This window comes from Sus scrofa, unplaced genomic scaffold, assembly GCF_000003025.6.
Source record: "Sus scrofa isolate TJ Tabasco breed Duroc unplaced genomic scaffold, Sscrofa11.1 Contig47, whole genome shotgun sequence".
NCBI lineage: Eukaryota > Metazoa > Chordata > Mammalia > Artiodactyla > Suidae > Sus > Sus scrofa.
Window position 1 is genome coordinate 31,407 of NW_018085219.1, and position 71,415 is coordinate 102,821.

Consider the following 71,415-nt stretch of genomic DNA (forward strand, 5'->3'; position numbering starts at 1 on the left):
AAGGAGGAAAAGAAAGAAGGAAATTATCCTTCTACAAAGTATATGCCCAAATCATCATTACTGCTCACTTCACTCACATAGGTAAAGCATTAAGCTGGCATAGCTATTCGTTCATATTTCCATTTGCATTGCTGTCATTGTCAGAAAATGTGTGCGAAGGAGCAAGGAAATGGCTGGATTTTCCTTTATCGGTGAACTGCTCTGTTCTGTATGTTGATGATGGTAGATTCATAGTCATATGACTGATAGGATTAAAGGTTTCTAGATGCTAGGACCATATGAACCGAAAATAACTCCAGGGGCATCAGCCAGTGGCTTCTCTTCTTCATGGTAACTGGTTCAGAACCAGAAAATCTACTCTCTCTCTCTCTCTCTCTCTCTCTCTCTCTATATATATATATATATATATACACGTGCTTTTTGCCAACTGCGAACCTAGACAGATTCAGTCTTCTTAGCAAAATACACCTCGTCAATATCATTTCAAAGCAGCCTGTCCATTAAGTGAAATAACTACTGCATAGAATAAGTCAGATCTTTGCTAGACGGAATTTCCTGGATATCTCAATCAAAATAGCCTCTCATTTTCTCTTTCATGGCATAAGTGTTTACTGAGAGTTACATTGCCCCCAACCCACACGCAGTCGTAGACAAGGTGGATAAATCCCTGCACACACTTTGCCATTTTTTTCTTCTAGAATCTGGACAGAGACTGTGGGGTATCACCTGGTAGGGTTTGCAACTAAAGGTTTTACGGAGACTGTCTTTGACAAAATGCGTATTCTTAGATTAAGAAGGGTAATACACAAGATTTAAAACCTCTATAAATACGATGTTCTGTTAGTCTCATCTCACTTTTGCTGCAACACTGTTACCCTGTGGTACCCAAAGCATAGTTACCCAACCAGCAGCATCAGCATCACATTGGAACTAGGTAGAAATGCAAATTCTTAAGCCTCACCCCAATCCTCCTATGTTAGAAATTCTGACGTCAATGCAGGCTAACGTTTGAGGAAAAAATAATGCATATTCAAACCACCCGTAGGGCTTACTGAATGAGAGGCCACTGGAGCACATGTTAGAGTTTCTTTTTTTAAATATTTTTACTTTTTGTTTTCGATTATTTTTATTACTCAAATGAATTTATCACATCTGTAGTTATAGGATGATCATAACAATCCAATTTCACAGGATTTCCATCGCATGAAAATGTGCTTGGGTTATGGGAAGTGTGTCTCTTTATTGTGGTTTCTTTGTATAGCTATTCTCGAATGGGATATCTGTGTTATGCAGTAGTTCTGTATTTCATTTTTATTTAAAATTATTTCATTGAGATACAGTTGATTTTCCCTGTTGTGTGAACTTCTGCTGTACAGCAAAGTGATTCCGTCATACTTATATAAACATTCTTTTTAAACATATTTTATCCTATTATGGTTTATCATTAGACATGTTAAGCAATGTCTGATTTTCCCGTCACATTTGATTTCCTGTACTCTGTCAGTTTTTATTGAACCACAAGGTGACCCTGACATGCACATATATAACCCTGTGTCTCACATGATCCTCTATCTTTCTGTCTCAAGTGACTCGATACAGTTCCCCGAGCTGAACAGCCGGATCCCACTGCTTTCCCACTCCCAATGCTGGAGTGTGCATCGATTAACCACAAACTCCCAATCCATCCTGTCCCCTCCCCCCCCCCTCGGCAAACACACGTCTGCTCTTCAAATCTATGGATTTATGTTCTGTGGCAAGTTCTTACCAAGTCAATAATTGCATTAAGGAAGTCATTCGTAGGAAAAAATTGGGAAAAAACCTGCACACCTGGAGACTGAAAACCATGCTAGTGAAATCCGACGGGTCAGTGATGAAATCAAAAAGGAAATTATAGACATTTCCATCGTAGGCAGCAGAAATCAGTCCAACTCGTATCCATGAGTGTGCGTGCTCGAGACCACTTCTTGCCCATTGGGTTAAGGATCTGGCATTGCTGTGAGCTGTGGCGTAGGCTGCAGTCTTGGCTCCCATCCCAAGTGGCTGTGGCTGTGGCTGTGGCTGTGGCGGTGGCCAGCAACTGTAGCTCCTATTCGACCCCTAGCCTGGAAAATTCCATATGCCCCAAGTGCTGCCCTAAAAATGCAGTAAAAAATAAAAAGAATTAAAAACTACCTCGAGAAAGAAGACAATGCAAACACAACCATTCAAAATCTATGGGATGATGCCCAAGCAGGTCTCCGAGGGACGTTTATAGCAATGGAGGCCTCATAGCAGCAACATAACCTACCACCTAAATGAACTGGAACAAAGAAAAACCAAAAAACCTCTAACGTCAGCAGAAGGAAGGAAACCATAAGGATTAGAGAGGAAAAGAGTAAAACAGAGATTCGAAAGGCTATAGAGAAAAGCAAATACACACACAGACACACACACACACACACACACACACACACATGTATCCGTGTCACTTTGACATACAGCAGAAATTGTTTGAACATTGCAAATCAAATATATTTAAAATATATGTTAAACAATAAGAAAATATCAATCAAAACAAGAGCTGGAGTTCCCATCGTGGCGCAGTGGTTAACGAATCCGACTAGGAACCATGAGGTTGCGGGTTCGGTCCCTGCCCTTGCTCAGTGGGTTAACAATCCGGCGTTGCCGTGAGCTGTGGTGTAGGTTGCAGACGCGGCTCGGATCCCACGTTGCTGTGGTTCTGGCGTAGGCCGGTGGCTACAGCTCCGATTCGACCCCTAGCCTGGGAACCTCCATATGCCGCGGGAGCGGCCCAAAGAAATAGCAAAAAGACAAAAAAAAAAAAAAAAAAAAAAAAACAAGAGCTGGTTCTTTGAAAAGTAAAGACAATTGACAAGCCCAGGCCAGACTCACCAAGCAAATAAGAGAGAGAAAAACCAAATCAACAACATGAGAAATGAAAGGGAGAAATCTCAATGGATACTGCAGAAGTACAAAAAAATGTAAGAGAACCCCCATGACCCATTACGTCCCAACAAATTTGACATCCTAGATGAAATGGACACGTTTCTAGAGACATACGGCCCACCAAAGTGAATTAGGAAGAAATACATCATTTGACCAGGCCTATCACTAGAAATGAAGTTGCATATGTAATAGAAACACTCTCTACAAATATAGTCAACCAAATTTTCACCAAGAAATCCAAGAGCACAGAAAAAAAAAAAGCATATACCACGAGCAAGTGGGATGCATGCCAAGGTCACAAGGTGGTTCAACATAGGCAAGTGAATCTACGATATACACACACTAAGAAAAGTCAAAAACCACAGGCTTATCTCAGGAGATGCAGAACAAGCATTCGACAAAATCCAACATCCACCCATGATGAAAACTCACCAAAGTTTGTCTTGAGGGCATGAACATTAACCTAAAATTCATTTTTGAGAAGCCTTCAGCCAACGTGATGCTGTTGGGAGCAAAGCTGGAGACGTTCTCACCTAAGTCCGGAACAAGACAAGAATGCCCACTCTCATCGCTTTTATTCAACACAGGGTTGGACATCCTTGGAATGGTATGAGACCAACAAAAGAACTACAGTGTATCCACATTGGAAGAGAAGAGATAAAATTGTATCGTTATGAAGATGACATGATAGTATATATAACAATCAAAAATACTCTGCAGAAAACCTGCTCAAACTGACCAGCGAATTCAGCCAACTATCAGGATACAAGATTAACATTCAGGAACAGTTTGCATGTCTGTATAATAGCAATGATCTCTTAGAAAAGGAATATAAAGTAATACAACCTTTAAAAATTGCACCCCCCAAAACGGAATCCTTAGGAATAATGCTGCCCGGGGGTGAAACTTTCTTAGACTGGGAACTATAAAACTTTCATCAAGGAAATGAAAGAGGATTCAAAGAAATGGAAAGCTATCCCATGCTCCTGGCTTGGAAGAATCGATATCCGTAAAATGCCTATAATGCCCAAAGAAATCTACAAATGTAATTCAATCCCGTTTCAATTACCAGTGACTTTTTTTTTTAACAGAACTTTTACAACCGATGAAAAATTGCGCAGAACCGTAAAAGGACCAGAATTGTAAAAGAACAAAAAAAAAAAGGAAGAAAAACCCAAAGAAAGCAAGCAAGCAGGATCATACACCATGATAGAGTGCGGGGATCCGAGGAGATGCAGGGACTCAAAAAAAGGAGCTTGCCTGACGGCAGAAAAACCTGAAGGCAGGTTCCTAACCAAGGAAGGGAGCTCACCTGAATGGTACCAGCCGAAGGTGGGCTTCTGGACGGGATAAAAGCTCACCTGAACAGTGCAAGCCGAGGGCAGGCCTCACGTTACACAGCTCTCATGTTGATGTGGATGGGGAAGAATTGGGCTTTCCTGGGAAAACAATTTCCATGTTTGCACTGGAGAACATGGATTGATTGTTCCTCAGGTGACCTAGACGTTCCTGTTGTTTTATTTGTTATTTAGTTTTCCTCAGTCTTTCCTGAGTATTTGCTTATTATTCTTCTTTTCCATTCTTATTTTCCTGCGGTGATTTGTGATTTAACAAAGTTACAACAATAATATAATAAGAATTTCCTCTTGAGGGACTTTCCCCTATTTAAATGCAACTTAGTTAAAACAGTGTTTATCTACTAACTAGCTATACAGTAAACTTTAGAGTTAGGATTTTAATGAGGTTAATAGAAGTTAGACATAAATTATTCTTGATCGAAAGACACCTAGCAATGAGTTATAGAAGCTCTTAAGTGATAGCTAGTTAAGTTGGTTTATATTTTCTTACACTGCCTCCTTGTCGTAATGCTTTAAGAATAAGCAGCAGTCTAAAAACAAGATTTCTGAATGCCAAATGCTTGTGTCCGTGACCTCTTCGACTTGTGGAGACTGGCTGGCCGTGGGATGATTTGCACTGAGTCTCCTCCTTTCCACATGATGTATTGTACCTAAATGCCCTTAAATTCTACTCGCTAAATTTAGTTAAGACAAAGATGTTAGAACGTGATGTATAGCTGCTGGACCATGTAAAAGTTAACCGATGTACTTTCAACACCCTGATGTAATCTGTAGTTAGAAACTGTCTATATAATCAACCACTTATGCCAATAAAATTTGAGCAGTCTAGCGCCCCGAAAGAAGGGACAAAGAGGCTGTCTCCGTGTGCATTAGCCGACACGCATCCCTCTCCTTCGGGAAAAAGTGTACACTCCCTGGCCACCGGAGCTGGCCTCCGGAAATAAAGAAGGATTTATCCCAGGGATGCAAGGATTCCTCAATATCCACAAATCTATGGATGTGATACGCCATATCAACAAAATGAAAAATAAAAACCATGTGATCATCTCAAGAGCTGCAGAAAAAGCTTTCAAAAAACTCACACCCGTTCCGGATAATCACTCTCAAGAGAGTGGGCAAGATACTAAAGTAAACATAATAAAAGCCATATCTGACCAGCCCCCAGCCAATATCATTCCCAGTGGTGACAAACTGAAAGCACTTCCACTAAGATGAGGAACCGGACAAGGATGTCCTCCTTCACCAGTGCTATTCAACACACACTTGGAAGGCTGAGCCATGGCAATCAGAGGAGAAAGAGAAATAAGGGGACTCCAGACTGGAAAAGAAGAAGTCAAACTACCCCTGTATGCAGATGACATGCGTCTACACCTAGAAAATGCTCTAAAGACACTCCCAGAAGACTTTTAAAGCTCATCAGTGCATTTGATAAGTCTCAGGATACACACTTAATACAGATAAATCCACTGCATTTCCATATACCAGCAATGAAAGATCCGAAAGAGCCATTAGGGACACAATCTCGTTCACCCTTGCAGTAAACGGAATAAAGTACCTAGGAATATGCTTCCCAAAGGGCCAAAACGCTTGTGGTCTGAAACTACCAGACTCTGAGGAAAGACATCAAAGACACAAATTGATGGGCAAATATACCATGCTCTTGGGTTGGAAGACTCAAGATAGTCAAAATGACAAGCCTACCTAAGGCACTCTGCAGAGTCAGGGTAATCCCTCTCACCTCACCAAGGACATTCCTTATAGACCGAGAACACAGACGTTTGAAATGTGTATGGAAACACAAAAGACCTTGAAAAGCCAGAACTACATTGAAAAGAAAAAAGGGGCCCGGAGGAACCAGGCTCCCTGATCTCACGCACGACTACTACAAAGCTTCAGTCATTATGGCCCGGGCACGAAAGCAGTAACAGAGCTCAGTGGAACCCGATAGAAAGCCCAGAAATAACCCCATCGCCTATGGCCAATTCATCTATGACAAAGGAGGCAAGGTCATTCAGTGGAGCAACGATCGCACCTTCAACCAATGGTGCTGGGAAAACTGGACACCTGCATGCAAGGGAATGAAATTACAGGATTGTCTGACCCCACACAAAACTCAAACTCCAAAGGGAATGAAGACCTAAATGTGAATCCAGACTCTCTACAACTCCTGGAGGGAAACACAGGCAGAACCTCAGAGATGTTTCCATTTGGCTGAATTTTTTAGAGTCATTTAACTGCAACTCTATCTCTCATGAGGAGAGCATAAATATACACAAATGGATGTGTTGAAGGCAAAAATCAGCCTTACCATTTGTGATCTCATTTACTTGATATTCTGGCTAAAGGAATGCTACCGACGTATGAAGCAGATCATTATTCACCAAAAACTTAGAGAACACGCAAATAGCAGGTGAAGCAAAGGCAGCATTTAAGGATAATGAACTCCTTCGCTACAAATCAGCAGAGCTGGAACCATGGCACTCGGAACTCTCAAAACCCCACATTAATATCAGAAAGAGTGAACCTTATTCATACAAACACAGGTCTTTTGGGAGTTCCGAGGCTCAAGGAAGGAACAACGCAGGCTGTATAGTACTACCTAATGTGACTGTGAACCTGTGAATCCCCTTGACTGAAGAAGGTAGGAAAAAGCTTTCTGATCTAAGGACCTCTGGAATTGAGTGGAGTCTGGGGACTCCAGTCTGAAGACACTGTCCTTAAGCCCTGGACCTTGGTCGATGACGGTGTTTCCAGCAGGTTTGTGGTAACGGCACTCTGACTACTGTGCATGTGAAATTGAAATGCGAAGTTCTGGATTTCAGTGGTGGCAGCAGGGTTCTTCGTCTTTAGGGGAAGTAACAACAAGCAGTGGAGAATCAGTGGATTACACAGGTCATACTTCACTCAGATCAGAGATGTCATAACTTAGGGTCATTACACAGAAAACATAGGGATAGGCAGTAGGCACATGGAAAAATGCTCCACATCGCTAATTATTAGGGAAATGCAAGTCAACACCTGATGAGGTACCGCCTCACATGGATCAGAATGGCCATTATTTCTACGTCTACAAAGAGCAAATGCTGGAGAGGACATGGAGAAAAGGCAACCCTCCTGACTGTGGTGGGAATGTAACCTGGTACAACCGCTGTGGAACACAGGATGGAAGGTCTTCCAAAAACTCCACAGAGAACTGCCATGGGATCCAGCAATCACTCCTGCACAATAAGTCTACAAACTTTTCAAAAAAACCAAACAAACAAGCAAACGCATGCACAGTTATATGTTTTGCAGCCCTATTCACAATAACAGAGGCGTGGAAACAACCTAAATGTCCCTTGACAGAGGAAGAGACAGTTTAAGTCGATTGGGAACTTATGCACGATGGAATCCCACTGAGGGTGTAGAAGGAGGAAATGATGCCATTTGCTGCAACCTTGACGCAATGTTGGAGATTCTCCGCCTAAGCGACGTGAGTCACAAAGAGAAGGACAAATACCACACATCACTTATATGTGGAACCTGATACACACACAGATGAAACTGTCTAGAGAGGGACACCGAGTCACACGCACGGAGAGCAGACCTGGGGTTGCCAAGGTTCAGAGGGAGGGCGCGGGATGGCCTGGAAGTTTGGGTTAGTAGACGTCAAGGACCGCGTGAGAATGAATGAGCCGGGAGGTCCTGATGTCTTGCCCAGGGAAGAACATCCAGCCACTGTGTGAAAACACGATTGAAGAGCATATGAGAAACAGAGAATAGACAGTTTACAGCAGCATTGATAGAACATGGACAATCAATGATACTATACAACTAAAGGAAAGAAGACACGCATCCTTTGAGTGCCCAGTGAGGGAAGACCCTGAGCAGAGGGTGGGTGTGGGCAGTACGGCGGAAGGAATCGGTGTGGCTTATAGAGGCCCCTAGGCCCGAATTCCCGAATCTGCTGACCCTCCAGATGGAGCAGGTGCACCTTCCCAGGGGAGGCCTGATTCTTCCTTCAGGGACACAGAGGAGGTCAGATGGTTCCTCTCTGTGTTGGGTTTCTCTTATTCACTTTAACTCAGAGTAATCAACGTGCCATTGAGACACATATATGGGGGACTCATGTGTCATGTTTTTCTATCTGCACAGAAACATGTGGGGTAGGTCTAAATTTAGCTGCATTTGACAGATGTAGAGCTACGCTCTGAAGCCTGCACCTGGAATGCAAATGAGCTGTGGAGCCTACATCAGGGAACAGAGAAGTGTTGCTGTTTTCTTTGTTTTTCTTGTTTATTTTACTTTAAAGCATAGTTGATTTACAGTGTTGTGCCAACTTCTTTTCTGTAAAGCAATCCAGATATACTTATATTTACATTCTTTTCTCATATTCTCTTCTTCATATTTTATCCCAAGAGATTGGATGTAGTTCCCAGTTCTGTACAGTGGTAATTAAGGCCTGTGCTTCCAAAACTGGACCTGCTCCCCACCCCTCACAGGAATTCCTGGAGAGAGTTGGCAATGGCTAGTGAGGTTGCAGTGATTGCTTCCTGGAATGAGAGCAGGGGTGTATCTCTAGCTGCCTAGTGCTCACCTCGGACTGTGTGGTGAAGGCGGGATCCTGCCCATTGGTTTACAGCACTTGCAGAAAATCCACATGTTATCATCTGCCTGAGTGTAAACGTTCCCTACCAATTATCTACGTGTTGATTGAGATAATTTTCATGGTTCCTATTTGTCACCATGTCACCCACAGAGCAGAACAGGATGCAGGCAGCACCTACGTCGATGGAGGGTGTATTGGACCTGGAAGCAAGAGCCGAGAAAGGACACTCCACCCACGTCCTCTATACCTGGCATCATTCCTGGGGGCCCGGGAGGGTCTTGGTGTGATACCCTGCTTTTAGGCTCTGAATGCATCAGAATTACAGCAAAGGAAGGAACCACGACCCTGGCAGTGTCTGCCAACCTAACAGCAAGCAAGGACTGAGATTCCAAAGGAGGAAGCAAGTCTATGATTCCCTCTGCTTAAAGCCCGTGTGGTATGTCTGAACCTGCTCGATTTTTTTCAATATTTGGAAGAGAACAATCAGGAATTGAAATCGTAAATTACTCTCTGTCTACTGTGCATGACATGAAACTTTCTCTTCCTGTCTCAGAGGGCTTTTGTGTTGCAGAGCCTGTAGTGTAAGCACAGAATCATGTGTCCAAAGAGGATCCCCAGGGAGATGCTACATGGAGAGGCAGCCCCAGACCCTGAAAGGAAACCAGCCCTTCACCTCCCTCTGCACCTGCTCCTGGGCAGGAAACATACACATAGTGGTTGTGGGTCCTGAGTGCCCCCTGCAGCCCAGACCCTGTGTACTTGCAAGGAGGTTTTTGTCTGGGCTCAGACTGCTTTCCCCTCACTGTGCCTGTTGCACAGTAATAGCGGGCCGTGTCTTCGGTTCTCAGGCTGTTCATTTGCAGATAGGCCGTGTTCTGGGAGTTGTCTCTGGAGATGGTGAATCGGCCCTTCACAGAGTCTGCGTAGTAGGTGCTACTACCACTACTATAAATACATGCCAGCCACTCCAGCCCCTTCCCTGGAGCCTGGCGGACCCAGCTCATGCTATAACTACTGAAGGTGAATCCAGAGCCGACACAGGAGAGTCTCAGAGACCCCCCAGGCTGCACCAGGCCTCCTCCAGACTCCACCAGCTTCTCCTCACCCTGGACACCTGCAAACACAAAGACATCCTGGTCAGAAAACTGTCACACGCACACTGAGGTGCCCTCCAATCCTCTTTTTTCCTCCCCCAGGATTTACCTTGTAAGAGAGCAAACAAGACCACCCAGTTCAGCCGAAACTCCATGGCGGGTGGTCTGTGTTCTTTCCGGATCACAGAACGGGATCCTGGGGCTGGGCTCCTTGCCAGAGCTGCAGGGTCATGGCAGGGCTGGTTTTATCTGCTGAGGGAGGAACCTATTTGCATGGCCTCCTAGTATATAAGTGGTTATGGCATCGCATGGCCTTAAAGTGGCAGGTGCCCAAGGCAGGCATGAGGGTCCTGATGCTGGTCGGTTGGATGGCCTTTACGAAGATGTCTCTTCATTGCATCAGTTTCGTCACGGTAGACACCTGTCACTCGTGGGCCATTCTGATTTCTACCGTGGCACACAAACCGCTGACGGAGAAGTCATTGTTTTCCCCACATTCAGGAAAGAACCTCACCCAGGGGCGTAGCGTTCTGTGGCGTCTCCAAGGACACACACGTGCTGGGACTCCCTCCTTGTGTCTGCACTTGTGCTCCTCCTGCTGGACCCACCTGTCCCCTGAAGCAACTGCAGGACAGAGTGGACACACTTGCCGGGGTGCAGATCCCCTTCCATCTAAAGCACACGATGGTATTGTTCCCCCGTCGTATTTACCTTGGGATGTATCGTTAGGGTTCATGGGAGTTTCTCATATATCTCTAGTGTCTATTTTGGATTTATGGGTTTCCTTTATACAGATGCTCTGGCATGGGTCCTCTGGAGTATTCGGCAGTTGTGTGCTTCATTCTTAAGTAACCTCCCTACTGTTCTCCATAGTGGTTGCATGTTCCCAAATGCCTATACTGATGCAAAGAAATCATTCTTTGATAAAATGGGTAAAACCTGTGTGCCTGGAAAGTTAAATACATACTTCTAAAAATCCAGTGTTCAATCAGGATATCAAAAGGAAAATAAACTACCTCAAGGAAAATGGCAATGAAAACACAGCCTTTCCAAATCTATGGAATGCCTCCAAAGGAGTTATTACAGGGACGTTGATGGCTATGCAGCCTAAGCTATCACTTAAAGGAATTAGGGAAAAGGAAAAAAAAATCCCTGGAACGTTAGCAGAAGGATGGTCATCATATGGACCTGAGAAGAATTCTATGAAATAGACTTAAAAAAATAGACAAAAACGGATTCTCATATATATATATATATATATATATATATATATATATATATATAAATGGGTCACTTGCTGTACAACTGAAATTAACAGAATATTTTATAGCAACTATAATAAATTATGTTAAAAGAAGAAACAGAATCAGACCAGGACATGGTACTTTGAAAGGGTAAATCAAATTGCCAAGCATCAGGACAGAATTATCAACAAGATCTGAGAGAGAAACTATATACACAAAAGAAGAAATGAGAAAGGAAATGTCTTTTTTTTTTAATTTGAGCTTTTTTTTAATAATTTTTTTTAAATTTTCCCACTGTACAGCAAGGGGGTCAGGTGAGAAAGGAAAAATCTTAATGGATGCTGCAGAAACACCAAAAATCCCATGAGAACACCATGAACAATGACAGGCCCATAAATTCGACATCCGAGACGAAATGGACAAGTTTCTAGGAACTTACAGCCCAGCCAAACTGACTTAAGGAGAAATACATACTTTGACTAGAACTATCACCCGAAATGGAAGTGCATATGCAATGAAATCACTCCCGACAAATATTCTCAACAAAGTTTAGCCAAACAAACCCAACAATACATAAGACAAAAGCAGACTCCATGGCCAAATGGGCCTCATATCAAGTTTGCGAGGATCTTCAACATACGCAAATCAACCTATGTTCTACCCACATTAAGAGAAGTGCCAAACCACTTGATCACCTTAATAGATGCAGAAAGGGCATTAGACAAAGTCCAACATCCATTCATGATGAAAGCTCTCACCAAAGTGGGTATAGAGGGAATATTCCTTCGCATAATCGAAGCCCTTTATGACAACCCACAGCCAGTACAACCCTCAATGGAGCAAAGCTGAAAGCCTTCCTGCTAAAATCTGGAACAAGACAGGGATGTTCTTGTCACTCAACACAGCCCTGGCGGTCCTGCCACAGCAATCAGAGAAGCAAACGAAGTAAAAGGCGTCCACATAGGAGGAGGAGGAGAGATGAAACCGCCACTGCATGCAGATGGCATGCATATGTGTATATGGATGGAAAACACTAAGGCCTCAGCCAAAAAATTACTAGAACTGATCACCAAATTCAGCAAAGTAGCAGGATGCAAGATTCACATTCAGAAATCAGTCACATTTCTGTCTACGCACAATGAAACTTTAGAGAAGGAATGCAAAGGCACAATACCTTTTAAAATGGCACCCCCAAAATGCAAACACCTGGGAATACACCTGACCAAGGGGGCAGAGGACCTGTATGCCGAGAGCTATAAAACTTTCATCAAGAAAGGAAAGAAGACCTAAAAAAGGGGAAAGATAGTCCATGCTCCTGGGTTGGAAAAATTAATGCTGTGAACATGGCCATACCTCCCAAAGCGATCTGCAGGTTCAACACAATCCCTATCTAATTACCCATGACATTTTTCACAGAAGTGCAACAAACTATCCAAACATTTCTATGGAGCCAACAAAGACCCAGAATTGCCAACGCAATCCTGAGGAACACAAACCAAGCAGGAGGCATCACTCTCCCAGACCTCAGGCAATATCACAAAGCCTCAGTCCTCAGGACCGTGTGGTACTGGTACCAAAACTGACAGACAGACCACGGGATCAGAAGAGAGAACCCGGAAACAAGCCCCGACACCTATGGTCACTTAATCTTTGCCAAAGGAGGCAAGGACAGAAAAATGGGAAAAGACTGTCTTTTCAGCAAGAAGTGCTGGGAAACCTGGGCAGCTGCATGGAAAGCAGAACACCCCCGCACACCATGCACAGATATAAACTCAACGTGGCTGAGAGACTTCAGTGTGAGACAAGACACCATCAAGACCTGGAAGGGAACATAGGCAGAACATTCTCTGACATCAACCTTACCAATGTTTTCTCAGGTCAGTCTCCCAAAGCAACAGAAATAAGAGCAAAAATAAAGCGATGGGACCTCATCAAACTGACAAGCTTTTGCTCAGCAAAGAAAAGGAGAAAGAAAAACCAAGAGACAGCTTACAGAATGGGAGAAAGTAGTTTCAAATGATGCAACTGACAAGGGCTTAATCTCTAAAATATACACACAGCTTATGCCGCTCAACAGCCAAAAAGCCAGCAACCCAATGGAAAAATGGGCAAAAGACCTGAATAGACATTTCTCCAAGGAAGATACACAGATGGCCAACAAGCTCATGAAACAATGCTGACCATCCCTGATTATTAGCGAAATGCAAATCAGAATTACCCTGAGATACCACCTCGCCCAGTCAGAATGGCCATCGTTAGCACGTCCACACATAACAAGTGCTGGAGGGGGTGTGGAGAAAAGGGAACCCTCCTGCACTGTTGGTGGGAACGTAAGCTGGTACCACCACTATGGAGAACAGTGTGGAGATACCTTAGAAAACTATACATAGAACTTCCATATGACCCCGCAATCCCACTCTTGGGCATATATCCGGACAAAACTTTCCTTGAAAAAGACACACACACCCACATGTTCATTGCAGCACTATTCACAACGGCCAAGACGTGGAAGCAACCCAAATGTCCATCAACAGACAATTGGATCAGGAAGATGTGGTATATACCCACAATGGAATACGACTCAGCCATAAAAAAGAACAGAACCATGCCATTTGCAGCCGCATGGATGGAATTGGAGACCCTCATCCTGAGTGAAGTAAGTGAGACAGAGAAAGACCAGTACCATATGATGTCGCTTATATCTGGAATCTAGCAGACAGAATGAACGATCCGCTCCACAGAAAAGAAAATCATGGACTTGGAGAAGAGACTTGCGTTTGCCAAGAGGGAGTGGGAGGGTTTGAGAACTTGGGGTTAATAGATGCAGACTATTGCCTTTGGAATGGAGTAGCAATGAGATCCTGCTGTGTCACATTGGACACTGTGTCTAGTCACAAGATGGAGCAAGAGAATGTGAGAAAAAAAGAATGTATCCATGTATGCGTAGCTGGGTCACCATGCTGTATGACAGAGGAAAAAATAATGCATTGGGAAATAAAAACTAAATGGAACTAAACTAAAGTAATTATTTCTACTAAAAAAAGGAATTGGTTTGCTGACAGAGGCCTCTAGGCCGGAATTCCCGAATCTGTTGACCCTCCAGATGCAGCAGGTGCACCTGCCCAGGGGAGGTTTGATTCTTCCTTCAGGGACACAGAGGGGGTCAGAAGGAGACTCTGCGTTGGATGCTCTTTAAGTAACTTTAACTCAGAGGAATCAATGCGCCATGGAGACACATATATGGGAGGCTCACGTGTTATGTTGTTTTTCTCTCTGCACACAGACATGTGGCGTAGGTCTAGGTGTACCTGCCCTTGAATGAGGTAGAGCTAAGCCCTGCAGCCTGCACGTGGAATGCAGCAGAGCTGTGGAGCCTACATCAGGGAACAGAGATCTCTTGCTGTTTTGCTTGTCTTTATGGTTTGTTTTACATTAAAGCATAGTTGATTTACAGTGTTGTGCCAACTTCTTCTGTGTAGAGCAATCCAGATATACTTATATGTACATTCTTTTGCCATATTCTCTTCTTCATAATTTATCCCAAGAGATTGGATGTAGTTCCCAAGTCTATACTTTGCTAACAGGGCCTGTGGTTTCTTTCCCTTCCTTTTTTTCCCTTTTTTTGTCTCTTTGCCATTTCGTGGGCCATTCTTGTGGCATATGGGGGTTCCCAGGCTAGGGGTCTAATCAGAGCTGTAGCCGCCGGCCTCCACCAGAGCCAGAGCAACGCAGGATGGGAGCCACGTCTGTGACCTATACCACAGCGCACAGCAACTCCGGACCCTTAACACAATGAGGAAGGCCAGGGATCGAACCCGCAACCTCATGGTTGCTAGTCAGATTTGTTAATCACTGTGCCACGACGGGAACTCCCAGGCCTGAGCTTTCAAAACTGGACCTGCTCCCCACCCCTCACAGGAATTCCTGGAGAGAGTTGGCAATGGCTAGTGAGGTTGCAGTGATTGCTTCCTGGAATGAGAGAGCAGGGGTGTTTCTCTTGATGCCTAGTGCAACCTCGGACTGTGTGGTGAAGAAGGGACCGTGCACATTGGTTTACAGCACTTGCAGAAAATCCACATGTTATCATCTGCCTGAGTGTAAACGTTCCCGACCAATTATCTACCTGTTGATTGAGATAATTTTCATGGTTCCTATTTGTCACCGTGTCACCTACAGAGCAGAACAGGATGCAGGCTTCACCTCTGTCGAAGGAGAGTGTATTGGACCTGGAAGCAAGAGCCCAGAAAGGACACTCCACCCACGTTCCCTCTACCTGGCATCATTCCTGGGGGCCCGTGAGGGTCCTGGTGTGATACCCTGCTTTTAGGCTCTGCATGCATCAGAATTACAGGAAAGCAAGGAGCCACGACCCTGGCAGTGTCTGCCAACCTAACAGCAAGCAAGGACTGAGATTCCAAAGGAGGAAGCAAGTCTATGATTCCCTCTGCTTAAAGCCAGTGTGGTATGTCTGAACCTGCTCAATTTTTTCAATATTTGGACGAGAACAATCAGGAATTGAAATCGTAAATTACTCTCTGTCTAATGTGCTTGACACGATACTTTTTCTTCCAGTCTTAGAGGGCCTTTGTGTTGCAGAGCCTGTAGTGTAAGCACAGAATCATGTGTCCAAAGAGGATCCCCAGGGAGATGCTACATGAAGAGGCAGCCCCAGACCCTGGCAGGAAACCAGCCTTCCAACTCCCTCTGCACCTGCTCCTGGGCATGAAAAACACACATAGTGATTGTGGGTCCTGAGCGCCCCCTGCAGCCCAGACCCTGTGCCCCTGCAGGGAGGTTTGTGTCTGGGCTGACATGCTTTCCCCTCACTGTGTCTCTAGCACAGTAATAGCGGGCCGTGTCTTCGGTTTTCAGGCTGTTCATTTGCAGATAGGCCGTGTTCTGGGAATTGTCTCTGGAGATGGTGAATCGGCCCTTCACAGAGTCTGCGTAGTAGGTGCTACTACCACTACTATAAATACATGCCAGCCACTCCAGCCCCTTCCCTGGAGCCTGGCGGACCCAGCTCATGCCATAACTACTGAAGGTGTATCCAGAGCCGACACAGGAGAGTTTCAGAGACCCCCCAGGCTGCACCAGGCCTCCTCCAGACTCCACCAGCTTCACCTCACCCTGGACACCTGCAAACACAAAGACATCCTGGTCAGAAAACTGTCACACACCCACTTAGGTGCCCTCAAATCCTCTTTTTTTCTCCCCCCCAGGATTTACCTTGTAAGAGAGCAAACAAGACCACCCAGTTCAGCCGAAACTCCATGGCGGGTGGTCTGTGTTCTTTCCGGATCACAGAACGGGATCCTGGGGCTGGGCTCCTTGCCAGAGCTGCAGGGTCCTGGCAGGGCTGGTTTTATCTGCTGAGGGAGGAACCCACTTGCATGGCCTCCTAGTATATAAGCGGTTATGGCATCGCATGACCTCAAAGTGGCAGGTGCCCAAGGCAGGCATGAGGGTCCTGATGCTGGTCGGTTGGATGGCGTTGACGAAGATGTCTTTTCATTGCATCAGTTTTGTCACGGTAGACACCTGTCACTCGTGGGCCATTCTGATTCCTACCGTGGCACACAAAGCACTCACGGAGAAGTCATTGTTTTCCCCACATTCAGGAAAGAACCTCACCCAGGGGCGTAGCGTTCTGTGGCGTCTCAAGGACACACACGTGCTGGGACTCCCTCCATGTGTCTGCACTTGTGCTCCTCCTGCTGGACCCACCTGTCCCCTGAAGCAACTGTAGGACAGAGTGGACACACCTGCAGGGGGGCAGATCCCCTTCCATCTAAAGCACACGATGGTATTGTTCCCCCGTCCTATTTACCTTGGGATGTATCGTTAGGGTTCATGGGATTTTCTCATATATCTCTAGTGTCTATTTTGGATTTATGGGTTTCCTTTATACAGATGCTCTGGCATGGGTCCTCTGGAGTATTCGGCAGTTCTGTGCTTCATTTTTAAGTAACCTCCCTACTGTTCTCCATAGTGGTTTCATGTACCCAAATGCCTATACTGAAGCATAGAAATCATTGTTGAAACATGGGTAAAACTTGTGTGCATGGAACGATACATACATGCTAGTAAAAATCCAGTGTTCAATCACGAAATCAAAAGGAAAATCAAAGCACCTCAAGGAAAATGGAAGTGAAAACACAGCCTTTCCAAATCTATGGGATGCCCCCAAAGGTGTTATTACAGGGAAGTTGATGGCTATGCAACCTAAGCTATCACCTAAAGGAATTAGAGAAAAAGAAAAAAAAAATACTCGGGAACGTCAGCAGAAGGATGGTCATCATATGGAGCTGAGAAGAAATCAACAAAATAACACTTCAGAAAAAAAATAGAGAAAAAAGGATGCTCATATATATATAACTGGGTCACCTTGCTCTACAGCAGAAATTGACAAAATATTGTAAATCCACTATAATAAATTATTTTAAAAACAGAAAAAAACACAATCAGAGCAGGAGATGGTACTTTGAAAGGGTAAATCAATTTGCAAACATCTGGACAGACTCACCATGAAGACATGAGAGAGAAACCAAATAAACAAAACAAGAAATGAGAAAGGAAATATCTTAATGGATGCTGCAGAGGCACAAAAAATCCCAAGAGAACACCATGAGCAATGACAGGCCCATAAATTTGACATCCTAGACGAAATGGACAAGTTTCTCGAGATAGACTGCCTACCCGAACCGAATTAGGTAGAAATACGCCATTGGACCAGAACTGTCACTAGAAATTCAATTGCATATGTCATTAACACTCCCTAAAACCTAATGTACATTCTCAACCAAATGTAGCCAAAGGATTCCAACAAGTCATAAAACCAAAGCATTCACCATGGCCTCATGCGGTTCATATCACGTTCGCAAGGATGGTTCAACCTAACACAATGAAATCAGTTCAAAACCACGTTAAGAAAAGTCCAAAACCACATGCTATTCTCAATAGATGCAGAAAAAGCATTTCAGACAATCCCACATGTGCTCATGACAAAACCTCTTATCCAAGTTGGTATGAAGGGACCATATTTTACGATGACAAATGCCGTTGTTGACAAACCCGTATCCAATGAAATACTCAACAGACAAAAGCGGAAAGTCTTCACGTGAAAATCTGGAACCAGACAAGGGGTGCCCACTCTCACCCCTTTGCTTCAACAGAGTATTGGGAGTCCCAGCCACAGCCACCAGGCCAACAGGAGAAATCCGCTCTGTCCAACCGGGCGGGAAGAGGTAAAATGATCACTCTAAGCAGATGACGTGAGAGTCTGTAGAAAACTGGAAGGACTCCACACCGGAACGTCCCAACCTGATCAAGGAACTCAGCAGAGTAGCAGGATACAAAATTCACCTTTCGGAGAGAGGTTGCCTTTCTGTATGCTAACAACGGTGTATTAGAAAACGAGCATGTTTCTTTTGTTTGTCTGATGGCTGTGGCCAGGACTTCCAACCCTCTGTTGAATAGCGGTGGTGAGAGTGGGCATCCCTGCCTTGTTCCAGATTTTAGTGGGAAGGCTTTCGGTTTGTCTCCATTGAGTATTGTATTTGCTGTGGGTTTGTCATAAAAGGCTTTGCTTCTGTGAAGGAGTATTCCCTCTATACCCACTGTGGTGAGAGTTGTTATCATAAGTGATGGCTGGACTGTGTCAGATGCTTTTGTCTGCGTCTGTTGAGATGATCATATGGCTTTTGACTCTTCTTTCCATAGTGTGGTGTATGGCGTTGACTGAGTGGCATATGTTGAACCATCCTTGTGACCCTGGGATGAATCCCACCTGGGCATGATGTACGATCCTGCTGATATGTTGTTGGATTTGGTTGGCTAAAATTTCCTTGCGAACTTTTGCGTCTATATCCGTCAAAGATATTGGCAAACAAAACAAATAAAAGGTATCCAAATAGGAAGTTACAAGATATATCTGTCACTGCAGGCAGACGAGAAGACACTAAATTCAGAAAACCCTAAGGACTCAATGCAGCAAGCATTGAACTGATCACCAAATTCAGCAAAGTAGCAGGATGCAAGATTCACATTCAGAAATCAGTCACATTTCTGTCTACGCACAATGAAACTTTAGAAAAGGAACGCGAAGGCACAATACCTTTTAAAATGGCACCCCCAAAATGCAAACACCTGGGAATACACCTGACCAAGGAGGCAGAGGACCTATATGCCGAGAGCTATAAAACATTCATCAAGAAAGGAAAGAAGATGTAATGAAAGGGAAAGATAGTCCATGCTCCTGGGTTGGAAAAATTAATGCTGTGAAAATGGCCATACCTCCCAAAGCGATCTGCAGGTTCAACACAATCCCTATCTAATTACCCATGACATTTTTCACAGAAGTGCAACAAACTATCCAAACATTTCTATGGAGCCACCAAAGACCCAGAATTGCCAAGGCAATCCTGAGGAACACAAACCAAGCAGGAGGCATCACTCTCCCAGACCTCAGGCAATATCACAAAGCCTCAGTCATCAGGACTGTGTGGTACTAGTACCAAAACCGACAGACAGACCACGGGATCAGAAGAGAGAACCTGGAAACAAGCCCCGACACCTATGGTCACTTAATCTTTGCCAAAGGAGGCAAGGACAGAAAAATGGGAACAAGACTGTATTTCAGCAAGAAGTGCTGGGAAACCTGGGTAGCTGCATGGAAAGCAGAACACCCCCGCACACCATGCACAGATATAAACTCAACGTGGCTGAGAGTCTTCGGTGTGAGACAAGACACCATCAAAGTCCTGGAAGGGAACACAGGCAGAACATTCTCTGACATCAACCTTACCAAGGTTTTCTCAGGTCAGTCTCCCAATGCAACAGAAATAAGAGCAAAAATAAAGCGATGGGACCTCATCAAACTGACAAGCTTTTGCTCAGCAAAGAAAAGGAGAAAGAAAAACCAAGAGACAGCTTACAGAATGGGAGAAAGTAGTTTCAAATATTGCAACTGACAAGTGTTTAATCTCTAAAATATACAAACAACTTACATGCTTCAACAGCCAAAAAGCCAGCAACCCAATGGAAAAATGGGCAAAAGATCTGAATAGACATTTCTCCTAGGAGGATATACTGATGGCCAACAAGCACATGAAGACATGCTCACCGTCCCTGAGTATTAGGGGAAAACAAATCCAAATTACCCTGAGATACTCCCTCGCCCAGTCAGAATGGCCGTCATTAACGCGTCCACACATAACAAGTGCTGGAGGGGGTGTGGAGAAAAGGGAACCCTCCTGCACTGGTGGTGGGAACTCTTCATAGACGCATAAAAGAACCAGCATTGCCTAAGCCAGCCTGAGGGGAGTGGGCGGGCGTGGCAAGCAGGAGGTGTCACTCCGCCAGAGGTACGACAATATTACAGAGCGACTGTGAACCAGACAGTGTGGTACTGGCACAGAGACAGACCCACAGAACAATGGAACACAATCAAGAGCCCAGAAACACACCCAGACATCTACGGCTAACTAATCTTTGACAACGCGGGCAAGAAAATAAAATGGGAAAAGACAGTCTCTTCAGCACGTGGTGCTGGAAACCTGAACAGCTGCATGTAAATCAAGGAAACTAGAACAAGCCTGAGACCACATCACAACTAAATGCAAAATGGCTTAAAGGCTTCAGCATAAGCCATGACACCACAAACCTCCTACATGGGAACATAGGCGAAATCTTCTCTGACATCAACCAGACAAACGTTTTCTTGTGTCAGGCTCCCAAGGCAGTGGTTTTAGAAACAAAACTCAGCCAATGGGGCAGACTCAGACTTAGAGGATATTGCACGGCAAAGGGAGTCACCAGAGACGTGAAAAGACAACCTAAGGAATTGGAGAAGGCTAGAGACGACTGTTCTGCTTCTCCCAACACGCCTTGTGGAAGGTTGTTGGCCATGAGGTGGGAGCTGGAAGGGCCAGGCCTTTAGAGACAAGTCCCTGTGGCACTCCCCCCTGCCCTGTTGCATTCAGACACACAAAAGGACGGAGGGCTTCACGAATGACACCCACGCCTGGTACCAACAGGCAAAGCCTACCTGCCCACCATGTCTCTTTCACCACTTCTTCTGATATTCGGCTGACAATTCCTTTGGAAGAAGCTCAGGGAATAACTGGCCTTGACCCTCCATGAAGCTCTACATCTTCACTTTGCCCAGGAAACCAAGCAGTGACCCTCAGAGATTCGCTGCCTGTCCTGTGTCCCCATGGTCCACGTGGCTGCAGGAAGCAGGTACCCTGGACAGGCTGGGCTAATAACCACAGACCTGTGATCTCACATCGCTGGACTCTGAGAGTCCAACATCAAGATTCTGGGAGGTGTGGTTCCTGGAGCAGAACAGCTTCCTGATGGACAGTTTTCCCCTGTAACCTCCTCTGCTTGGGGGGAGGGGCAGGGGGCTTTGACAAGAGCTGAGTTCCCACTAAGGGGGCCCCACCCCAACAGCCTAAGCCCTCCCCAAAGCCCCACCTTTGAAGTTCAGCATGTTGGGCACTGGGTTTCGACGTGTGTATTTTGGGAACACAACCCTTAAACTGATCACAGGAACCTAGGAGTCACGTCATAATTCTACACAGTTGGAGGCTCCCCCTGGGGCGTCCCCTAAACTGAGGATACTTGTGGATACCCCAGAAGCTCTGATCCTTGAAAGCAAAGTGCTGATGTAAGACCTTCAGAACCAGCCAATGACACTGGAGTGTGGCCCCTGATCAGTCAAACTCTTTGACGTGGAATCTACATCCTGTAATTTTTATGTTACTGTCAGAGTTATTATCATATACATTAAAGAACTGATAAATATTCCTAAGGCCACAGGTGTCTTTCAGTCCATAATGGCCACTCACCCCTCTTTGAATTCATTGTGTGCAGGTCCTTATGCAGAACAAATGGTCACCTTCTTTCACATTTGGCACCTAATGGATTCTGGCTTGTTCCTTCCTCGCCCCGTGCTCTTCACTGCAGGCAAATCGGAGAAGAACGCCCGAGGTCCTCACCCATTGTGCGGCTGGGAGACGGATCCACATGAGCTGTTCCGGGAGCAGGACCCTCGCCCTCCTCCACCCTGAAGCACAGTGAGCACCCTGATCCAGGGTCCATTCCTGTGCCTGTCCAGCCTCACAGTGTGCTGGATGGGCCTTCCCCGTTCCAAACAGCCCCTGAGAACCTTTGGCTACACCCCGTGGCTCTTGAATTTCTCCACCACGCTGCGTGGGGAGTCCCTGTGCCCTTGCACAGAGGAAACTAGCATGGAGGCTGTGAGAGAGGGTCCGGTGAATCAGGGCCACCAAGGGGATTTGAGTTCCTTGCTTTGGGATCAAGTGCCCGCTGATGTTGGATGTCCAGCAAGTACTGTCTGCTGCTCCTGCCGAGCAGCATGGCTGAGTCCAACCGAGCCTCTTCTGTAGCTTCATCTGACTGATAGGAGCGATTGTCACTACGACGAAGAGGAGGGGGAAAGAAACACGTCACGCCCCCTACCTTTCAAGCGTGGGAGCATATTCCCCCCCTTCCAACAGTCCTTTCTCCGTCAGAGCCTGGAGTCCACAGGGTTCCCTTGGGGAGATGCCGCATGGAGAGGAAGCCCCAGACCCTGGCGGGAATCCCGCCCTTCACCTGCCTCTGCACCTGCTCCTGGGCTGAAACACACATTGTGGGTCCTGAGCGCCCCCTGCAGCCCAGACCCTGTGTCCCTGCAGGGAGGTTTTTGCCTGGGCTCATACTCCCTGCCCCTCAGTGTCACTGGAAAAGCCACACGAGGCTGAGTCCTTGACTCCCAGAAGTTCAGTTGCAGGTCCAGCATGTTCTTGGAGTCGTCTCTGCAGAAGGTGAACCGGCCCTTCACAGAGTCTGCATCGTGTGTGTGATCATGATTACAGGTCCGTGAGACCTACTGCAGTCCCTTCCCTGGAGCCTGGAGGACCCCGCTCAGGTAGGAGCTACCCAAGCTGCATCCACAAGCTGCACAGGAGAGTCCCAGAGGCCCCCCAGGCCTCCCCCAGACTCCACCAGCTGCACCTCACGCTGGGTCCCTGTAAACACAAAGGCAGCCTGGTCAGGAACCTCTCTCACACCCACCGATGGCCGCTCACATTTCAGCATCTCCTGATCTCCAGAAATTTCCGTGTGGTCCATCCGCCAAACCGCCCAGCTGAGCCCAGACTCCATGGTGGGGGGTCTGTGTTCAGGCCTGATCACACAGTGGCAGCAGCTGGGCCTGCTGGGGCAGGGGCTCCTCTGCCAGGGCTGTGGGATCAGGGCAGGCTTGTTTTCCTCAGCAGAGGTGTGCCCCCTTTCTGTTGACCTCTTAGTATGTAAGATCTACTAAGAACGAAAGTATGTATGATGTACTCCGGGTTCAGAAAGACCAATGAATGCCATTTGCTGCAGCACTGATGCACCTGGAGGGTCTCCTGCTAAGTGACGTGAGTCACAGAGAGAACGACACACACCATATACTTCTCATTTGTGGAGTCTGATACATTCACAGATGAGACCATGTAGGGAGGAGAAACAGGCTCACGCACGCGGAGAGCAGCCCTGTGGTTGGCAAGGCGGGAGGGAGGGCGTGGGACGGACTGGAAGTTTGGGGTTAGTGGGTGTAAACAGTTACCTTGAGATGAATGAGCCGTGAGGTCCTGATGTGCTGCACAGGGAAGCACATGCAGCCAGTGTGTGAAAACACGATTGAAGAACATATGAGAATCCGAAAAAGGTATGTATACATGTAATGCCAGTTTGGTGCAGAGCAGCATTGAGAGAACATGGACAATCAATGATATCATAAAACTAAAGAAAGGAAGACATGCATCCTTTGAGTGCCCAGTGAGGGAAGACCCTGAGCAGAGCGTGGGTGGGGGCAGTTCGGCGGAAGGAATCGGTGTTGCTTACAGAAGCCTCTAGGCCCGAATTCCCGAATCTGCTGACCCTTCAGATGGAGCAGGTGCACCTTCCCAGGGGAGGTCTGATTCTTCCTTCAGGGACACAGAGGAGGTCAGATGGTTCCTCTCTGTGTTGGGATTCTCTCATTCGCTTTAACTCAGAATAATCAACCTGCAATGGAACACATATATGGTTGGCTCACGTGTTATGTTGTTTTTCTATCTGCACACACACATGTGGGGTAGGTCTAGGTGTACCTGCCTTTGAAGGAGGTAGAGCTAAGCCCTGCAGCCTGCACATGGAATGCAGCAGAGCTGTGGAGCCTACATCAGGGAACAGAGAACTCTTGCTGTTAGGCTTGTCTTTTTAGTTATATTACTCTAAAGCAGAGTTGATTTACAGTGTTGTGCCTTTTTTGCGGTAAAGTGATCCTTGTACTTTTATGTACATTCTTTTTTCTCATATTATCTTCCTCATATTTTTTCCCAAGAGATTAGATGTAGTTCCCAAGCCTATACTTTGTAACAGGGCCTGTGCTTCCAAAACTGGACCTGCTCCCCACCCCTCACAGGAATTCCTGGAGAGAGTTGGCAATGGCTAGTGAGGTTGCAGTGACTGCTCCCTGGAATGAGAGCAGGGGTGTTTCTCTAGCTGCATAGTGCTCACCTCGGACTGTGTGGTGAAGGCGGGATCCTGCCCATTGGTTTATAGCACTTGCAGAAAATCCACATGTTATCATCTGCCTGAGTGTAAACGTTCCCGACCAATTATCTACGTGTTGATTGAGATAATTTTCATGGTTCCTATTTGTCACCATGTCACCCACAGAGCAGAACAGGATGCAGGCTTCACCTCCGTCGATGGAGAGTGTATTGGACCTGGACGCAAGAGCCCAGAAAGGACAGTCCACCCACGTCCTCTCTACCTGGCATCATTCCTGGGGGCCCGGGAGGGTCCTGGTGTGATACCCTGCTTTTAGGCTCTGCATGCATCAGAACTATAGGAAAGCAGGGAGCCACGACCTTGGCAGTGTCTGCCAACCTAACAGCAAGCAAGGACTGAGATTCCAAAGGAGGAAGCAGGTCTATGATTCCCTCTGCTTAAAGCCCGTGTGGTATGTCTGAACCTGCTCCATTTTTTCAATATTTGGACGAGAACAATCAGGAATTGAAATTATAACTTACTCCATGTCTATTGTGCATGACACGATAGTGTTTCTTCCTGTCTCAGAGGGCCTTTGTGTTGCAGAGCCTGTAGTGTAAGCACAGAATCATGTGTCCAAAGAGGATCCCCAGGGAGATGCTACATGAAGAGGCAGCCCCAGACCCTGGCAGGAAACCAGCCTTCCAACTCCCTCTGCACCTGCTCCTGGGCAGGAAACACACACATAGTGATTATGGGTCCTGAGCGCCCCCCGCAGCCCAGACCCTGTGTCCCTGCAGGGAGGTTTGTGTCTGGGCTCAGACTGCTTTCCCTTCACTGTGCCTCTTGCACAGTAATAGCGGGCCGTGTCTTCGGTTCTCAGGCTGTTCATTTGCAGATAGGCCGTGTTCTGGGAGTTGTCTCTGGAGATGGTGAATCGGCCCTTCACAGAGTCTGCGTAGTAGGTGCTACCACCACTAGTACTAATAGCTGCCAGCCACTCCAGCCCCTTCCCTGGAGCCTGGCGGACCCAGTTAATGTAGGTACTACTGAAGGTGAATCCAGAGCCGACACAGGAGAGTCTCAGAGACCCCCCAGGCTGCACCAGGCCTCCTCCAGACTCCACCAGCTTCTCCTCACCCTGGACACCTGCAAACACAAAGACATCCTGGTCAGAAAACTGTCACACGCACACTGAGGTGCCCTCCAATCCTCTTTTTTCTTCCCCCCAGGATTTACCTTGTAAGAGAGCAAACAAGACCACCCAGTTCAGCCGAAACTCCATGGCGGGTGGTCTGTGTTCTTTCCGGATCACAGAACGGGATCCTGGGGCTGGGCTCCTTGCCAGAGCTGCAGGGTCCTGGCAGGGCTGGTTTTATCTGCTGAGGGAGGAACCTATTTGCATGGCCTCCTAGTATATAAGCGGTTATGGCATCGCATGGCCTCAAAGTGGCAGGTGCCCAAGGCAGGCATGAGGGTCCTGATGCTGGTCGGTTGGATGGCCTCTACGAGGATGTCTCTTCATTGCATCAGTTTCGTCACGGTAGACACCTGTCACTCGTGGGCCATTCTGATTTCTACCGTGGCACACAAAGCGCTGACAGAGAAGTCATTGTTTTCCCCACATTCAGGAAAGAAACTCACCCAGGGGCATAGGGTACTGTGGCGTCTCAAGGACACACACGTGCTGGGAGTCCCTCCTTGTGTCTGCACTTGTGCTCCTCCTGCTGGACCCACCTGTTCCCTGAAGCAACTGCAGGACAGAGTGGACACACCTGCAGGGGGGCAGATCCCCTTCCATCTAAAGCACACGATGGTATTGTTCCCCCGTCATATTTACCTTGGGATGTATCGTTAGGGTTCATGGGAGTTTCTCATATATCTCTAGTGTCTATTTTGGATTTATGGGTTTCCTTTATACACATGCTCTGGCATGGGTCCTCTGGAGTATTCGGCAGTTCTGTGCTTCATTCTTAAGTAACCTCCCTACTGTTCTCCATAGTGGTTGCATGTACCCAAATGCCTATACTGAAGCAAAGAAATCATTCCTGGAGAAATGGATAAAATCTGTGTGCCTGGAAAGTTAAATACATGCTTCTAATAATCCAGTGTTCAGTCAGGAAATGAAAAGGAAATCAAAGCACATCAAGGAAAATGACAGTGAAAACACAGCCATTCCAAATCTATGGGATGCCCCCAAAGGTGTCATTACACGATGTTGATGGCTATGCAGCCTAAGCTATCACCTAAGGGAATTAGGGAAAAGGAAAAAAAAAAATCCCTGGAACGTTAGCAGAAGGATGGTCATCATATGGAGCTGAGAAGAAATCTATGAAATAGACTTAAAAAAATAGACGAAAACGGATTCTCATATATATATATATATATAACCTGGTCACGTGCTGTACAACTGAAATTAATAGAATATTTTATAGCAACTATAATAAATTATGTTAAAAGAAGAAACAGAATCAGACCAGGAGATGGTACTTTGAAAGGGCAAATCAAATTGCCAAGCATCAGGACAGAATTCTCAACAAGATCTGAGAGAGAAACCATATACACAAAACAAGAAATGAGAAAGGAAATATCTCTTTTTTTTTTTAATTTGCTCTTTTTTTTTTTTTGTCTTTTTGGTATTTCTTGGGCCGCTCCGGCAGCATATGGAGGTTCCCAGGCTAGGGGTCTAATCAGAGCTGTAGTCACTAGGCTACGCAAGAGCCACAGCAACGCAGGATCCCAGCCGAGTCTGCCACCTACACCAGAACACATGGCAACGCCGGATCATTAACGCACTGAGCAAGGGCAGAGACCGAACCCACAAACTCAGAGTTCCTAGTCAGATTTGTTAACCACTGCACCATGATGGGAACTCCTGCTCTTTTTTTTCTTTTTAATAATTTTTTTTTTAAATTTTCCCACTGTACAGCAAAGAGGTCAGGTGAGAAAGGAAAAATCTTAATGGATGCTGCAGAAACACCAAAAATCCCACGAGAACACCATGAACAATGACAGGCCCATAAATTTGACATCCGAGACGAAATGGACAAGTTTCTAGGAACTTAAGCCCAGCCAAACTGACTTAAGGAGAAATACATACTTTGACCAGAACTATCACCCGAAATGGAAGTGCATATGTAATGAAATCACTCCCGACAAATATTCTCAACAAAGTTTAGCCAAACAAACCCAACAATACATAAGACAAAAGCAGACTCCATGGCCAAATGGGCCTCATATCAAGTTTGCGAGGATCTTCAACATACGCAAATCAACCTATGTTCTACCCACATTAAGAGAAGTGCCAAACCACATGATCACCTCAATAGACGCAGAAAGAGCATTAGACAAAGTCCAACATCCATTCATGATGAAAGCTCTCACCAAAGTGGGTATAGAGGGAATATTCCTTCGCATAATCGAAACCCTTTATGACAACCCACAGCCAGTACAACCCTCAATGGAGCAAAGCTGAAAGCCTTCCTGCTAAAATCTGGAACAAGACAGGGATGTTCTTGTCATTCAACACAGCCCTGGCGGTCCTGCCACAGCAATCAGACAAGCAAACGAAATAAAAGGCGTCCGCATAGGAGGAGGAGGAGAGATGAAACCGCCACTGCATGCAGATGGCATGCATATGTGTATATGGATGGAAAACACTGAGGCCTCAGCCAAAAAATTACTAGAACTGATCACCAAATTCAGCAAAGTAGCAGGATGCAAGATTCACATTCAGAAATCAGTCACATTTCTGTCTACGCACAATGAACCTTTAGAGAAGGAATGCAAAGGCACAATACCTTTTACAATTGCACCCCCAAAATGCAAACACCTGGGAATACACCTGACCAAGGGGGCAGAGGACCTGTATGCCGAGAGCTATAAAACTTTCATCAAGAAAGGAAAGAAGACGGAAAGAAAGGGAAAGATAGTCCATGCTCCTGGGTTGGAAAAATTAATGCTGTGAAAATGGCCATACCTCCCAAAGCGATCTGCAGGTTCAACACAATCCCTATCTAATTACCCATGACATTTTTCACAGAAGTGCAACAAACTATCCAAACATTTCTATGGAGCCACCAAAGACCCAGAATTGCCAAGGCAATCCTGAGGAACACAAACCAAGCAGGAGGCATCACTCTCCCAGACCTCAGGCAATATCACAAAGCCTCAGTCCTCAGGACCGTGTGGTACTGGTACTAAAACCGACAGACAGACCACGGATCAGAAGAGAGAACCCGGAAACAAGCCCCGACACCTATGGTCACTTAATCTTTGCCAAAGGAGGCAAGGACAGAAAAATGGGAAAAGACTGTCTTTTCAGCAAGAAGTGCTGGGAAACCTGGGTAGCTGCATGGAAAGCAGAACACCCCCGCACACCATGCACAGATGGTGGCTGAGAGACTTCAGTGTGAGACAAGACACCATCAAGACCTGGAAGGGAACATAGGCAGAACATTCTCTGACATCAACCTTACCAATGTTTTCTCAGGTCAGTCTCCCAAAGCAACAGAAATAAGAGCAAAAATAAAGCAATGGGACCTCATCAAACTGACAAGCTGTTGCTCAGCAAAGAAAAGGAGAAAGAAAAACCAAGAGACAGCTTACAGAATGGGAGAAAGTAGTTTCAAATGATGCAACTGACAAGGGCTTAGTCTCTAAAATATACACACAGCTTATGCAGCTCAACAGCCAAAAAGCCAGCAACCCAATGGAAAAATGGGCAAAAGACCTGAATAGACATTTCTCCAAGGAAGATACACAGATGGCCAACAAGCTCATGAAACAATGCTGACCATCCCTGATTATTAGCGAAATGCAAATCAGAATTACCCTGAGATACCACCTCACACCAGCCAGAAAGGCCATCGTTAACACGTCCACACATAACAAGTGCTGGAGGGGGTGTGGAGAAAAGGGAACCCTCCTGCACTGTTGGTGGGAACGTAAGCTGGTACAACCACTCTGGAGAACAGTGTGGCGATACCTTAGAAAACTATACATAGAACTTCCATATGACCCCGCAATCCCACTCTTGGGCATATATCCGGACAAAACTTTCCTTGAAAAAGACACACACACCCACATGTTCATTGCAGCACTATTCACAACGGCCAAGACGTGGAAGCAACCCAAATGTCCATCAACAGACAATTGGATCAGGAAGATGTGGTATATACCCACAATGGAATACGACTCAGCCATAAAAAAGAACAGAACCATGCCATTTGCAGCCGCATGGATGGAATTGGAGACCCTCATCCTGAGTGAAGTAAGTGAGACAGAGAAAGACCAGTACCATATGATGTCGCTTATATCTGGAATCTAGCAGACAGAATGAACGATCTGCTCCACAGAAAAGAAAATCATGGACTTGGAGAAGAGACTTGCGTTTGCCAAGAGGGAGTGGGAGGGTTTGAGAGCTTGGGGTTAATAGATGCAGACTATTGCCTTTGGAATGGAGTAGCAATGAGATCCTGCTGTGTCACATTGGACACTGTGTCTAGTCACAAGATGGAGCAAGAGAATGTGAGAAAAAAAGAATGTATCCATGTATGCGTAGCTGGGTCACCATGCTGTATGACAGAGGAAAATATAATGCATTGGGAAATAAAAACTAAATGAAGCTAAACTAAAGTAATTATTTCTACTAAAAAAAGGGAATTGGTTTGCTGACAGAGGCCTCTAGGCCGGAATTCCCGAATCTGTTGACCCTCCAGATGCAGCAGGTGCACCTGCCCAGGGGAGGTTTGATTCTTCCTTCAGGGACACAGAGGGGGTCAGAAGGACGCTCTGCGTTGGATGCTCTTTAAGTAACTTTAACTCAGAGGAATCAACGCGCCATGGAGACACATATATGGGAGGCTCACGTGTTATGTTGTTTTTCTCTCTGCACACAGACATGTGGCGTAGGTCTAGGTGTACCTGCCCTTGAAGGAGGTAGCTCTATGCTCTGCAGCCTGCACGTGGAATGCAGCAGAGCGGTGGAGGCTACGTCAGGGAACAGAGATCTCTTGCTGTTTTGCTTGTCTTTATGGTTTGTTTTACATTAAAGCATAGTTGATTTACAGTGTTGTGCCAACTTCTTCTGTGTAGAGCAATCCAGATATACTTATATGTACATTCTTTTGCCATATTCTCTTCTTCATAATTTATCCCAAGAGATTGGATGTAGTTCCCAAGTCTATACTTTGCTAACAGGGCCTGTGGTTTCTCTCCCTTCTTTTTTTCCCTTTTTTTGTCTCTTTGCCATTTCGTGGGCCATTCTTGTGGCATATGGGGTTTCCCAGGCTAGGGGTCTAATCAGAGCTGTAGCCGCCGGCCTCCACCAGAGCCAGAGCAACGCAGGATGGGAGCCACGTCTGTGACCTATACCACAGCGCACAGCAACTCCGGACCCTTAACACAATGAGGAAGGCCAGGGATCGAACCCGCAACCTCATGGTTGCTAGTCAGATTTGTTAATCACTGTGCCACGACGGGAACTCCCAGGCCTGAGCTTTCGAAACTGGACCTGCTCCCCAACCCTCACAGGAATTCCTGGAGAGAGTTGGCAATGGCTAGTGAGGTTGCAGTGATTGCTTCCTGGAATGAGAGCAGGGGTGTATCTCTTGCTGCCTAGTGCTCACCTCGGACTGTGTGGTGAAGACGGGATCCTGCCCATTGGTTTACAGCACTTGCAGAAAATCCACATGTAATCATCTGCCTGAGTGTAAACGTTCCCGACCAATTATCTACGTGTTGTTTGAGATAAATTTCATGGTTCCTATTTGTCACCATGTCACCCACAGAGCAGAACAGGATGCAGGCAGCACATCCGTCGATGGAGAGTGTATTGGACCTGGAAGCAAGAGCCCAGAAAGGACACTCCACCCACGTTCCCTCTACCTGGCATCATTCCTGGGGGCCCGTGAGGGTCTTGGTGTGATACCCTGCTTTTAGGCTCTGCATGCATCAGAATTACAGGAAAGCAAGGAGCCACGACCCTGGCAGTGTCTGCCAACCTAACAGCAAGCAAGGACTGAGATTCCAAAGGAGGAAGCAGGTCTATGATTCCCTCTGCTTAAAGCCAGTGTGGTATGTCTGAACCTGCTCGATTTTTTTCAATATTTGGACGAGAACAATCAGGAATTGAAATTATAACATACTCCATGTCTATTGTGCATGACACGATATTTTTTCTTCCTGTCTCAAAGGGCCTTTGTGTTGCAGAGCCTGTAGTGTAAGCACAGAATCATGTGTCCAAAGAGGATCCCCAGGGAGATGCTACATGGAGAGGCAGCCCCAGACCCTGGCAGGAAACCAGCCTTTCACAACCCTCTGCACCTGCTCCTGGGCATGAAAAACACACATAGTGATTGTGGGTCTTGAGCGCCCCCTGCAGCCCAGACCTTGTGTCCCTGCAGGGAGGTTTGTGTCTGGGCTCACATTGCCTTCCCTTCACTGTGCCTCTTGCACAGTAATAGCGGGCCGTGTCTTCGGTTCTCAGGCTGTTCATTTGCAGATAGGCCGTGTTCTGGGAGTTGTCGCTGGAGATGGTGAATCGGCCCTTCACAGAGTCTGCGTAGTAGGTGCTACCAATATAACTACCACTACCAATAGATGCCAGCGACTCCAGCCCCTTCCCTGGAGCCTGGCGGACCCAGCCTACGCCATAACTTCTGAAGTCGAATCCAGAGCCGACACAGGAGAGTCTTAGAGACCCCCCAGGCTGCACCAGGCCTCTTCCAGACTCCACGAGCTTCTCCTCACCCTGGACACCTGCAAACACAAAGACATCCTGGTCAGAAAACTGTCACACGCACACTGAGGTGCCCGCCAATCCTCTTTTTTCCTCCCCCAGGATTTACCTTGTAAGAGAGCAAACAAGACCACCCAGTTCAGCCGAAACTCCATGGCGGGTGGTCTGTGTTCTTTCCGGATCACAGAACGGGATCCTGGGGCTGGGCTCCTTGCCAGAGCTGCAGGGTCATGGCAGGGCTGGTTTTATCTGCTGAGGGAGGAACCTATTTGCATGGCCTCCTAGTATATAAGCAGTTATGGCATCGAATGACCCCGAAAGGGCCCTTCCCAAGAGAAGGTGTGCGTGTCTTGCCGTTGGTTGTGCTGAGAGCCTTTAGGGAAATATGTTTTCGTTATGTCACTTTCTTCACAGGAAGCACATATGCACATGTGCTATGCTGATTGCACACTTGCACAGGCCCCTCTGGTGTAGAAGTCGTTGTGTTCCTCTTACTCGAGGGGTTAACTTCAACTGGGCACGTAGAGGGTGTGCGGAGGTTCCGGGGACACACACGTGCTGGGAGTCCCTCCTCGGGTCGGCACTCGAGGTCTTCCTGCTGAACACTCCGCTGCCCTGGGCAGCTCCAGGACAGAGTGGGCATGCCTGGAGGGGCGGGCAGACCCCTCCCTGAGGAGAACATGATGACATTGTTCTGTGGTAGCGTTTTCCTGGGAATTTATCATCAGGATTCGTGGGAAAATCACAACGGTCTCTAAAGTGGGTTGTGTTGTGGAGTTTTTGCTTTGAGGGCCACACGCGTGGCCTATGGAGGTTCCCAGGCTAGGGCGTCAAGTCAGAGCTACAACTGCCGGCCTTTGCCACAGTCACAGCAAAGCAGGATCCGGCCGATTCTGCGACGTACACCACAGCTCACGGCAATGCCATATCCTTAACCCACTGAGCGAGGCCAGGGATCGAACCTGCAACCTCATGGCTCCTAGTCGGATTCCTTTCCACTGAGACACGGTGGGCACTCCTCAAGCATGTTTGTTTTTGTAGTTGTTGTTAAAATACATTTAAGAAGAGTTTCTGCACAGATGCAGATGCCATATTGAAGAAGCAACTCTCACTTCTCTCAACCCCTGACATAGTAGAAGCTTCATCCAGATCCGTCTGAAGACAATATCATTGTAACGGGAGAGCCTGAGAGCGAGAGGACTGCTTTTGCGGTTGTATGCAGTTGGCGCTCATGCCGAATTGTTCCCCTTCTTCTCTCCTACATCTTTATTTCCATAAATTATTTCCTCCTTTGTCTCCTGCTAAAGGAGGAAAAGAAAGAAGGAAATTATCCTTCTACAAAGTATATGCCCAAATCATCATTACTGCTCACTTCACTCACATAGGTAAAGCATTAAGCTGGCATAGCTATTCGTTCATATTTCCATTTGCATTGCTGTCATTGTCAGAAAATGTGTGCGAAGGAGCAAGGAAATGGCTGGATTTTCCTTTATCGGTGAACTGCTCTGTTCTGTATGTTGATGATGGTAGATTCATAGTCATATGACTGATAGGATTAAAGGTTTCTAGATGCTAGGACCATATGAACCGAAAATAACTCCAGGGGCATCAGCCAGTGGCTTCTCTTCTTCATGGTAACTGGTTCAGAACCAGAAAATCTACTCTCTCTCTCTCTCTATATATATATATATATATATATACACGTGCTTTTTGCCAACTGCGAACCTAGACAGATTCAGTCTTCTTAGCAAAATACACCTCGTCAATATCATTTCAAAGCAGCCTGTCCATTAAGTGAAATAACTACTGCATAGAATAAGTCAGATCTTTGCTAGACGGAATTTCCTGGATATCTCAATCAAAATAGCCTCTCATTTTCTCTTTCATGGCATAAGTGTTTACTGAGAGTTACATTGCCCCCAACCCACACGCAGTCGTAGACAAGGTGGATAAATCCCTGCACACACTTTGCCATTTTTTTCTTCTAGAATCTGGACAGAGACTGTGGGGTATCACCTGGTAGGGTTTGCAACTAAAGGTTTTACGGAGACTGTCTTTGACAAAACGCGTATTCTTAGATTAAGAAGGGTAATACACAAGATTTAAAACCTCTATAAATACGATGTTCTGTTAGTCTCATCTCACTTTTGCTGCAACACTGTTACCCTGTGGTACCCAAAGCATAGTTACCCAACCAGCAGCATCAGCATCACATTGGAACTAGGTAGAAATGCAAATTCTTAAGCCTCACCCCAATCCTCCTATGTTAGAAATTCTGACGTCAATGCAGGCTAACGTTTGAGGAAAAAATAATGCATATTCAAACCACCCGTAGGGCTTACTGAATGAGAGGCCACTGGAGCACATGTTAGAGTTTCTTTTTTTAAATATTTTTACTTTTTGTTTTCGATTATTTTTATTACTCAAATGAATTTATCATATCTGTAGTTATAGGATGATCATAACAATCCAATTTCACAGGATTTCCATCGCATGAAAATGTGCTTGGGTTATGGGAAGTGTGTCTCTTTATTGTGGTTTCTTTGTATAGCTATTCTCGAATGGGATATCTGTGTTATGCGGTAGTTCTGTATTTCATTTTTATTTAAAATTATTTCATTGAGATACAGTTGATTTTCCCTGTTGTGTGAACTTCTGCTGTACAGCAAAGTGATTCCGCCATACTTATATAAACATTCTTTTTAAACATATTTTATCCTATTATGGTTTATCATTAGACATGTTAAGCAATGTCTGATTTTCCCATCACATTTGATTTCCTGTACTCTGTCAGTTTTTATTGAACCACAAGGTGACCCTGACATGCACATATACAACCCTGTGTCTCACATGATCCCCTATCATGTTCTGTCTCAAGTGACTCGATACAGTTCCCCGAGCTGAACAGCCGGATCCCACTGCTTTTCCACTCCCAATGCCGGAGTGTGCATCGATTAACCACAAACTCCCAATCCATCCTGTCCCCTCCCCCTCCCCCTCGGCAAACACACGTCTGCTCTTCAAATCTATGGATTTATGTTCTGTGGCAAGTTCTTACCAAGTCAATAATTGCATTAAGGAAGTCATTCGTAGGAAAAAATTGGGAAAAAACCTGCACACCTGGAGACTGAAAACCATGCTAGTGAAATCCGACGGGTCAGTGATGAAATCAAAAAGGAAATTATAGACATTTCCATCGTAGGCAGCAGAAATCAGTCCAACTCGTATCCATGAGTGTGCGTGCTCGAGACCACTTCTTGCCCATTGGGTTAAGGATCTGGCATTGCTGTGAGCTGTGGCGTAGGCTGCAGTCTTGGCTCCCATCCCAAGTCGCTGTGGCTGTGGCTGTGGCTGTGGCGGTGGCCAGCAACTGTAGCTCCTATTCGACCCCTAGCCTGGAAAATTCCATATGCCCCAAGTGCTGCCCTAAAAATGCAATAAAAAATAAAAAGCACTTAAAAACTACCTCGAGAAAGAAGACAATGCAAACACAACCATTCAAAATCTATGGGATGATGCCCAAGCAGGTCTCTGAGGGACGTTTATAGCAATGGAGGCCTCATAGCAGCAACATAACCTACCACCTAAATGAACTGGAACAAAGAAAAACCAAAAAAACCTCTAACGTCAGCAGAAGGAAGGAAACCATAAGGATTAGAGAGGAAAAGAGTAAAACAGAGATTCGAAAGGCTATAGAGAAAAGCAAATACACACGCAAACAGACACACACACACACACAGACACACACACACACACGTATCCGTGTCACTTTGACATACAGCAGAAATTGTTTGAACATTGCAAATCAAATATTTAAAATATATGTTAAACAATAAGAAAATATCAATCAAAACAAGAGCTGGTTCTTTGAAAAGTAAAGACAATTGACAAGCCCAGGCCAGACTCACCAAGCAAATAAGAGAGAGAAAAACCAAATCAACAACATGAGAAATGAAAGGGAGAAATCTCAATGGATACTGCAGAAGTACAAAAAAATGTAAGAGAACCCCCATGACCCATTACGTCCCAACAAATTTGACATCCTAGATGAAATGGACACGTTTCTAGAGACATACGGCCCACCAAAGTGAATTAGGAAGAAATACATCATTTGACCAGGCCTATCACTAGAAATGAAGTTGCATATGTAATAGAAACACTCTCTACAAATATAGTCAACCAAATTTTCACCAAGAAATCCAAGAGCACAGAAAAAAAAAGCATATACCACGAGCAAGTGGGATGCATGCCAAGGTCACAAGGTGGTTCAACATAGGCAAGTGAATCTACGATATACACACACTAAGAAAAGTCAAAAACCACAGGCTTATCTCAGGAGATGCAGAACAAGCATTCGACAAAATCCAACATCCACCCATGATGAAAACTCACCACAGTTTGTCTTAAGGGCATGAACATTAACCTAAAATTCATTTTTGAGAAGCCTTCAGCCAACGTGATGCTGGTGGGAGCAAAGCTGGAGACGTTCTCACCTAAGTCCGGAACAAGACAAGAATGCCCACTCTCATCGCTTTTATTCAACACAGGGTTGGACGTCCTTGGAATGGTACGAGACCAACAAAAGAACTACAGTGTATCCACATTGGAAGAGAAGAGATAAAATTGTATCGTTATGAAGATGACATGATAGTATATATAACAATCAAAAATACTCTGCAGAAAACCTGCTCAAACTGACCAGCGAATTCAGCCAATTATCAGGATACAAGATTAACATTCAGGAACAGTTTGCATGTCTGTATAATAGCAATGATCTCTTAGAAAAGGAATATAAAGTAATACAACCTTTAAAAATTGCACCCCCCCAAACGGAATCCTTAGGAATAATGCTGCCCGGGGGTGAAACTTTCTTAGACTGGGAACTATAAAACTTTCATCAAGGAAATGAAAGAGGATTCAAAGAAATGGAAAGCTATCCCATGCTCCTGGCTTGGAAGAATCGATATCCGTAAAATGGCCATAATGCCCAAAGAAATCTACAAATGTAATACAATCCCGTTTCAATTACCAGTGACTTTTTTTTTTAACAGAACTTTTACAACCGATGAAAAATTGCGCAGAACCGTAAAAGGACCAGAATTGTAAAAGAACAAAAAAAAAAAAAAAAAAAAAAAAAAAGGAAGAAAAACCCAAAGAAAGCAAGCAAGCAGGATCATACACCATGATAGAGTGCGGGGATCCGAGGAGATGCAGGGACTCAAAAAAAGGAGCTTGCCTGACGGCAGAAAAACCTGAAGGCAGGTTCCTAACCAAGGAAGGGAGCTCACCTGAATGGTACCAGCCGAAGGTGGGCTTCTGGACGGGATAAAAGCTCACCTGAACAGTGCAAGCCGAGGGCAGGCCTCACGTTACACAGCTCTCATGTTGATGTGGATGGGGAAGAATTGGGCTTTCCTGGGAAAACAATTTCCATGTTTGCACTGGAGAACATGGATTGATTGTTCCTCAGGTGACCTAGACGTTCCTGTTGTTTTATTTGTTATTTAGTTTTCCTCAGTCTTTCCTGAGTATTTGCTTATTATTCTTCTTTTCCATTCTTATTTTCCTGCGGTGATTTGTGATTTAACAAAGTTACAACAATAATATAATAAGAATTTCCTCTTGAGGGACTTTCCCCTATTTAAATGCAACTTAGTTAAAACAGTGTTTATCTACTAACTAGCTATACAGTAAACTTTAGAGTTAGGATTTTAATGAGGTTAATAGAAGTTAGACATAAATTATTCTTGATCGAAAGACACCTAGCAATGAGTTATAGAAGCTCTTAAGTGATAGCTAGTTAAGTTGGTTTATATTTTCTTACACTGCCTCCTTGTCGTAATGCTTTAAGAATAAGCAGCAGTCTAAAAACAAGATTTCTGAATGCCAAATGCTTGTGTCCGTGACCTCTTCGACTTGTGGAGACTGGCTGGCCGTGGGATGATTTGCACTGAGTCTCCTCCTTTCCACATGATGTATTGTACCTAAATGCCCTTAAATTCTACTCGCTAAATTTAGTTAAGACAAAGATGTTAGAACGTGATGTATAGCTGCTGGACCATGTAAAAGTTAACCGATGTACTTTCAACACCCTGATGTAATCTGTAGTTAGAAACTGTCTATATAATCAACCACTTATGCCAATAAAATTTGAGCAGTCTAGCGCCCCGAAAGAAGGGACAAAGAGGCTGTCTCCGTGTGCATTAGCCGACACGCATCCCTCTCCTTCGGGAAAAAGTGTACACTCCCTGGCCACCGGAGCTGGCCTCCGGAAATAAAGAAGGATTTATCCCAGGGATGCAAGGATTCCTCAATATCCACAAATCTATGGATGTGATACGCCATATCAACAAAATGAAAAATAAAAACCATGTGATCATCTCAAGAGCTGCAGAAAAAGCTTTCAAAAAACTCACACCCGTTCCGGATAATCACTCTCAAGAGAGTGGGCAAGATACTAAAGTAAACATAATAAAAGCCATATCTGACCAGCCCCCAGCCAATATCATTCCCAGTGGTGACAAACTGAAAGCACTTCCACTAAGATGAGGAACCGGACAAGGATGTCCTCCTTCACCAGTGCTATTCAACACACACTTGGAAGGCTGAGCCATGGCAATCAGAGGAGAAAGAGAAATAAGGGGACTCCAGACTGGAAAAGAAGAAGTCAAACTACCCCTGTATGCAGATGACATGCGTCTACACCTAGAAAATGCTCTAAAGACACTCCCAGAAGACTTTTAAAGCTCATCAGTGCATTTGATAAGTCTCAGGATACACACTTAATACAGATAAATCCACTGCATTTCCATATACCAGCAATGAAAGATCCGAAAGAGCCATTAGGGACACAATCTCGTTCACCCTTGCAGTAAACGGAATAAAGTACCTAGGAATATGCTTCCCAAAGGGCCAAAACGCTTGTGGTCTGAAACTACCAGACTCTGAGGAAAGACATCAAAGACACAAATTGATGGGCAAATATACCATGCTCTTGGGTTGGAAGACTCAAGATAGTCAAAATGACAAGCCTACCTAAGGCACTCTGCAGAGTCAGGGTAATCCCTCTCACCTCACCAAGGACGTTCCTTATAGACCGAGAACACAGACGTTTGAAATGTGTATGGAAACACAAAAGACCTTGAAAAGCCAGAACTACATTGAAAAGAAAAAAGGGGCCCGGAGGAACCAGGCTCCCTGATCTCACGCACGACTACTACAAAGCTTCAGTCATTATGGCCCGGGCACGAAAGCAGTAACAGAGCTCAGTGGAACCCGATAGAAAGCCCAGAAATAACCCCATCGCCTATGGCCAATTCATCTATGACAAAGGAGGCAAGGTCATTCAGTGGAGCAACGATCGCACCTTCAACCAATGGTGCTGGGAAAACTGGACACCTGCATGCAAGGGAATGAAATTACAGGATTGTCTGACCCCACACAAAACTCAGACTCCAAAGGGAATGAAGGGAATTGTCTAATTGTGAATCCAGACTCTCTACAACTCCTGGAGGGAAACACAGGCAGAAAGCTCTTTGGCATAATTCACAGCAACAGCTTGCTTGTTCCACCTTCTTGAACAAAGCCAGGAAAGACACAACTAAACCAATGGGACCTAAGGAAGCTCAAAATCTTCTGCACGGCAAAGGACACCGTTCAACAAACAAAAAGACAACAGGGAGCATGGGAGAAAACTTTTGCAAATGACCCAAGCAACAAAGGTTTACTCTCCAAAACATGCAAACCACTCCTACAACTCCACAACAACCACAACAAAACAAGCCATTCAAAACCTGGGCAGAAGACCTAAAGAGACACCTCACCAAAGAAGACATGTAGACGGGCAGCAGGCACATGACAAAAGTGCTCAACATCCTAATTCTTAGAGAAATGCAGGTCAAGACCACCATGAAATATCAGCTCACTCCAGTCATCATGGCTGTCACCAACAATTCCACAAAGAACAAATGCCAGAGAGGGCGTGGAGCGAAGGGAACCCTCCCTCACCGTTGGTGGGATTGTAAACTGGTTCAACCACGATGGAAGAGCCTATGGAAGGTCCTCAGAAAAGTGAACGTACCACTGCCATGGACTGTCACTACCCCACTGCCGGGCACGTACCCCGAAGAAAAGCCAGTGAAAAGGTGTGGCACCCCTCTGTTCAGAGCAGCACTACTACACGACAGTGGGGGGCTGTCCAGGGTCCACTAGCATGTCTTCTTTTCTGGCTCCCTTCCTGCTGTGCCTGACCCAGCCTGCTTCCTCTTTCGTTTTCTCTGTGGTGTCCGTTTTTCTTGTCTCCTTCCCATTTTCGCCAAGATTTTCTAGCTCTGTCGGGGTCCTGAGGCTTTTTGCCAGGATTACTCCAATTTCCTTTGTGAATTATTCCACATATCGATTTACTTTGGATGTATTTGTGGGTGTAGTGGAGGTTGCCATCCTACTACTCTGCCATCCTGGGAATCCCCCTGAAAAATCAGCTTTAAACTCTGGGAAGACACGAATGCTCAGACTGCACCAAAGCGTCATCACATTCGAGTGACCGAGCTCGAGGAGGAAGAATGGAATCAAATCTCTGACGAGGGTATCACGAGAAAGGCCTGCCTCGAGGTCGACTGTCGTCAAGGTGTAGACGTGTCCCCGCGTCCCCTACATGACATCTCCACAGTGTCCCTGTGGTCCAAGGAACGTGTGCATCACCGGGTGTTCCCTCCCTTCCTTCAGGCGTCTGCTTCATGAGCAGGGACAGCACAGAATGCATGTCTGATATCTTCGTCCCCCCCGTAGCGTTAGGATGACCTTGGTCCTGCACTTGGATCAGGGACTGTTCCATTGTGTCTCCACTTACAGGGCGAACGCGGACCACTCATCCCCTCCAACAGTGCCGTGTACTTCCCACACATCAGAGACAGTGAGGGTCTCTCAGGTCCTGGGTCATAACGTCCAGGTGTGGACAGATGGACAGAAAGAGCCACAACACCTGCCACAGTGAAGTGCGAACAAGCCTTTGCCTGTTCCTCTTCTGTGCCTGGGGAGCCTTTTGAGGCAGAGCCCACCCAGGGCCTAGGGAGGGTCCCTGGGGACTCTCCACTTCAGCTGTAGAATCTGCTCCTGTGACGCACACTCACGGGTACGGGAGGATGATCGGACTGTGCTGGGCGCTCATCCAGGGCCGAGGGCTGGGCCGAGGGTCCCCCTCATCTGGACGTCTTCCCAGACCCCACGTCCTCCCAGCAGGGAGACTGACAGCTGAGTGGTCTCGGCTTCCCAGTCCTTCCCCAGGCATCTCCTACATCCCAGGCAGATTGGAATGCATGTTCCCAGCTGTCCTGCTCCAAGGCCTTTACCTAACTCTCTGAAGCACCTCCTCATGAGAGACTGCATCCCCTTTATAAGGTAACTTCAGAAACAACGGGGGAACCTGGACTTGACAATGTGTTCATAAGTGAGCAGATCAACCTGAATGGTGTGTCCGCTTGGTAGAAGTTTTCAGAGTAATTGAGATTTAAACTGATCTCATGAGGCGAGCATACATATCACAAAGGGAGGTGTTGAATGAAAAAAAGAGCCAAATTTTATGATGTATCTGACATCCTGGCAAAAGCAATGCAGCACACATCCTAAGCAGAGAATTACTCCCCCAAAGTTCAGAGGAAAAGCACCTAGCAGGTGCAGCAATGGCAGCATTTAAGGATAGTGACCATCCTCTGTACAAAGCGGCAGAGCCGGACACGTGGCACTCGGGACTGTCGAAACCCCAAATGAATCTCAGAAAGAGTGGACCTTCCAAGTACAAGCACAGGTCGTTCATTAGTTCAGAGGCTCAAGGAAGGAACGGTGCAGGCTGTACAGCCACACCTGAGGTGACTGTGACCCTGTGAATCCCCTTGGCTGAAGAAGGGAGGAAAAACATTCTGACCTCGGTGCCCCTGGCCATGCGTGGAGTCTGAGGACTCATTTCTGAAGACACTGTCCGTTAGCACTGGACCCTGGCCTATGACGGTGTTTGCGGCAGGGTCAGGCTAACGCTGCCCTGACCACTATGCCTGTGACACTGAGGACCTGGATGTCAGTGGCGGCAGCAGGGCTCTTCCTCTTAAGGGAAAGAAACAGTAACCAGTGGACCATGGGGAGGTTTCCACAGGTGGAATGTCACGGGGCTCCGAGACGTAACACCGTTGCAGGATACAGAGGGTGAACCAGCAGGCTCATGAAAACATGTTCCACGTCAATAATCATCAGGGAAATGCAAACCAAAAATTTGATGAGGTGCCACGTCGCACCAATCAGGATGGCCATCGTCTATACGTCTGCAAACAGCACATGCTGGAGAGGGCGTGGAGGAAAGGGAACCAACCCTTCGTCACTGCTGGTGGGAATGCAAAGTCGTACGACCTCCATGGAAGACAGTGTGGAGGTTCCTCAGAAAACTGCACACAGAACTGCCACGTGATCCAGCAGTCTCAGTCCTGAACTGCTGTATAGAGAGACGGAGTTGGCTCGTGAGGCTGCAGCGACTGTTTCCTGGACTGAGAGCAGGGGTGTCTCTCTTGCTTCCTAGGGCTCGCCTCGGACTCTGTGGTGAGGCGGGGTCCCGCGCATTGGTTTCCTGCAGGTTCAGAAAACCCACGTGTTATTATCCTTCTCCCTTTAAACATTCCCTCCCAATTAGAAGTGTGTTGATGAAGTAATTGGAAGGATTTTCATTTGTCACAATATCAAATTCAGAGCAGAACAGGATGCAGGTAAGGGAGAGAGATGGAGAGCGTATGGGATGTGGAAGCAGGAGCCCTGAAAGGAACACACCACCCACGATCCCTCTAACTGGCATCATTCCTGGGGACCCTTGAGGACTCTGGGGTGCTGCCCTGCTCATGCGGGCCTCGCATTCAAGATGATAGGAGTCCAGCAAAGATCAACGTGACTGCCAGTGTCAGCCGAGCCGAACGGTGGGCAAAGAGTGATACTTAAAAGGAGCCAGGGTGTGTACGGTTAACTCTTTTTAATCCACTATGATATCACTGAAACTGCTAAATTTTCACAAGATTTGGACAAGAACACTCCTGAATTATATGTGGAAGTGACTCTGTGTCTGTGTTCCCTGAGGGAATTGCATTTCCTGTCGCAAAGGCCTTTCTAATTCAGAGACTGCATGTGTAAGCACAGAAGCATGTGTGCAGAGAGGATCCCTAGGGAGCTGCCACATGGAGAGGAAGCCGCAGACCCTGGCAGGAAACCAGCCCTTCCCCTCCCTCTGCACCTGCTCCTGAGCCTGAAGCACCCACGTTGTGGGTTCTGAGCGCCCCCTGGAGCCCAGTCCCCTGGGTGCCTGCAGGGAGGTTTGTGTCTGGGCTCACACGGCCTTCCCCTCACTGTGCCTATCGCACAGTAATACCGGGCCGTGTCTTCGGTTCTGAGGCTGTTCATTTGCAGATACACCGTGTTCTGGGAGTCGTCGCTGGAGATGGTGAATCGGCCCTTCACAGAGTCTGCGTAGTAGGTGCTACCGTCATAGTCACTACTAGCAATGGCTGCGACCCACTCCAGCCCCTTCCCTGGAGCCTGGCGGACCCAGCTGAAAGCGTTGTCACTGAAGTCGAATCCAGAGCCGACACAGGAGAGTCTCAGAGACCCCCCGGGCTGCACCAGGCCTCCTCCAGACTCCACCAGCTTCTCCTCACCCTGGACACCTGCAAACACAAAGACATCCTGGTCAGAAAACTGTCACACGCACACTGAGGTGCCCTCCAATCCTCTTTTTTCCTCCCACAGGATTTACCTTGTAAGAGAGCAAATAAGACCACCCAGTTCAGCCGAAACTCCATGGCGGGTGGTCTGTGTTCTTTCCGGATCACAGAACGGGATCCTGGGGCTGGGCTCCTTGCCAGAGCTGCAGGGTCCTGGCAGGGCTGGTTTTATCTGCTGAGGGAGGAACCTATTTGCATGGCCTCCTAGTATATAAGCAGTTATTTCATCGAATGACCCCGAAAAGGCCCTTCCCAAGAGAAGGTGTGCGTGTCTTGCCGTTGGTTGTGCTGAGAGCCTTTAGGGAAATATGTTTTCGTTATGTCACTTTCTTCACAGGAAGCACATATGCACATGTGCTATGCTGATTGCACACTTGCACAGGCTCCTCTGGTGTAGAAGTCGTTGTGTTCCTCTTACTCGAGGGGTTAACTTCAACTGGGCACGTAGAGGGTGTGCGGAGGGTCCGGGGACACACACGTGCTGGGAGTCCCTCCTCGGGTCGGCACTCGAGGTCTTCCTGCTGAACACTCCGCTGCCCTGGGCAGTTCCAGGACAGAGTGGACATGCTTGGAGGGGCGGGCAGACCCCCTCCCTGAGGAGAACATGATGACATTGTTCTGTGGTAGCGTTTTCCTGGGAATTTATCATCAGGATTCGTGGGAAAATCACAACGGTCTCTAAAGTGGGTTGTGTTGTGGAGTTTTTGCTTTGAGGGCCACACGCGTGGCCTATGGAGGTTCCCAGGCTAGGGCGTCAAGTCAGAGCTACAACTGCCGGCCTTTGCCACAGTCACAGCAAAGCAGGATCCGATCGATTCTGCGACGTACACCACAGCTCATGGCATGCCAGATCCTTAACCCACTGCGTGAGGCCAGGGATCGAACCGGCAACCTCGTGGCTCCTAGTCAGATTCGTTTCCACTGCGCCAAGATGGGAACTCCTATACATTTCCAGTTTAATCCACAGGAGAGGACCGTTGCAAGACAACCTACTTGTGCCATTTTGGTTTTTAATCTCAGTACTTGGTACCCCCAGACCTGCTGCGGTACCCGCATTCTAAGTGTTCTTCACGCCCACCATCTCTGGACCCTGGAGAGGCCCTTGGTGGTCGTGATTTGTGTCCCTTAGGTGACGACCGAATCGGACCCTGACGGCTTCTGCCGCCATCTTCACAGAAAGCAAAAACGGTCTTCAGAATGTGTGCAGACGCTGCATTGACGCGTCGCAATAGGCCTGCCGTGTGAATCAGAAAACCTGGACTGAGAAGGCTCACGACTGAAAGCGACCTAAAGGATGTCACTGGACAGGATTGTAACCAGGCGTGTGGACGGTGGTCGGTGTCGCCATGGGACTACCTCTCAGGCGCTGTCCTGACGGAGGCACCGTCACGTGGAGAAGCTCAGCATGGAGTGACGGCCAGGCTTGGTTTCGTTGCTCTCAGAAATAGTAGGTTCTTGTGTTTAAATCATTTATTTACCACAGGGGCGTTTAAAGTTTATTCATACGGATCATCTTGTTCAGATTTCAAAGGACATGGGGATTCGCGAAGTGGGTTTTTACCTTGCCTCTTCCGAAGCGTTTACACCCTTTCGAGGGTGTGGATAAATTAATACGCAAGTCATTTGGGGTCTATAAGGTAAGTACAGATGTTCCTTTGCAGCAAATTCGATTTATGTCTAAATTATCGTAACTGGCCTACCTAATTTGTGGGAAGAGTTCCAGTGGAGCAGAGCTGCGAGTACGAATGGTATCCCAAATGCATATGCTGACACCAATCTACAGATTTCTCCCAAAGGCACAGGTGAGTTCTCATCAGTCGTGTTCCCCAGCATTTGTTTAGGAGGTTCTGCTTCCTAAATCTATACACATATTAGACTTCTAATCTTTGGCAATATGAGATACAAAGAAATTGGTTTTCTGTGCTGTGATTCAACAGCTGGACTCTGAGAGTCCAACATCAAGATTCTGGGAGGTGTGGTTCCTGGAGCAGAACAGCTTCCTGATGGGCAGTTTTCCCCTGTAACCTCCTCTGCTTGGGGGGAGGGACAGGGGGCTTTAACAAGAGCTGAGTTCCCACTAAGGGGGGCCCCACCCCAACAGCCTAAGCCCTCCCCAAAGCCCCACCTTTGAAGTTCAGCATGTTGGGCGCTGGGTTTCGACGTGTGTATTTTGGGAACACAACCCTTAAACTGATCACAGGATCCAAGGAGTCACGTCATAATTCTACACAGTTGGAGGCTCCCCCTGGGGCGTCCGCTAAACTGAGGATACTCGTGGATACCCCAGAAGCTCTGATCCTCGAAAGCAAAGTGCTGATGTAAGACCTTCAGAACCAGCCGATGACACTGGAGTGTGGCCCCTGAGCAGCCAAACTTTTGACATGGAATCTACATCCTACAATTTTTATGTCACTGTCAGAGTTATTATCATATACATTAAAGAATTGATAAATATTCCTAAGGCCACAGGTGTCTTTCAATCCATAATGGCCACTCACCCCTCTTTGAATTCATTGTGTGCAGGTCCTTATGCAGAACAAATGGTCACCTTCTTTCACATTTGGCACCTGATGGGTTCTGGCTCGTTCCTTCCTCGTCCCGTGCTGTTCACTGCAGGCAAATCGGAGAAGAACGCCCGAGGTCCTCACCCATTGTGCGGCTGGGAGACGGATCCACATGAGCTGTTCCGGGAGCAGGACCCTCGCCCTCCTCCACCCTGAAGCACAGTGAGCACCCTGATCCAGGGTCCATTCCTGTGCCTGTCCAGCCTCACAGTGTGCTGGATGGGCCTTCCCTGCTCCAAACAGCCCCTGAGAAACTTTGGCTACACGCCGTGGCTCTTGAATTTCTCCACCCCGCTGCGTGGGGAGTCCCTGTGCCCTTGCACAGAGGAAACTAGCAGGAGGCTGTGAGAGAGGGTCCGGTGAATCAGGGCCACCAAGGGGAGTTGAGCTTCTTGCTTTGGGATCAAGTGCCCGCTGATGTTGGATGTCCAGCAAGTACTGTCTGCTGCTCCTGCCGAGCAGCATGGCTGAGTCCAACCGAGCCTCTTCTGTAGCTTCATCTGACTGATAGGAGCGATTGTCACTACGACGAAGAGGAGGGGGAAAGAAACACGTCACGCCCCCTACCTTTCAAGCGTGGGAGCATATTCCCCCCCTTCCAACAGTCCTTTCTCCGTCAGAGCCTGGAGTCCACAGGGTTCCCTTGGGGAGATGCCGCATGGAGAGGAAGCCCCAGACCCTGGCGGGAATCCCGCCCTTCACCTGCCTCTGCACCTGCTCCTGGGCTGAAACACACATTGTGGGTCCTGAGCGCCCCCTGCAGCCCAGACCCTGTGTCCCTGCAGGGAGGTTTTTGCCTGGGCTCAAACTCCCTGCCCCTCAGTGTCACTGGAAAAGCCACACGAGGCTGAGTCCTTGACTCTCAGAAGTTCAGTTGCAGGTCCAGCATGTTCTTGGAGTCGTCTCTGCAGAAGGTGAACCGGCCCTTCACAGAGTCTGCATCGTGTGTGTGATCATGATTACAGGTCCGTGAGACCTACTGCAGTCCCTTCCCTGGAGCCTGGAGGACCCCGCTCAGGTAGGAGCTACCCAAGCTGCATCCACAAGCTGCACAGGAGAGTCCCAGAGGCCCCCCAGGCCTCCCCCAGCTCCACCAGCTGCACCTCACGCTGGGTCCCTGTAAACACAAAGGCAGCCTGGTCAGGAACCTCTCCACACCCACCGATGGCCGCTCACATTTCAGCATCTCCTGATCTCCAGAAATTTCCGTGTGGTCCATCCGCCAAACCGCCCAGCTGAGCCCAGACTCCATGGTGGGGGGTCTGTGTTCAGGCCTGATCACACAGTGGCAGCAGCTGGGCCTGCTGGGGCAGGGGCTCCTCTGCCAGGGCTGTGGGATCAGGGCAGGCTTGTTTTCCTCAGCAGAGGTGTGCCCCCTTTCTGTTGACCTCTTAGTATGTAAGATCTACTAAGAACGAAAGTATGTATGATGTACTCCGGGTTCAGAAAGACCAGTGAATGCCAGTTGCTGCAGCACTGATGCACCTGGAGGGTCTCCTGCTAAGTGACGTGAGTCACAGAGAGAACGACACACACCATATACTTCTCATTGTGGAGTCTGAAACATTCACAGATGAGACCATGTAGGGAGGAGAAACAGGCTCACGCACGCGGAGAGCAGCCCTGTGGTTGGCAAGGCGGGAGGGAGGGCGTGGGACGGACTGGAATTTGGGGTTAGTGGGTGTAAACAGTGACCTTGAGATGAATGAGCCGTGAGGTCCTGATGTGCTGCACAGGGAAGCACATGCAGCCAGTGTGTGAAAACACGATTGAAGAGCATATGAGAATCCGAAAAAGGTATGTATACACATAATGCCAGTTTGGTGCAGAGCAGCATTGAGAGAACATGGACAATCAATGATATCATAAAACTAAAGAAAGGAAGACATGCATCCTTTGAGTGCCCAGTGAGGGAAGACCCTGAGCAGAGCGTGGGTGGGGGCAGTACGGCGGAAGGAATCGGTGTTGCTTACAGAGGCCTCTAGGCCGAATTCCCGAATCTGCTGACCCTCCAGATGGAGCAGGTGCACCTTCCCAGGGGAGGTCTGATTCTTCCTTCAGGGACACAGAGGAGGTCAGATGGTTCCTCTCTGTGTTGGGTTTCTCTTAGTAACTTTAACTCAGAGTAATCAACGTGTCAAGGAGACACATATATGGGTGGCTCATGTGTTATGTTGTTTTTCTATCTGCACATACACATGTGGGGTAGGTCTAGGTGTAACTGCATTTGAGGGAGGTAGAGCTAAGCCCTGCAGCCTGCACATGGAATGCAGCAGAGCTGTGGAGCCTACATCAGGGAACAGAGACTCTTCGTGTTAGGCTTGTCTTTTTTTATATTTTACTCTAAAGCAGAGTTGATTTACAGTGTTGTGCCTTTTTTGCGGTAAAGTGATCCTTTGTACTTATATGTACATTCTTTTTCTCACATTATCTTCTTCAATTTATACCAAGAAATTGGATGTAGCTCCCAAGACTATAGTTTGTAACAGGGCCTGTGCTTCCAAAACTGGACCTGCTCCCAACCCCTCACAGGAATTCCTGGAGAGAGTTGGCAATGCTAGTGAGGTTGCAGTGACGGCTTCCTGGAATGAGAGAGCAGGGGTGTATCTCTTGCTGCCTAGTGCTCACCTCGGACTGTGTGGTGAAGGCGGGATCCTGCCCATTGGTTTACAGCACTTGCAGAAAATCCACATGTTATCATCTGCCTGAGTGTAAACGTTCCCGACCAATTATTACGTGTTGATTGAGATAATTTTCATGGTTCCTATTTGTCACCATGTCACCTACAGAGCAGAAAGGATGCAGGCTTCACCTCTGTCGAAGGAGAGTGTATTGGACCTGGAAGCAAGAGCCCAGAAAGGACACTCCACCCACGTTCCCTCTACCTGGCATCATTCCTGGGGGCCCGTGAGGGTCCTGGTGTGATACCCTGCTTTTAGGCTCTGCATGCATCAGAATTACAGGAAAGCAGGGAGCCACGACCTTGGCAGTGTCTGCCAACCTAACAGCAAGCAAGGACTGAGATTCCAAAGGAGGAAGCAGGTCTATGATTCCCTCTGCTTAAAGCCAGTGTGGTATGTCTGAACCTGCTCGATTTTTTCAATATTTGGACGAGAACAATCAGGAATTGAAATTGTAAATTACTCTATGTCTATTGTGCATGACACTAAATTTTTCTTCCTGTCTCAGAGGGCCTTTGTGTTGCAGACCTGTAGTGTAAGCACAGAATCATGTGCCAAAGAGGATCCCCAGGGAGATGCTACATGAAGAGGATGCCCCAGACCCTGGCAGGAAACCAGCCTTAACCTCCCTCTGCACCTGCTCCTGGGCATGAAGCACACACATAGTGGTTGTTGGTCCTGAGCACCCCCTGTAGCCCAGAACCTGTGTCCCTGAAGGGAGGTTTTTGTCTGGGCTCAGACTCCCTTCCCCTCACTGTGCATCCTGCACAGTAATAGCGGGCCGTGTCTTCTGTTCTCAGGCTGGTCATTTGCAGATAGGCCGTGTTCTGGGAGTCGTCTCTGGAGATGGTGAATCGGCCCTTCACAGAGTCTGCGTAGTAGGTGCTACCACTATAACTACCACTATCAATACCTGCCAGCCACTCCAGCCCCTTCCCTGGAGCCTGGCGGACCCAGCTCACTGCATAACTACTGAAGGTGATTCCAGAGCCGACACAGGAGAGTCTCAGAGACCCCCCAGGCTGCACCAGGCCTCCTCCAGACTCCACCAGCTTCTCCTCACCCTGGACACCTGCAAACACAAAGACATCCTGGTCAGAAAACTGTCACACGCACACTGAGGTGCCCTCACATCCTCTTTTTTCCTCCCCCAGGATTTACCTTGTAAGAGAGCAAACAAGACCACCTAGTTCAGCCGAAACTCCATGGCGGGTGGTCTGTGTTCTTTCCGGATCACAGAACGGGATCCTGGGGCTGGGCTCCTTGCCAGAGCTGCAGGGTCCTGGCAGGGCTGGTTTTATCTGCTGAGGGAGGAACCTATTTGCATGGCCTCCTAGTATATAAGCGGTTATGGCATCGCATGGCCTCAAAGTGGCAGGTGCCCAAGGCAGGCATGAGGGTCCTGATGCTGGTCGGTTGGATGGCCTCTACGAAGATGTCTCTTCATTGCATCAGTTTCGTCACGGTAGACACCTGTCACTCGTGGGCCATTCTGATTTCTACCGTGGCACACAAAGCGCTGACAGAGAAGTCATTGTTTTCCCCACATTCAGGAAAGAAACTCACCCAGGGGCATAGGGTACTGTGGCGTCTCCAAGGACACACACGTGCTGGGAGTCCCTCCTTGTGTCTGCACTTGTGCTCCTTCTGCTGGACCCACCTGTTCCCTGAAGCAACTGCAGGACAGAGTGGACACACCTGCAGGGGGGCAGATCCCCTTCCATCTAAAGCACACGATGGTATTGTTCCCCCGTCCTATTTACCTTGGGATGTATCGTTAGGGTTCATGGGAGTTTCTCATATATCTCTAGTGTCTATTTTGGATTTATGGGTTTCCTTTATACACATGCTCTGGCATGGGTCCTCTGGAGTATTCGGCAGTTCTGTGCTTCATTTTTAAGTAACCTCCCTACTGTTCTCCATAGTGGTTGCATGTACCCAAATGCCTATACTGAAGCCAAGACATCATTCCTGGAGAAAGTATAAAATCTGTGTGCCTGGAAAGTTAAATACATGCTTCTAATAATCCAGTGTTCAATCAGGATATCAAAAGGAAAATCAAAGCACATCAAGGAAAATGACAGTGAAAACACAGCCATTCCAAATCTATGGAATGCCCCCAAAGGTGTCATTACACGATGTTGATGGCTATGCAGCCTAAGCTATCACCTAAGGGAATTAGGGAAAAGGAAAAAAAAAATCCCTGGAACGTTAGCAGAAGGATGGTCATCATATGGAGCTGAGAAGAAATCTATGAAATAGACTTAAAAAAATAGACGAAAACGGATTCTCATATATATATATATAACCTGGTCACGTGCTGTACAACTGAAATTAATAGAATATTTTATAGCAACTATAATAAATTATGTTAAAAGAAGAAACAGAATCAGACCAGGAGATGGTACTTTGAAAGGGCAAATCAAATTGCCAAGCATCAGGACAGAATTCTCAACAAGATCTGAGAGAGAAACCATATACACAAAACAAGAAATGAGAAAGGAAATATCTCTTTTTTTTTTAATTTGCTCTTTTTTTTTTTTGGTCTTTTTGCTATTTCTTGGGCCGCTCCGGCAGCATATGGAGGTTCCCAGGCTAGGGGTCTAATCAGAGCTGTAGTGACTAGCCTACGCAAGAGCCACAGCAACGCAGGATCCCAGCCGCGTCTGCCACCTACACCAGAGCTCATGGCAACGCCGGATCGTTAACCCACTGAGCAAGGGCAGAGACCGAACCCACAAACTCAGAGTTCCTAGTCAGATTTGTTAACCACTGCACCATGATGGGAACTCCTGCTCTTTTTTTTCTTTTTAATAATTTTTTTAAAAATTTTCCCACTGTACAGCAAAGAGGTCAGGTGAGAAAGGAAAAATCTTAATGGATGCTGCAGAAACACCAAAAATCCCACGAGAACACCATGAACAATGACAGGCCCATAAATTTGACATCCGAGACGAAATGGACAAGTTTCTAGGAACTTACAGCCCAGCCAAACTGACTTAAGGAGAAATACATACTTTGACCAGAACTATCACCCGAAATGCAAGTGCATATGTAATGAAATCACTCCCGACAAATATTCTCAACAAAGTTTAGCCAAACAAACCCAACAATACATAAGACAAAAGCAGACTCCATGGCCAAATGGGCCTCATATCAAGTTTGCGAGGATCTTCAACATACGCAAATCAACCTATGTTCTACCCACATTAAGAGAAGTGCCAAACCACATGATCACCTCAATAGATGCAGAAAGAGCATTAGACAAAGTCCAACATCCATTCATGATGAAAGCTCTCACCAAAGTGGGTATAGAGGGAATATTCCTTCGCATAATTGAAGCCCTTTTTGACAATCCACAGCCAGTACAACCCTCAATGGAGCAAAGCTGAAAGCCTTCCTGCTAAAATCTGGAACAAGACAGGGATGTTCTTGTCATTCAACACAGCCCTGGCGGTCCTGCCACAGCAATCAGACAAGCAAACGAAATAAAAGGCGTCCGCATAGGAGGAGGAGGAGAGATGAAACCGCCACTGCATGCAGATGACATGCATATGTGTATATGGATGGAAAACCCTAAGGCCTCAGCCAAAAAATTACTAGAACTGATCACCAAATTCAGCAAAGTAGCAGGATGCAAGATTCACATTCAGAAATCAGTCACATTTCTGTCTACGCACAATGAAACTTTAGAGAAGGAATGTGAAGACACAATACCTTTTACAATTGCACCCCCAAAATGCAAACACCTGGGAATACACCTGACCAAGGAGGCAGAGGACCTGTATGCCGAGAGCTATAAAACTTTCATCAAGAAAGGAAAGAAGACGTAAAGAAAGGGAAAGATACTCCATGCTCCTGGGTTGGAAAAATTAATGCTGTGAAAATGGCCATACCTCCCAAAGCGATCAGCAGGTTCAACACAATCCCTATCTAATTACCCATGACATTTTTCACAGAAGTGCAACAAACTATCCAAACATTTCTATGGAGCCACCAAAGACCCAGAATTGCCAACGCAATCCTGAGGAACACAAACCAAGCAGGAGGCATCACTCTCCCAGACCTCAGGCAATATCACAAAGCCTCAGTCCTCAGGACCGTGTGGTACTGGTACCAAAACCGACAGACAGACCACGGGATCAGAAGAGAGAACCCGGAAGCAAGCCCCGACACCTATGGTCACTTAATCTTTGCCAAAGGAGGCAAGGACAGAAAAATGGGAAAAGACTGTATTTCAGCAAGAAGTGCTGGGAAACCTGGGCAGCTGCATGGAAAGCAGAACACCCCCGCACACCATGCACAGATATAAACTCAACGTGGCTGAGAGTCTTCGGTGTGAGACAAGACACCATCAAAGTCCTGGAAGGGAACATAGGCAGAACATTCTCTGACATCAACCTTACCAATGTTTTCTCAGGTCAGTCTCCCAATGCAACAGAAATAAGAGCAAAAATAAAGCGATGGGACCTCATCAAACTGACAAGCTTTTGCTCAGCAAAGAAAAGGAGAAAGAAAAACCAAGAGACAGCTTACAGAATGGGAGAAAGTAGTTTCAAATGATGCAACTGAAAAGGACTTAATCTCTAAAACACACACACAGCTTATGCAACTCAACAGCATAAAATCCCACAACCCACTGAGAAAATGGGCAAAAGATCTGAAGAGACATTTCTCCTAGGAGGATATACTGATGGCCAACAAGCACATGAAGACATGCTCACTGTCCCTGACTATTAGGGGAAAGCAAATCCAAATTACTCTGAGATACCCCCTCGCCCAGTCAGAATGGCCGTCATTAACGCATCCACACATAACACGTGCTGGAGGGGGTGTGGAGAAAAGGGAACCCTCCTGCACTGGTGGTGGGAACTCTTCATAGACGCATAAAAGAACCAGCATTGCCTAAGCCAGCCTGAGGGGAGTGGGCGGGCGTGGCAAGCAGGAGGTGTCACTCCGCCAGAGGTACGACAATATTACAGAGCGACTGTGAACCAGACAGTGTGGTACTGGCACAGAGACAGACCCACAGAACAATGGAACACAATCAAGAGCCCAGAAATAAACCCACTTGTTCTAGTTTCCTTGATGTACATGCAGCTGTTCAGGTTTCCAGCACCACGTGCTGAAGAGACTGTCTTTTCCCATTTTATTTTCTTGCCCGCGTTGTCAAAGATTAGTTAGCCGTAGATGTCTGGGTGTGTTTCTGGGCTCTTGATTGTGTTCCATTGTTCTGTGGGTCTGTCTCTGTGCCAGTACCACACTGTCTGGCTACACGCCGTGGCTCTTGCTGAGGTGTCATTAGGCTGAATTTCTACACCAAGCTGCGTCAGAGTCCCTGTGCCCTTGCACGGAGGAAACTAGCATGGAGGCGGTGAGAGAGGGTCTGGTGAATCAGGGCCACCAAGGGGAGTTGAGTTCCTTGCTTTGGGATCAAGTGCCCGCTGATGTTGGATGTCCAGCAAGTACTGTCTGCTGCTCCTGCCGAGCAGCATGGCTGAGTCCAACCGAGCCTCTTCTGTAGCTTCATCTGACTGATAGGAGCGATTGTCACTACGACGAAGAGGAGGGGGAAAGAAACACGTCACGCCCCCTACCTTTCAAGCGTGGGAGCATATTCCCCCCCTTCCAACAGTCCTTTCTCCGTCAGAGCCTGGAGTCCACAGGGTTCCCTTGGGGAGATGCCGCATGGAGAGGAAGCCCCAGACCCTGGCGGGAATCCCGCCCTTCACCTGCCTCTGCACCTGCTCCTGGGCTGAAACACTCATTGTGGGTCCTGAGCGCCCCCTGCAGCCCAGACCCTGTGTCCCTGCAGGGAGGTTTTTGCCTGGGCTCAAACTCCCTGCCCCTCAGTGTCACTGGAAAAGCCACACGAGGCTGAGTCCTTGACTCCCAGAAGTTCAGTTGCAGGTCCAGCATGTTCTTGGAGTCGTCTCTGCAGAAGGTGAACCGGCCCTTCACAGAGTCTGCATCGTGTGTGTGATCATGATTACAGGTCCGTGAGACCTACTGCAGTCCCTTCCCTGGAGCCTGGAGGACCCCGCTCAGGTAGGAGCTACCCAAGCTGCATCCACAAGCTGCACAGGAGAGTCCCAGAGGCCCCCCAGGCCTCCCCCAGACTCCACCAGCTGCACCTCACGCTGGGTCCCTGTAAACACAAAGGCAGCCTGGTCAGGAACCTCTCGCACACCCACCGATGGCCGCTCACATTTCAGCATCTCCTGATCTCCAGAAATTTCCGTGTGGTCCATCCGCCAAACCGCCCAGCTGAGCCCAGACTCCATGGTGGGGGGTCTGTGTTCAGGCCTGATCACACAGTGGGAGCAGCTGGGCCTGCTGGGGCAGGGGCTCCTCTGCCAGGGCTGTGGGATCAGGGCAGGCTTGTTTTCCTCAGCAGAGGTGTGCCCCCTTTCTGTTGACCTCTTAGTATGTAAGATCTACTAAGAACGAAAGTATGTATGATGTACTCCGGGTTCAGAAAGACCAGTGAATGCCATTTGCTGCAGCACTGATGCACCTGGAGGGTCTCCTGCTAAGGGACGTGAGTCACAGAGAGAACGACACACACCATATACCTCTCATTTGTGGAGTCTGATACATTCACAGATGAGACCATGTAGGGAGGAGAAACAGGCTCACGCACGCGGAGAGCAGCCCTGTGGTTGGCAAGGCGGGAGGGAGGGCGTGGGACGGACTGGAAGTTTGGGGTTAGTGGGTGTAAACAGTGACCTTGAGATGAATGAGCCGTGAGGTCCTGATGTGCTGCACAGGGAAGCACATGCAGCCAGTGTGTGAAAACACGATTGAAGAGCATATGAGAATCCGAAAAAGGTATGTATACACATAATGCCAGTTTGGTGCAGAGCAGCATTGAGAGAACATGGACAATCAATGATATCATAAAACTAAAGAAAGGAAGACATGCATCCTTTGAGTGCCCAGTGAGGGAAGACCCTGAGCAGAGCGTGGGTGGGGGCAGTACGGCGGAAGGAATCGGTGTTGCTTACAGAGGCCTCTAGGCCCGAATTCCCGAATCTGCTGACCCTCCAGATGGAGCAGGTGCACCTTCCCAGGGGAGGTCTGATTCTTCCTTCAGGGACACAGAGGAGGTCAGATGGTTCCTCTCTGTGTTGGGTTTCTCTTAGTAACTTTAACTCAGAGTAATCAACGTGTCAAGGAGACACATATATGGGTGGCTCATGTGTTATGTTGTTTTTCTATCTGCACACACACATGTGGGGTAGGTCTAGGTGTACCTGCCTTTGAAGGAGGTAGAGCTAAGCCCTGCAGCCTGCACATGGAATGCAGCAGAGCTGTGGAGCCTACATCAGGGAACAGAGGACTCTTCCTGTTAGGCTTGTCTTTTTTTATATTTTACTCTAAAGCAGAGTTGATTTACAGTGTTGTGCCTTTTTTGCAGTAAAGTGATCCTTTGTACTTATATGTACATTCTTTTTCTCACATTATCTTCTTCAATTTATACCAAGAAATTGGATGTAGCTCCCAAGACTATACTTTGTAACAGGGCCTGTGCTTCCAAAACTGGACCTGCTCCCAACCCCTCACAGGAATTCCTGGAGAGAGTTGGCAATGCCTAGTGAGGTTGCAGTGACGGCTTCCTGGAATGAGAGAGCAGGGGTGTATCTCTTGCTGCCTAGTGCTCACCTCGGACTGTGTGGTGAAGGCGGGATCCTGCCCATTGGTTTACAGCACTTGCAGAAAATCCACATGTTATCATCTGCCTGAGTGTAAACGTTCCCGACCAATTATTTACGTGTTGATTGAGATAATTTTCATGGTTCCTATTTGTCACCATGTCACCTACAGAGCAGAACAGGATGCAGGCTTCACCTCTGTCGAAGGAGAGTGTATTGGACCTGGAAGCAAGAGCCCAGAAAGGACACTCCACCCACGTTCCCTCTACCTGCCATCATTCCTGGGGGCCCGGGAGGGTCCTGGTGTGATACCCTGCTTTTAGGCTCTGCATGCATCAGAATTACAGGAAAGCAGGGAGCCACGACCTTGGCAGTGTCTGCCAACCTAACAGCAAGCAAGGACTGAGATTCCAAAGGAGGAAGCAGGTCTATGATTCCCTCTGCTTAAAGCCAGTGTGGTATGTCTGAACCTGCTCGATTTTTTCAATATTTGGACGAGAACAATCAGGAATTGAAATTGTAAATTACTCTATGTCTATTGTGCATGACACTAAATTTTCTCTTCCTGTCTCAGAGGGCCTTTGTGTTGCAGACCCTGTAGTGTAAGCACAGAATCATGTGCCCAAAGAGGATCCCCAGGGAGATGCTACATGAAGAGGATGCCCCAGACCCTGGCAGGAAACCAGCCCTTAACCTCCCTCTGCACCTGCTCCTGGGCATGAAGCACACACATAGTGGTTGTTGGTCCTGAGCACCCCCTGTAGCCCAGAACCTGTGTCCCTGAAGGGAGGTTTTTGTCTGGGCTCAGACTCCCTTCCCCTCACTGTGCATCCTGCACAGTAATAGCGGGCCGTGTCTTCTGTTCTCAGGCTGGTCATTTGCAGATAGGCCGTGTTCTGGGAGTCGTCTCTGGAGATGGTGAATCGGCCCTTCACAGAGTCTGCGTAGTAGGTGCTACCACTATAACTACCACTATCAATACCTGCCAGCCACTCCAGCCCCTTCCCTGGAGCCTGGCGGACCCAGCTCACTGCATAACTACTGAAGGTGATTCCAGAGCCGACACAGGAGAGTCTCAGAGACCCCCCAGGCTGCACCAGGCCTCCTCCAGACTCCACCAGCTTCTCCTCACCCTGGACACCTGCAAACACAAAGACATCCTGGTCAGAAAACTGTCACACGCACACTGAGGTGCCCTCACATCCTCTTTTTTCCTCCCCCAGGATTTACCTTGTAAGAGAGCAAACAAGACCACCCAGTTCAGCCGAAACTCCATGGCGGGTGGTCTGTGTTCTTTCCGGATCACAGAACGGGATCCTGGGGCTGGGCTCCTTGCCAGAGCTGCAGGGTGATGGCAGGGCTGGTTTTATCTGCTGAGGGAGGAACCCATTTGCATGGCCTCCTAGTATATAAGCGGTTATGGCATCGCATGGCCTCAAAGTGGCAGGTGCCCAAGGCAGGCATGAGGGTCCTGATGCTGGTCGGTTGGATGGCCTTTACGAAGATGTCTCTTCATTGCATCAGTTTCGTCACGGTAGACACCTGTCACTCGTGGGCCATTCTGATTTCTACCGTGGCACACAAACCGCTCATGGAGAAGTCATTGTTTTCCCCACATTCAGGAAAGAACCTCACCCAGGGGCGTAGCGTTCTGTGGCGTCTCCAAGGACACACACGTGCTGGGAGTCCCTCCTTGTGTTTGTACTTGTTCTCCTCCTGCTGGACCCACTTGTCCCCTGAAGCAACTGCAGGACAGAGTGGACACACCTGCAGGGGGGCAGATCCCCTTCCATCTAAAGCACACGATGGTATTGTTCCCCCGTCCTATTTACCTTGGGATGTATCGTTAGGGTTCATGGGAATTTCTCATATATCTCTAGTGTCTATTTTGGATTTATGGGTTTCTTTATACAGATGCTCTGGCATGGGTCCTCTGGAGTATTCGGCAGTTCTGTGCTTCATTTTTAAGTAACCTCCCTACTGTTCTTCATAGTGGTTGCATGTACCCAAATGCCTATACTGAAGCCAAGACATCATTCCTGGAGAAAGTATAAAATCTGTGTGCCTGGAAAGTTAAATACATGCTTCTAATAATCCAGTGTTCAGTCAGGAAATGAAAAGAAAAATCAAAGCACATCAAGGAAAATGACAGTGAAAACACAGTCATTCCAAATCTATGGGATGCTCCCAAAGATGTCATTACAGGGACGTTGATGGCTATGCATCCTAAGCTATCACCTAAAGGAATTAGAGACAAAGAAAAACACCTGGAAAGTCTGCAGAAGGATGGTCATCTTATGATGCTGGGAAAAAAATCAATGGAATAGCACTTAAAAAAAAAAACAGAGAAAAATGATTCTCATATATGTATAATTGGTCAGTCTGCTGTACGGCAGGATACAAGATTCACATTCAGAAATCAGTCACATTTCTGTCTACGCACAATGAAACTTTAGAGAAGGAATGCGAAGGTACAATACCTTTTACAATTGCACTCCCAAAATGCAAACACCTGGGAATACACCTGACCAAGGGGGCAGAGGACCTGTATGCCGAGAGCTATAAAACTTTCATCAAGAAAGGAAAGAAGACGTAAAGAAAGGGAAAGATACTCCATGCTCCTGGGTTGGAAAAATTAATGCTGTGAAAATGGCCATACCTCCCAAAGCGATCAGCAGGTTCAACACAATCCCTATCTAATTACCCATGACATTTTTCACAGAAGTGCAACAAACTATCCAAACATCTCTATGGAGCCACCAAAGACCCAGAATTGCCAACGCAATCCTGAGGAACACAAACCAAGCAGGAGGCATCACTCTCCCAGACCTCAGGCAATATCACAAAGCCTCAGTCATCAGGACCGTGTGGTACTGGTACCAAAACCGACAGACAGACCACGGGATCAGAAGAGAGAACCCAGAAACAAACCCCAACACCTATGGTCACTTAATCTTTGCCAAAGGAGGCAAGGACAGAAAAATGGGAAAAGACTGTCTTTTCAGCAAGGAGTGCGGGGAAACCTGGGCAGCTGCATGGAAAGCAGAACACCCCCGCACACCATGCACAGATATAAACTCAACATGGCTGAGAGTCTTCGGTGTGAGACAAGACACCATCAAAGTCCTGGAAGGGAACATAGGCAGAACATTCTCTGACATCAACCTTACCAATGTTTTCTCAGGTCAGTTTCCCAGAGCAACAGAAATAAGAGCAAAAATAAAGCGATGGGACCTCATCAAACTGACAAGCTTTTGCTCAGCAAAGAAAAGGAGAAAGAAAAACCAAGAGACAGCTTACAGAATGGGAGAAAGTAGTTTCAAATGATGCAACTGACAAGGGCTTAATCTCTAAAATATACACACAGCTTATGCAGCTCAACAGCCAAAAAGCCAGCAACCCAATGGAAAAATGGGCAAAAGATCTGAATAGACATTTCTCCTAGGAGGATATACTGATGGCCAACAAGCACATGAAGACATGCTCACCGTCCCTGACTATTAGGGGAAAACAAATCCAAATTACTCTGAGACACCCCCTCGCACAGTCAGAATGGCCATCATTAACGCGTCCACACATAACAAGTGCTGGAGGGGGTGTGGAGAAAAGGGAACCCTCCTGCACTGTTGGGGGGATCTCTTCACAGAGGCATAAAAGAACCAGCATTGCCTAAGCCAGCCTGAGGGGAGTGGGCGGGCGTGGCAAGCAGAAGGTGACACTCCGCCAGATGTACGACAAAATTACAGAGCGACTGTGAACCAGACAGTGTGGTACTGGCACAGAGACAGACCCACAGAACAATGGAACACTATCAAGAGCCCAGAAATAAACCCAGACATCTACGGCGAACTAATCTTTGACAACGCGGGCAAGAAAATAAAATGGGAAAAGACAGTCTCTTCAGCACGTGGTGCTGGAAAACTGAACAGCTGCATGTAAATCAAGGAAGTAGAACAAGCCTGAGACCACATCATAACTAAATGCAAAATGGCTTAAAGGCTTCAGCATAAGCCATGACCCCACAAACCTCCTACAAGGGAACATAGGCGAAGTCTTCTCTGACATCAACCAGACAAAGGTTTTCTTGTGTCAGGCTCCCAAGGCAGTGGTTTTAGAAACAAAACTCAGCCAATGGGGCAGACTCAGACTTAGAGGATATTGCACGGCAAAGGGAGTCACCAGAGACGTGAAAAGACAACCTAAGGAATTGGAGAAGGCTAGAGACGACTGTTCTGCTTCTCCCAACACGCCTTGTGGAAGGTTGTTGGCCATGAGGTGGGAGCTGGAAGGGCCAGGCCTTTAGAGACAAGTCCCTGTGGCACTCCCCCCTGCCCTGTTGCATTCAGACACACAAAAGGACGGAGGGCTTCACGAATGACACCCACGCCTGGTACCAACAGGCAAAGCCTACCTGCCCACCATGTCTCTTTCACCACTTCTTCTGATATTCGGCTGACAATTCCTTTGGAAGAAGCTCAGGGAATAACTGGCCTTGACCCTCCATGAAGCTCTACATCTGTACTTTGCCCAGGAAACCAAGCAGTGACCCTCAGAGATTCGCTGCCTGTCCTGTGTCCCCATGGTCCACGTGGCTGCAGGAAGCAGGTACCCTGGACAGGCTGGGCTAATAACCACAGACCTGTGATCTCACATCGCTGGACTCTGAGAGTCCAACATCAAGATTCTGGGAGGTGTGGTTCCTGGAGCAGAACAGCTTCCTGATGGACAGTTTTCCCCTGTAACCTCCTCTGCTTGGGGGGAGGGGCAGGGGGCTTTGACAAGAGCTGAGTTCCCACTAAGGGGGGCCCCACCCCAACAGCCTAAGCCCTCCCCAAAGCCCCACCTTTGAAGTTCAGCATGTTGGGCGCTGGGTTTCGACGTGTGTATTTTGGGAACACAACCCTTAAACTGATCACAGGAACCAAGGAGTCACGTCATAATTCTACACAGTTGGAGGCTCCCCCTGGGGCGTCCCCTAAACTGAGGATACTCGTGGATACCCTAGAAGCTCTGATCCTTGAAAGGAAAGTGCTGATGTAAGACCTTCAGAACCAGCCGATGACACTGGAGTGTGGCCCCTGATCAGCCAAACTCTTTGACATGGAATCTACATCCTGTAATTTTTATGTTACTGTCAGAGTTATTATCATATACATTAAAGAACTGATAAATATTCCTAAGGCCACAGGTGTCTTTCAGTCCATAATGGCCACTCACCCCTCTTTGAATTCATTGTGTGCAGGTCCTTATGCAGAACAAATGGTCACCTTCTTTCACATTTGGCACCTGATGGGTTCTGGCTTGTTCCTTCCTCGCCCTGTGCTGTTCACTGCAGGCAAATCGGAGAAGAACGCCCGAGGTCCTCACCCATTGTGCGGCTGGGAGACGGATCCACATGAGCTGTTCCGGGAGCAGGACCCTCGCCCTCCTCCACCCTGAAGCACAGTGAGCACCCTGATCCAGGGTCCATTCCTGTGCCTGTCCAGCCTCACAGTGTGCTGGATGGGCCTTCCCTGCTCCAAACAGCCCCTGAGAACCTCTGGCTACACGCCGTGGCTCTTGAAGTACTCCACCACACTGCGTGGGGCGTCCTTGTGTCCTTGCACGGAGGAAACTAGCATGGAGGCTGTGAGAGAGGGTCCGGTGAATCAGGGCCACCAAGGGGATTTGAGTTCCTTGCTTTGGGATCAAGTGCCCGCTGATGTTGGATGTCCAGCAAGTACTCTCTGCTGCTCCTGCCGAGCAGCATGGCTGAGTCCAACCGAGCCTCTTCTGTAGCTTCATCTGACTGATAGGAGCGATTGCCACTACGACGAAGAGGAGGGGGAAAGAAACACGTCACGCCCCCTACCTTTCAAGCATGGGAGCATATTCCCCCCTTCCAACAGTCCTTTCTCCGTCAGAGCCTGGAGTCCACAGGGTTCCCTTGGGGAGATGCTGCATGGAGAGGAAGCCCCAGACCCTGGCGGGAATCCCGCCCTTCACCTGCCTCTGCACCTGCTCCTGGGCTGAAACACACATTGTGGGTCCTGAGCGCCCCCTGCAGCCCAGACCCTGTGTCCCTGCAGGGAGGTTTTTGCCTGGGCTCAAACTCCCTGCCCCTCAGTGTCACTGGAAAAGCCACACGAGGCTGAGTCCTTGACTCCCAGAAGTTCAGTTGCAGGTCCAGCATGTTCTTGGAGTCGTCTCTGCAGAAGGTGAACCGGCCCTTCACAGAGTCTGCATCGTGTGTGTGATCATGATTACAGGTCCGTGAGACCTACTGCAGTCCCTTCCCTGGAGCCTGGAGGACCCCGCTCAGGTAGGAGCTACTGAAGCTGCATCCACAAGCTGCACAGGAGAGTCCCAGAGACCCCCCAGGCCTCCCCCAGACTCCACCAGCTGCACCTCACGCTGGGGCCCTGTAAACACAAAGGCAGCCTGGTCAGGAACCTCTCGCACACCCACCGATGGCCGCTCACATTTCAGCATCTCCTGATCTCCAGAAATTTCCGTGTGGTCCATCCGCCAAACCGCCCAGCTGAGCCCAGACTCCATGGTGGGGGGTCTGTGTTCAGGCCTGATCACACAGTGGGAGCAGCTGGGCCTGCTGGGGCAGGGGCTCCTCTGCCAGGGCTGTGGGATCAGGGCAGGCTTGTTTTCCTCAGCAGAGGTGTGCCCCCTTTCTGTTGACCTCTTAGTATGTAAGATCTACTAAGAACGAAAGTATGTATGATGTACTCCGGGTTCAGAAAGACCAGTGAATGCCAGTTGCTGCAGCACTGATGCACCTGGAGGGTCTCCTGCTAAGGGACGTGAGTCACAGAGAGAACGACACACACCATATACCTCTCATTTGTGGAGTCTGATACATTCACAGATGAGACCATGTAGGGAGGAGAAACAGGCTCACGCACGCGGAGAGCAGCCCTGTGGTTGGCAAGGCGGGAGGGAGGGCGTGGGACGGACTGGAAGTTTGGGGTTAGTGGGTGTAAACAGTGACCTTGAGATGAATGAGCCGTGAGGTCCTGATGTGCTGCACAGGGAAGCACATGCAGCCAGTGTGTGAAAACACGATTGAAGAGCATATGAGAATCCGAAAAAGGAATGTATACATATAATGCCAGTTTGGTGCAGAGCAGCATTGAGAGAACATGGACAATCAACGATACCATAAAACTAAAGAAAAGAAGACATGCATCCTTTGAGTGCCCAGTGAGGGAAGACCCTGAGCAGAGCGTGGGTGGGGGCAGTACGGCGGAAGGAATCGGTGTTGCTTACAGAGGCCTCTAGGCCCGAATTCCCGAATCTGCTGACCCTCCAGATGGAGCAGGTGCACCTTCCCAGGGGAGGTCTGATTCTTCCTTCAGGGACACAGAGGAGGTCAGATGGTTCCTCTCTGCTTTGGTTTTCTCTCATTCACTTTAACTCAGAATAATCAAACTGCAATGGAACACATATATGGGAGGCTCATGTTTTATGTTGTTTTTCTATCTGCACATACACATGTGGGGTAGGTCTAGGTGTACCTGCCTTTGAAGGAGGTAGAGCTACGCTCTAAAGCCTGCACATGGAATGCAGAAGAGGCATGAGCCTACATCAGGGAACAGAGAACTCTTGCTGTTAGGCTTGTCTTTTTTGTTTATTTTACTCTAAAGCAGAGTTGATTTACAGTGTTGTGCCTTTTTTATTTCTGTAAAGTGATCCTTGGACTTTTATGTACATTCTTTTTTCTCATATTATCTTCCTCATATTTTTTCCCAAGAGATTGGATGTAGTTCCCAAGTCTATACTTTGTAACAGGGCCTGTGCTTCCAAAACAGGACCTGCTCCCCACCCCTCACAGGAATTCCTGGAGAGAGTTGGCAATGGCTAGTGAGGTTGCAGTGACGGCTTCCTGGAATGAGAGAGCAGGGGTGTATCTCTTGCTGCCTAGTGCTCACCTCGGACTGTGTGGTGAAGGCGGGATCGTGCCCATTGGTTTACAGCACTTGCAGAAAATCCACATGTTATCATCTGCCTGAGTGTAAACGTTCCCGACCAATTATCTACGTGTTGATTGAGATAATTTTCATGGTTCCTATTTGTCACCATGTCACCTACAGAGGAGAACAGGATGCAGGCTTCACCTCCGTCGAAGGAGAGTGTATTGGACCTGGAAGCAAGAGCCGAGAAAGGACACTCCACCCACGTTCCCTCTACCTGCCATCATTCCTGGGGGCCCGTGAGGGTCCTGGTGTGATACCCTGCTTTTAGGCTCTGCATGCATCAGAATTACAGGAAAGCAAGGAGCCATGACCCCGGCAGTGTCTGCCAACCTAACAACAAGCAAGGACTGAGATTCTAAAGGAGGAAGCAAGTCTATGATTCCCTCTGCTTAAAGCCAGTGTGGTATGTCTGAACCTGCTCGATTTTTTCAATATTTGGACGAGAACAATCAGGAATTGAAATCGTAAATTACTCTCTGTCTACTGTGCATGAGACTAAATTTTTTCTTCCTGTCTCAGAGGGCCTTTGTGTTGCAGAGCCTGTAGTGTAAGCACAGAATCATGTGTCCAAAGAGGATCCCCAGGGAGATGCTACATGAAAAGACAGCCCCAGACCCTGGCAGGAAACCAGCCTTCCAACTCCCTCTGCACCTGCTCCTGGGCAGGAAACACACACATAGTGATTGTGGGTCCTGAGCGCCCCCTGCAGCCCAGACCCTGTGTCCCTGCAGGGAGGTTTGTGTCTGGGCTCAGACTGCTTTCCCTTCACTGTGCCTGTTGCACAGTAATAGCGGGCCGTGTCTTCGGTTCTCAGGCTGTTCATTTGCAGATAGGCCGTGTTCTGGGAGTCGTCTCTGGAGATGGTGAATCGGCCCTTCACAGAGTCTGCGTAGTAGGTGCTACCACCACTAGTACTAATAGCTGCCAGCCACTCCAGCCCCTTCCCTGGAGCCTGGCGGACCCAGTTAATGTAGGTACTACTGAAGGTGAATCCAGAGCCGACACAGGAGAGTCTCAGAGACCCCCCAGGCTGCACCAGGCCTCCTCCAGACTCCACCAGCTTCACCTCACCCTGGACACCTGCAAACACAAAGACATCCTGGTCAGAAAACTGTCACACGCACACTGAGGTGCCCTCCAATCCTCTTTTTTCCTCCCCCAGGATTTACCTTGTAAAAGAGCAAACAAGACCACCCAGTTCAGCCGAAACTCCATGGCGGGTGGTCTGTGTTCTTTCCGGATCACAGAACGGGATCCTGGGGCTGGGCTCCTTGCCAGAGCTGCAGGGTGATGGCAGGGCTGGTTTTATCTGCTGAGGGAGGAACCTATTTGCATGGCCTCCTAGTATATAAGCGGTTATGGCATCGCATGGCCTCAAAGTGGCAGGTGCCCAAGGCAGGCATGAGGGTCCTGATGCTGGTCGGTTGGATGGCCTCTACGAAGATGTCTCTTCATTGCATCAGTTTCGTCACGGTAGACACCTGTCACTCGTGGGCCATTCTGATTTCTACCGTGGCACAGAAAGCGCTGACATTGAAGTCATTGTTTTCCCCACATTCAGGAAAGAAACTCACCCAGGGGCGTAGCGTTCTGTGGCGTCTCAAGGACACACACGTGCTGGGAGTCCCTCCTCGTGCCTGCACTTGTGCTCCTCCTGCTGGACCCACCTGTCCCCTGAAGCAACTGCAGGACAGAGTGGACACACCTGCAGGGGGGCAGATCCCCTTCCATCTAAAGCACACGATGGTATTGTTCCCCCGTCCTATTTACCTTGGGATGTATCGTTAGGGTTCATGGGAGTTTCTCATATATCTCTAGTGTCTATTTTGGATTTATGGGTTTCCTTTATACAGATGCTCTGGCATGGGTCCTCTGGAGTATTCGGCAGTTCTGTGCTTCATTTTTAAGTAACCTCCCTACTGTTCTCCATAGTGGTTGCATGTACCCAAGTACCTATACTGAAGCAAAGAAATCATTCCTGGAGAAATGGATAAAATCTGTGTGCCTGGAAAGTTAAATACATGCTTCTAATAATCCAGTGTTCAATCAGGATATCAAAAGGAAAATCAAAGCACATCAAGGAAAATGACAGTGAAAACACAGCCATTCCAAATCTATGGGATGCCCCCAAAGGTGTCATTACACGATGTTGATGGCTATGCAGCCTAAGCTATCACCTAAGGGAATTAGGGAAAAGGAAAAAAAAATCCCTGGAACGTTAGCAGAAGGATGGTCATCATATGGAGCTGAGAAGAAATCTATGAAATAGCACTTAAAAAAATAGACGAAAACGGATTCTCATATATATATATATATAACCTGGTCACGTGCTGTACAACTGAAATTAATAGAATATTTTATAGCAACTATAATAAATTATGTTAAAAGAAGAAACAGAATCAGACCAGGAGATGGTACTTTGAAAGGGCAAATCAAATTGCCAAGCATCAGGACAGAATTCTCAACAAGATCTGAGAGAGAAACCATATACACAAAACAAGAAATGAGAAAGGAAATATCTCTTTTTTTTTTAATTTGCTCTTTTTTTTTTTTGGTCTTTTTGCTATTTCTTGGGCCGCTCCGGCAGCATATGGAGGTTCCCAGGCTAGGGGTCTAATCAGAGCTGTAGTGACTAGCCTACGCAAGAGCCACAGCAACGCAGGATCCCAGCCGCGTCTGCCACCTACACCAGAGCTCATGGCAACGCCGGATCGTTAACCCACTGAGCAAGGGCAGAGACCGAACCCACAAACTCAGAGTTCCTAGTCAGATTTGTTAACCACTGCACCATGATGGGAACTCCTGCTCTTTTTTTTCTTTTTAATAATTTTTTTAAAAATTTTCCCACTGTACAGCAAAGAGGTCAGGTGAGAAAGGAAAAATCTTAATGGATGCTGCAGAAACACCAAAAATCCCACGAGAACACCATGAACAATGACAGGCCCATAAATTTGACATCCGAGACGAAATGGACAAGTTTCTAGGAACTTACAGCCCAGCCAAACTGACTTAAGGAGAAATACATACTTTGACCAGAACTATCACCAGAAATGGAAGTGCATATGCAATGAAATCACTCCCGACAAATATTCTCAACAAAGTTTAGCCAAACAAACCCAACAATACATAAGACAAAAGCAGACTCCATGGCCAAATGGGCCTCATATCAAGTTTGCGAGGATCTTCAACATACGCAAATCAACCTATGTTCTACCCACATTAAGAGAAGTGCCAAACCACATGATCACCTCAATAGATGCAGAAAGGGCATTAGACAAAGTCCAACATCCATTCATGATGAAAGCTCTCACCAAAGTGGGTATAGAGGGAATATTCCTTCCATAATTGAAGCCCTTTTTGACAACCCACAGCCAGTACAACACTCAATGGAGCAAAGCTGAAAGCCTTCCAGCTAAAATCTGGAACAAGACAGGGATGTTCTTGTCACTCAACACAGCCCTGGCGGTCCTGCCACAGCAATCAGACAAGCAAACGAAATAAAAGGCGTCCACATAGGAGGAGGAGGAGAGATGAAACCGCCACTGCATGCAGATGACATGCATATGTGTATATGGATGGAAAACCCTAAGGCCTCAGCCAAAAAATTACTAGAACTGATCACCAAATTCAGCAAAGTAGCAGGATGCAAGATTCACATTCAGAAATCAGTCACATTTCTGTCTACGCACAATGAAACTTTAGAGAAGGAATGCGAAGGCACAATACCTTTTACAATTGCACCCCCAAAATGCAAACACCTGGGAATACACCTGACCAAGGGGGCAGAGGACCTGTATGCCGAGAGCTATAAAACTTTCATCAAGAAAGGAAAGAAGACGGAAAGAAAGGGAAAGATACTCCATGCTCCTGGGTTGGAAAAATTAATGCTGTGAAAATGGCCATACCTCCCAAAGCGATCTGCAGGTTCAACACAATCCCTATCTAATTACCCATGACATTTTTCACAGAAGTGCAACAAACTATCCAAACATTTCTATGGAGCCACCAAAGACCCAGAATTGCCAACGCAATCCTGAGGAACACAAACCAAGCAGGAGGCATCACTCTCCCAGACCTCAGGCAATATCACAAAGCCTCAGTCCTCAGGACCGTGTGGTACTGGTACCAAAACCGACAGACAGACCACGGGATCAGAAGAGAGAATCCGGAAACAAGCCCCGACACCTATGGTCACTTAATCTTTGCCAAAGGAGGCAAGGACAGAAAAATGGGAAAAGACTGTCTTTTCAGCAAGAAGTGCTGGGAAACCTGGGCAGCTGCATGGAAAGCAGAACACCCCCGCACACCATGCACAGATATAAACTCAACGTGGCTGAGAGACGTCAGTGTGAGACAAGACACCATCAAAGTCCTGGAAGGGAACATAGGCAGAACATTCTCTGACATCAACCTTACCAATGTTTTCTCAGGTCAGTCTCCCAAAGCAACAGAAATAAGAGCAAAAATAAAGCGATGGGACCTCGTCAAACTGACAAGCTTTTGCTCAGCAAAGAAAAGGAAAAAGAAAAACCAAGAGAGAGCTTACAGAATGGGAGAAAGTATTTTCAAATGATGCAACTGACAAGGGCTTAGTCTCTAAAATATACACACAGCTTATGCAGCTCAACAGCCAAAAAGCCAGCAACCCAATGGAAAAATGGGCAAAAGATCTGAATAGACATTTCTCCAAGGAAGATACACAGATGGCCAACAAGCTCATGAAACAATGCTGACCATCCCTGATTATTAGCGAAATGCAAATCAGAATTACCCTGAGATACTACCTCACACCAGCCAGAAAGGCCATCGTTAACACGTCCACACATAACAAGTGCTGGAGGGGGTGTGGAGAAAAGGGAACCCTCCTGCACTGTTGGTGGGAACGTAAGCTGGTACAACCACTCTGGAGAACAGTGTGGCGATACCTTAGAAAACTATACATAGAACTTCCATATGACCCCGCAATCCCACTCTTGGGCATATATCCGGACAAAACTTTCCTTGAAAAAGACACACACACCCACATGTTCATTGCAGCACTATTCACAACGGCCAAGACGTGGAAGCAACCCAAATGTCCATCAACAGACAATTGGATCAGGAAGATGTGGTATATACCCACAATGGAATACGACTCAGCCATAAAAAAGAACAGAACCATGCCATTTGCAGCCGCATGGATGGAATTGGAGACCCTCATCCTGAGTGAAGTAAGTGAGACAGAGAAAGACCAGTACCATATGATGTCGCTTATATCTGGAATCTAGCAGACAGAATGAACGATCCGCTCCACAGAAAAGAAAATCATGGACTTGGAGAAGAGACTTGCGTTTGCCAAGAGGGAGTGTGAGGGTTTGAGAGCTTGGGGTTAATAGATGCAGACTATTGCCTTTGGAATGGAGTAGCAATGAGATCCTGCTGTGTCACATTGGACACTGTGTCTAGTCACAAGATGGAGCAAGAGAATGTGAGAAAAAAAGAATGTATCCATGTATGCGTAGCTGGGTCACCATGCTGTATGACAGAGGAAAAAATAATGCATTGGGAAATAAAAACTAAATGGAACTAAACTAAAGTAATTATTTCTACTAAAAAAAGGAATTGGTTTGCTGACAGAGGCCTCTAGGCCGGAATTCCCGAATCTGTTGACCCTCCAGATGCAGCAGGTGCACCTGCCCAGGGGAGGTTTGATTCTTCCTTCAGGGACACAGAGGGGTCAGAAGGACGCTCTGCGTTGGATGCTCTTTAAGTAACTTTAACTCAGAGGAATCAACGCGCCATGGAGACACATATATGGGAGGCTCACGTGTTATGTTGTTTTTCTCTCTGCACACAGACATGTGGCGTAGGTCTAGGTGTACCTGACTTTGAAGGAGGTAGAGCTAAGCCCTGTAGCCTGCACGTGGAATGCAGCAGAGCGGTGGAGGCTACATCAGGGAACAGAGATCTCTTGCTGTTTTGCTTGTCTTTATGGTTTGTTTTACATTAAAGCATAGTTGATTTACAGTGTTGTGCCAACTTCTTCTGTGTAGAGCAATCCAGATATGCTTATATGTACATTCTTTTGCCATATTCTCTTCTTCATAATTTATCCCAAGAGATTGGATGTAGTTCCCAAGTCTATACTTTACTAACAGGGCCTGTGGTTTCTCTCCCTTCTTTTTTTCCCTTTTTTGTCTCTTTGCCATTTCGTGGGCCATTCTTGTGGCATATGGGGTTTCCCAGGCTAGAGGTCTAATCAGAGCTGTAGCCGCCGGCCTCCACCAGAGCCAGAGCAACGCAGGATGGGAGCCACGTCTG

The 71,415-nt window shown here is 47.4% G+C and overlaps 3 protein-coding genes and 6 gene segments (V, D, J or C); all 9 read right to left on the reverse strand.

The window, feature by feature from the left end:
- Positions 1-9,470: 9,470 nt before the first annotated feature.
- Positions 9,471-10,255, reverse strand: LOC110258832. The segment is given in 2 exon segments: positions 9,471-10,006; positions 10,096-10,255. Coding segments are annotated over 2 exon segments (567 nt in total).
- A 4,887-nt stretch (positions 10,256-15,142) lies between these two features.
- On the reverse strand, positions 15,143-16,599 carry LOC110258818. The segment is given in 3 exon segments: positions 15,143-15,250; positions 15,941-16,368; positions 16,460-16,599. Coding segments are annotated over 3 exon segments (582 nt in total).
- Positions 16,600-25,373: 8,774 nt separating this feature from the next.
- Positions 25,374-26,160, reverse strand: LOC100125542 (immunoglobulin heavy variable 3-23). Its single transcript, XM_021082076.1, has 2 exons — positions 26,000-26,160; positions 25,374-25,909 (listed from the first exon to the last, which is right to left on the reverse strand). Exons 1-2 carry the CDS (start codon positions 26,043-26,045, stop codon positions 25,389-25,391), a joined length of 567 nt encoding a protein of 188 aa, XP_020937735.1. The 5' UTR covers positions 26,046-26,160; the 3' UTR covers positions 25,374-25,388.
- A 5,819-nt stretch (positions 26,161-31,979) lies between these two features.
- On the reverse strand, positions 31,980-32,770 carry LOC110258830. The segment is given in 2 exon segments: positions 31,980-32,521; positions 32,611-32,770. Coding segments are annotated over 2 exon segments (573 nt in total).
- A 10,852-nt stretch (positions 32,771-43,622) lies between these two features.
- On the reverse strand, positions 43,623-44,416 carry LOC100038328 (immunoglobulin heavy variable 3-23). Its single transcript, XM_021082075.1, has 2 exons — positions 44,281-44,416; positions 43,623-44,191 (listed from the first exon to the last, which is right to left on the reverse strand). The coding sequence occupies exons 1-2, from the start codon at positions 44,324-44,326 to the stop codon at positions 43,638-43,640; spliced, it is 600 nt and encodes a 199-aa protein (XP_020937734.1). The 5' UTR covers positions 44,327-44,416; the 3' UTR covers positions 43,623-43,637.
- Positions 44,417-48,080: 3,664 nt separating this feature from the next.
- Positions 48,081-50,715, reverse strand: LOC445536 (Ig heavy chain V region 914). The gene is given in 3 exon segments (XM_021082069.1): positions 48,081-48,142; positions 50,131-50,565; positions 50,655-50,715. Coding segments are annotated over 3 exon segments (543 nt in total). The 5' UTR covers positions 50,701-50,715.
- A 5,078-nt stretch (positions 50,716-55,793) lies between these two features.
- Positions 55,794-58,539, reverse strand: LOC110258819. The segment is given in 3 exon segments: positions 55,794-55,855; positions 57,855-58,289; positions 58,379-58,539. Coding segments are annotated over 3 exon segments (543 nt in total).
- Positions 58,540-65,659: 7,120 nt separating this feature from the next.
- On the reverse strand, positions 65,660-66,438 carry LOC110258831. The segment is given in 2 exon segments: positions 65,660-66,195; positions 66,285-66,438. Coding segments are annotated over 2 exon segments (567 nt in total).
- An 816-nt stretch (positions 66,439-67,254) lies between these two features.
- The window catches only part of LOC110258820, a 5,808-nt gene continuing 1,647 nt past the window's right edge, over positions 67,255-71,415 (reverse strand). Inside the window, 1 exon segment of the V gene segment in view lies at positions 67,255-67,292. Coding sequence covers positions 67,255-67,292 — 38 coding nt within the window.

Excerpts from the sequence above, each read along its gene's own strand:
- LOC100125542 (XM_021082076.1), bottom strand. The coding sequence starts at position 26,045 with ATGGAGTTTCGGCTGAACTGGGTGGTCTTGTTTGCTCTCTTACAAG. Across the intron at positions 25,910-25,999 it reads CTTGTTTGCTCTCTTACAAG|GTGTCCAGGGTGAGGAGAAG; the intron begins GTAAATCCTGGG and ends TTGTGTTTGCAG.
- LOC100038328 (XM_021082075.1), bottom strand. The coding sequence starts at position 44,326 with ATGGAGTTTCGGCTGAACTGGGTGGTCTTATTTGCTCTCTTACAAG. Across the intron at positions 44,192-44,280 it reads CTTATTTGCTCTCTTACAAG|GTGTCCAGGGTGAGGAGAAG; the intron begins GTAAATCCTGTG and ends TTGTGTTTGCAG.